General features: G+C 42.1%; 2 protein-coding genes across 3 annotated transcripts; both read left to right on the top strand.

Moving 5' to 3' along the window:
• Nucleotides 1-5,890: 5,890 nt before the first annotated feature.
• On the top strand, nt 5,891-8,763 carry LOC133457489 (GTPase IMAP family member 9-like). The gene is made up of 3 exons (XM_061736824.1): nt 5,891-6,139; nt 6,381-6,468; nt 6,853-8,763. The coding sequence occupies exons 2-3, from the start codon at nt 6,462-6,464 to the stop codon at nt 8,211-8,213; spliced, it is 1,368 nt and encodes a 455-aa protein (XP_061592808.1). The 5' UTR covers nt 5,891-6,139; nt 6,381-6,461; the 3' UTR covers nt 8,214-8,763.
• Nucleotides 8,764-11,408: 2,645 nt separating this feature from the next.
• On the top strand, nt 11,409-24,231 carry LOC133457509 (GTPase IMAP family member 7-like). Of its 2 annotated transcripts, none has more exons than XM_061736865.1 (3): nt 11,409-17,594; nt 19,461-19,551; nt 22,659-24,231. In XM_061736865.1, exons 2-3 carry the CDS (start codon nt 19,545-19,547, stop codon nt 23,684-23,686), a joined length of 1,035 nt encoding a protein of 344 aa, XP_061592849.1. In that variant the 5' UTR covers nt 11,409-17,594; nt 19,461-19,544; the 3' UTR covers nt 23,687-24,231. The 2 variants fall into 2 exon arrangements, with proteins under 2 accessions (XP_061592849.1, XP_061592841.1); XM_061736857.1 differs by lacking the exon at nt 11,409-17,594 and adding an exon at nt 19,098-19,219.
• The last annotated feature ends 36,717 nt before the right edge of the window (nt 24,232-60,948 follow it).

The following is a 60,948-nucleotide window of genomic DNA, read 5'->3' as shown; positions in this document are numbered from 1 at the left end:
TCTGGCGACGCCGATGCTTCTGACACCATGTTACGTTACTATAGGCTTGCCACCCGTCCCTTGAAATACGGAATTGTTACGTAATTGGGAATTAAAAGTTGCGTTCCGTATTGGTTCAATACGGAACGCAGTTTATTCCGTATTTCACAATTATCCCATGCACGTCTGTCACTCACACACTCGCACACACAGGAACAAAGAACTAACAATAATGAACAAAATAAAGGACAGGATATATTAAAGACAGCAACATGTGTTGGTGCGCTCTCTACCTGCCCTGCAGACGGCCCGCCCCTTTGCGCTCCGTTGCCTAGTTAAGCCTAAATTATGGTTCTGCGTTAAATCGACGCAGAGCCTACGCCGTAGGGCAGTCTTTCTTAACCATAGGGCCGCAGCCCAAATGTGGGCTGCGAGTGCCCCCTAGAGGGCCGCAAGAAAATTCAGTTTTTTACGTGTGGGCCGCAAGGGCCGCGGGACTGCATATCAACTCCCGACCATGTGGTGGCGCTAATGCATTAGTCAGTTGTTACTGACTGCCAGCCGGTGGAGGAGGGGGCCAAGAGGAAGGAGCTCCATAAAAGAGGAGAATAAGACACTCAGCTAGCTGCACGTGTAATAGTAAGGTGTGTATTTATGGAGAAGATCCTTTATTTTGCACAAAGTAGGTTTAAATCCTCCAGGATAAGGGATCGATTACTTGGTCTGCGCTCAGAGTCGGCTTGGATCCGCCAGTATCAAGGATTGATTACTTGGTGTGCGCCCACCAACGGGGGAGAGCGAGCGCGGCGTGATCATTTATCATTTATTTTCCAGGTATGTGTTAAGTTTAACCCTACAACGGTACTCAATAATTTCTTAATATGTTTTAGCTTTGAGGAGAATATTTTTGTGATGTTTTATTAAGTTAAAAAGTATGTTTTTCTTTGTGTTCAAGAGTAAGCATGTGCGTGTGCCACCATCTTGTGGAATTACTCAATACTGACATGCGTTGTGCATGAGTGAACGTATTTTATTATATTTCGTTAAGGCAAAGACCATATTTGTTCATGTTAATTATTTAGTTAGTATGTATGTAGCAGTTTTTGTATTAAAAAGGTAAATTTCCCTGGACCCTTGTTCTTTCTTTTACAGGAATGTGATATTCTCCTCTCATTGCTTTAACAATGACATCATATGTCTCATCATCCATCACTCGATTTCCATGGCCTTGAACGTTACTAACCCAAAGGGCCAGTATGAACAGGACCAAAATTGTTATGCCCAGTCTCATTGTTCCTTTTCTGTGAATGAAACAAAATTCATTGATTCCTTTTTTTAAATTTTCAGGATCACTAAATTAATGTAAATGTTGATTTATTTTCAACAAATAGGATATCTGCTTATATTTTAGCATGTTATGCACCTATACAGTATGATACAGGTCCTTGATGAACCTCTACCTGTTGCTGGTTGATAGAGCCATATGACCTATTAAAAACGTGGAGCAGAGGAAACTTGCTTGATGATAAGGTGTTTGCTCAGTAGAAAACACTATAAAGAATTAAATCAACATTAATTTTTTGTGTGGTTTACTGGGGACTGTGGTAGATTAGCTACTTTTCTTTTTTTCTCCACAGGGCTTGTACATGAGAATTCAGCTGCCAGCTAAAACATAAGGTGGATGGCTTGGTTTAACGAAGATATTAATTGAACTTTGGAATTCACAAATAGCACTGTTTACCTGCAAACAATCAGACAGTGGAAGTTAGCATGGCATTCGCAAAGGGCCACAAATAACTAACATGGGTCCCACCTAATGACTCAACTTTATAAATCTTAGATAATAAAATGTGAGAATGCAATTACTATTAAATAATACTTGGTTTCACTAATTTATTTTACTAATGCACTGAAACCCATGCTGTTTGCATTATTACATTATGAGCTGTTATTACATTATGAGCGGTGCCAGTAAAGCTCATAATGTAATAAGTTATTACGTTATTACATTATGCGCAAAGCCGTTATTACGTTATGCGCTCATGATTTTATTACATTATGAGCCGATTATTACATCATGAACTTTTATTACATTTAAGTTATTACATTATGAGCTGTTATTACATTATGAGCCGTTATTACATTATGAGTTGCTACAACCCCTGCCGTAGGGTACGCAACGTACGGCGTAGGCTCTGCGTTGGTCTAACGCGAAACCATAAATCAGCCTTTACCTCTCACTGCTGCTCACTGCACCGACACGTGCGGCTTTAAATTTAAAAAAAAGTCAAGTCAAGATGTCTACAGAGGCTCCAGACACCCCACCTCGTCCTAAAAGAGGAAACAGACACCCCACCTCGTCCTAAAAGAGGAAACAGACACCAAACCTCGTCCTAAAAGAGGAAACAGACACCAAACCTCGTCCTAAAAGAGGAGACAGGGGTCTCCCGGAGGTGTCAGACAGCATGCTGCAGGGAACCTACACAATAACCTCCCAGAGGAGCCAGGCATATGTTGCACAGTTCCTCATACCTGAAACATCCCATGAGCTTGATATGGTATGATATGGGACATATATTATGCTCTTATTTATTGGTCATAATATACAGGTGAAGGTCGGAAAATTAGAATATATTGCTAAACTTAATTCGTTTCAGTAAATTCAACTAAAGGTGAAACAAATGTATTATTTCCAACTACATGCAAAGTGAGATATTTCAAGCCTTTATATGTTATAATTTTGATGATTATGGCCCACAGCTGATGAAAACCCCAAATAAAAAATCTCAAAAAATTTGAATATTTAATGAAATCAATAAAGAATTAAATAATCAAAATTATAACAAATAGTTCAGTGGAGCCCACGAAGTGAGCTCCTCATCACTGAACTTTGAGCAGACCAGGGGCCTTATGTACTAAGAGTGCGGCGCACAAAAAACGTGCGTACGCCACTTTCAACGCTCACGGTCGGATGTACAAAGAATGACGTAAACGTAGAAAGCTGCGGTCCTTCACTCACACATTAGGGCTGGTTCACGCACTTTTCTGAGGTTTTGGACGTTGGCGACACTCACTGGTGATGCAGTGAAGTGCAGAATATGAAGAAACTTAACGTCAACAATAAGTTCACGACCACATGACCACAAGGACACGACAGCCCCACATCACCAGATAAGTTACACAAGAGTGGAGCTGCAACAATCTCACAACCAACCACATGATCTGAACACACAACTAGAGGCAGGAGCTCAACGATGGAACCTGTAAATCCTGATGGAGCTTTGGCTCCGTTAGAGGAACCTGCTGATGGCAGGATCAGGAGCGAGTCTTCAGGGACCACACTGATCTGCTGGTCCAGGACTAAGACTGGACCATCAGCCGGTTCAGATACCAAGAGGATCCTCCTGGAGCTGTCCTGAACTGGACCAGCTGCTCCGGTTCAGACCAATGTTGTTGGCCTGTTCTTCACCAATTTAAGAGAGGTGGTGGTGAGATACGGGTTTCAGCCCCAGTCCATCTGGAATATGGATGAGACTGGAGTGACGACAGTACACCGGCCCAACAAGGTGGTAGCAAGGCGAGGCTTCAAACAGGTTGGATCATTGACCTCGGCAGAGAGAGGGACCCTGGTCACTCTCTCCTGTGCAGTGTCAGCTACTGGCAACACCATCCCTCCCTTTTTCATCTTTCCACGGGTGAATTTCAAGAGCCACTGGCTGGGTCATGCCCCCACCGAGAGTGCAGGTGGGGCGAATCCGAGTGGATGGATGAAGGAACACCACTTCGTTGACTTCCTCAAACACTTTGTGATGCACACGAAGTGCACCAAGGAGAGGCCATGCCTGCTCCTCCTGGACAATCACAGCTCCCACCTCTCTGTAGAGGGACTGACATACGCCAAGGAGAATGGGATCGTCATGCTGTCCTTCCCACCACATTGCTCCCATCGCCTCCAACCCCTGGATGTGTCCGTCTACGGCCCGCTGAAGGCATACGTCAACACTGCCTCCACTGCCTGGATGCAGTTCAACCCTGGGAAAACGATGGTGATCTATGACATCCCCCAAATTGTGTCCACAGCCTTCCCGCTCGCGATGACCCAGAGCAACATACAGGCAGGGTTCAGGAAGAGCGGGATTTTTCCGTTCAACCCAGACGTATTCCCAGAGAGCGCATTTAGGCCAGCCTCAACAACAGACCGCCCATGTCCATTGGATTCCGGCCCAGCTACCGATCAGAATTCACCCCGGCCCAGCAGTCCATGTGCACCTCCTGCCAGCCCAGCTGACCAGCCCAGTGCACCCCAGCCCAGCTGTTCAGGTCATAAGTCTTAATATTATTGCTTACGCTGCACCCCTCCAAAATAAAACCACCACATACACTAAACGATCTGGCGACCTGTCAAGCCAGAGATAATTCATTACCAAAAAAAAGGTTTACATTGTCCAGTGTCCAATATATTCTAAGGAACGTATGGATAATTATTTATAGGTTGCATTTACGCAGCATAAAATTAATTAATTTAGTGATTGCCTTGTCAAATAAAAGGTATAATAAAAAAACAACATGCTTTTTGCGAGCAATAATTTCCGGGTTGTCTCACAAAAACACGGGGTGCTGAAATTCAAAGAAGAAATGTGTGACCCTGGGGACACTAAAAGCCGTTTTATGTTGTTCTATGTTGAAATAATATCATCTAAAGTTATACAGAATATAATATCTTAACAGTTCACACAACTACCTAATATTAAAAGTAATTAAAATAGCATATAAGCCACTTGGTTTCTGTATGGATTACTGTGTAGGAACTCCATTACCCAGCATGCCCTAGGTGCTTAGCACATGCGCAGTAGCTTCAGCAGAGCGCCAGCTGGAAGTGTCAGTTGTTGTTGTTGCCATGGCAGCCACAGGCGTTGATTATAGCGGTCTGGGAATAAACGTCTTGATGAGACCAGCTACACGCCTCATCTGCTATATACAGTACATATATATTAAGACAGACAACACATGGTGTCAGAATGGGCCGCGCGTAATTATAAGAAGAAGTTTTTACCGCGAGAGAGCCACGGAAGTAAGTAAGTTTAAAAAAAAAAAAAAAAAAAAGGTGCAGGTCTTGACGTGAGGTAAACAGACACACAAATATTGTGAAATTTCAATATTTCTTGCTATGAATATGATAAAATCTACTTTTAATGGCGAAACTATCTTAAAATATTGCAATTTAGACCGAGAATCAAAGAAATGGCAGCAATTTTATTTTTCCTCCACAGCTGAAAACTTGAAAGTCACGTGACAGAAACGAAACCTAAGAAACCATTAAAATGAATGGGCCACGGAAAACGTTCTCATCTCACGTTTTAGGAGGGCAAATCGTAAACATTGCTACGTTTTGCAATGTGGACCAACGTAGCCTGTACCACGTTTTTCTGTGAGACTGGGTTGTTATTTCACAGTAAGACAATTATCATTCTAGTTTTCAAAATGAAAATATAGATCTCACAACATCTAAGATGATATTAGTTTAAAGTTAGAGACTGGGGGGTTTCCTCCCGCCCTCTTCTGGTCCTCCATGTGGCTGCAGGTGGCCTGGGTCCCGGGTTCTTCCTTGTCGGCTTCTGGTCTCTCGAGTGGCGGGATTGCGCCCTCCTTCCTTCACTGTAGTTACAGTTCAGGCAGAGCATCGCTTTGACTTCACACTAAACACAGGCACACAGAAAAGGACTGAAGTGTGTCCTGACTTCATGTTTTCATTCAATTGACTCAAAATCAGTGTTGGATCATAGTACCACTCTGGCTGCATGAGATACGCCTCTTGATTTTATATTTAAAATCGTTTCATAATTTTTTATACATTTTGATATTTAATATATATATATAGCTTGTTAGCTCCTAATCAACTTTAAACACAGTATCTATGCTTATATCTCACATTTCATTTTGAAAACATGAAGTCAGGACAGCTTCAGCCCTTTTCTGTGTGCCTGTGTTTACTGTAAAGTCTGTAATACGTGTGCATTTGAAATGTTGGAGCAGCTCACTCAGAGCCGCGGAGACGCTCGCTCAGAGCCGCCCTGGACCCTGAGGGAATGAGAGGTTTACCCAGACCGTCTGTCGAATATCCCACTGAAAACTAACTTCACTGCGGTCCCCAACAGTTTCTGTAAGTAAAATCTAATGACTGAAAGAAACACTATCTTTTTTGCAACATGATGTGTTTTTATACTAAAGTGGGTGTTGAGAATGTTTCCACCTGTCAAGACCTGATTTAACAAATGCATATCTGCGAGAAACAGGAACTGGATATCTGACATCTTTGAAGCAGGGTGCAGACCTCATGGAACCAGAAGTCAGAGCTGAAGTTAATGACCTTTTTTTGTCCTTGTTATTGTATCTTGATGCAGTGATTTGATCAGACGAGTTACAACCGGAGAAGAGCAGGAGAAGACTCAGTTTCAGGGCGTTTTTACTCTGGTTCTAAAATCATGGACGGTAGGTTAAAATGACTCAACATCTCTGTCATCAATGAAATCAAAAAGTACTTATATATCGAGATAAAAGAGATAAAAGCTATTGAATGAAATGGCTAAACAAGCACAAAATAACTTGTTTGTAATACAGAGAAACGTATTTAACACAAAGATGTTGATGATTCATGTTTAATGTTTATCTTTCATTTATTTTTATAAAATGTTCATATTGAATGTCATCTTTATTTATTTCTCTGTAAATTATGTGAAACATGTAGGGAACCGTGCTCTGATATGTTTGAGTAATTATTCCACTGAGTGATATTAGGGGATGATATTTTCATACTGTAATGGGGGAAAATAGATGCAAATACATGACTGATTTACAAACATGATTCTCTTCTAGGATCTGCTACTAAGAAGATTGTCCTGCTTGGAAAAACTGGATCTGGGAAAAGCAGCTTGGCCAACACAATATTTGGAGAGACGCTCTTTAAAGTAAATCATAGTCTTAACTCAGAAACCAAAACATGTGAAACCAAAACCAAACTTGTTCATGGTTATAACTTCTCTTTGATTGACACTCCTGGTTTCTTTGACACAGACATGTCTGAGAATGATCTGAAGTCTCAGATAATTAAGTGTATCGTAGAGTGCGCTCCTGGGGTTCATGCTTTCCTCATTGTGCTTAAATGGGAAAGATACACAGAGCAGGAGCAGGATGTTATTAATAAAATACACAGTTGCTTCTCTGCTGAAGCACTGAAATATGCTGTAGTGGTCTTCACTCATGGTGACCAGCTCCCTGAAGGGAAGAAAATAGAGGAGTTTATCAGTCAGAATAAGAGTGTCAGTGATCTGGTGAAGAAATGTGGCGGCCGCTGCCACATCATCGATAATAAATACTGGAACAAAGAATCAGGAGATGAATACAGGACAAACCAGTTCCAGGTGGAAGCGATTCTTCGCACCATAAACAGGATGGTGACTGGAAATGGTGGCGAAGGTTACACCAATGAGATGCTGAAGGAAGTGGAGAGAAGAATACAACAAGCCAATCGGGAGTCATCAGAATCTTTGTCAAGGGAAGAGATCAGAAATGAGGAAAAAGAAAAAGTTTTTGAAATTCTCAAGTATAATGCAGCTATCACCACAGGAGTTTTGCTGGGAGCTCTGCTCGGTGTGCAGGAAATGATTGTTGAAGTTCTCAAAGTACTGAGAGAAGGAAAACCCATAGAAATATTATCTGGAGTTGCTGCAGCAGGTGCCACTGGTATAAGAGTTGCAGCAGGTGCCACTGGTGTAGGAGTTGCAGGAGGTGCCACTGGTGTAGGAGTTGCAGGAGGTGCCACTGGTGTAGGAGTTGCAGGAGGTGCCACTGGTGTAGGAGTTGCAGGAGGTGCCACTGGTGTAGGAGTTGCAGGAGGTGCCACTGGTGTAGGAGTTGCAGGAGGTGCCACTGGTGTAGGAGTTGCAGGAGGTGCCACTGGTATAACAGGTGCAGGAGGTGCCGCTGGTATAACAGTTGCAGCGGTTACAGGATTGTTTGCTCTCAAAGGAGCAATAGATGGAGCTAAACTTGGATATAATGAAGCTGAGAATGCAAAGACAGTGGCAGAGGCAGTAAAGAACACAGTTGACGGATGTGTTAAAAAGTTCTGTGAAAAAACGAATGAATTAACTCAAGCAAAAGGAAAGAAAACAGGACCAGATGCCTCTGGTAAAAAAAAGACTGAAGATCTGCTTTCACTTTTGCCAGATGTGTGATGTAAGTAAGTTGTATGAGATATTGAATCATTTAAATCCTATAATTACTTCATTTCTTTAGTGCATATATTCAGGTGTAGCCTACTCTCTTTTCTTTAATCTATAGGGGTCACTAAACCAACACATAAACTGTCTGAAAAATGCTGTAATTGAACGGGTGAAACCCAGAGATGTCACAGTTTGTATTTAGATTCCTGTCTCATTTTTAAAACCCATGTCATTGTGTTTTCGTTTTGTCTTGACTTCCCTTGTTCCCATCTGCACATCTGTAAATCTTTGTTTACAGGTTTGTTATCTTATAGTAGATTGTAATTGTCAGCAGTAAATGAAAAATCATGTGTTTACAACTGTGGGGTGTTCGGTGTACTTACCTGAGTAGTGGTATGTTCCAGTTGGGTGAGGAAGAGCAGGTAAAATGCCATTCAGTGGTCAATAAGTGAGAGACTAGGTGGCTGCTCGCGGTGAGGCTGCAGGTTTTATTTGTTTGATGTTATGATTCGTTTTTTGCCTTTGTTTCATTAATATTTTTGTTAATAAACATCACTTTTTGAGCACATACTCCAGCCTGCTGACCTGCTTTTTGGCAACAACCCTGTAAAGGTTTCCAGTGTCGACTTTCAGCTTAGCCCTGTGTATGGTACACAGGTATACAAAGCAGAATAGAGATATGAGTAAATGTGGCATCCATAGGTTTATAGTATATTAATCAAACCATATGTATGCGCAAATCAGTGTTTCACAATCTTCATTAAAATAAAATAATAATGGAGAAGAAAAAACAATTCCTTTAGAACTCACCAGGTCGTGGGGTCTGACATAGGGTGAACTCAAGTAGTACAGTGACTTTCAAGTTTCTTCTAAACACAAGATTTTTTCTACAAATGAAGGGTCAGAACAAGACTCATCACATACACTGATTTTAACCAGTTTTATACTTCTATGTGTGTGTCAACTATTTCAAACTAACCTTTTTCAATCAAAATTTGTACATTACCGAGGCCAAATGAAAAACACTTCTGAATAACACAAAAAAAGTTGGTTTCACTTCTGAATATATGGAGCCCCAGAGAAGATATTGGAAATAAATAAATAAATCAAGGCCATAAATACCTATGAAGTGGGCTCAAAATAATTTTTTTGTGACTTCAAATGATGTCATGGCCAGTTGGTCTTGCACCACAATGTAATGGAGACATGCCGGCTGTAGGGGAAGGTCAGCCGTGTTAGAGGTTCCTGTCTGGCAGATTTTCCCTTAACTCCTGTTAGTGGGAATGCGCTGTGAGGTAAATCAACCTTTGAACTTGTTTTGTCATTGTGAAACTGTCACATGAGTGGCTAACAGAAGCCACATCAGCCACTTCCTGATCTACTAGGTTTTGAACTGTCCTGTGACAGGTCACCACTGTAATGTCAGGACTCAATCAAACGTTATCACTTCCACCCATTGTCCACTACCCAATGTCTACTGTCTACTGTTTACTATGCATTGTCCTCATATGATCAATTCCTGTCAAAGTTTCTTAATAAAAGCATCTTCTAGAGGGAGGATCTTTGGGGAAGCTCAGGAGTTCTCAGTGAGGGCAGTTGCCCTGCACTCCTGTTGCTCTCCCCCCTCCTGCAGGAGTTCGCTAAAACCCATTCCAAGGTAGTCTTTGTGTCTTTCCTCATTATGAATTTATGTAATGTTGTTTTAAACCTAACATTTTTGGTGTCCGAAACCCGAGACCCCAACATCTGAGGCGTCAGGACGATGCCCGGTGACGGGGTTCCTCGAGCCAGGGAGGGCATCTGGGACTGGGTAAGAAATGCTCCTCTCGATAAATACTTAGGGTATTTAAATGTGTTACTTTAATAGATGGGGTTATGGGGCTAATGGGGTTAGCCTGTGGTCTGGGACCACTGTGGAGAAGTCATGGACTTCACCAACACCCACGGGTCTGGGGACCCAACGAGAGGAGGTTTCTATTTGGAATGGGGTTTTAGGTTTTTTGTGTATGTTTGTTTTGGCCAATGTGTGTTTTGTCTAATGTTCTTGTTTAATGTTCATGACTGAAACTGTTTATGGACAATGTTGTGGTTTCTAAAATTGTGAAGTCAAGTTTCAATTGTTTACTGAAAAGATCAGTGCAAAACTGTGAAAAAGGGAAACTTATGAGCTAAAAGAAACTTAAAGTTAAGAAAAATAGCTGGCTAAAATAGCAGATGCGTGGTTAAACTGAAACTTATGCCTAAAATAATTTCTAAAAGATGCTTAATATGGGAGACGTCCCTAACAACTAGGAAATAAAAGCTTGTGAAAAAATATTGTGCAAAATAATATACAGGAACTTTAAAAGATTGAAAATCAATTAATTTAAGGCTAAAAGAAAAAACTGATCAAAATGTTCAAAATGGGACAAGGTTCCAGCAAGAGTAAAAAGAAAGAAATGGGAAAGTTGTGAAATAGAATGGTATAAGAGATGTGATTTGATGGGAAATTGGGAAGTGGATGAGAGAGCCTGCTGCAAACCTGCAGCAGTCCAAAGGTCGTGACAAGCTGCAGCTCTTTGTCTGTGTGTATAAACGGCTACAGCAGAGTGTGTAATCAGCTGCAGATCAGATTGTTTGTGTAAGAAGTGCTACGAGAAGCTGCATGGGATGAGGCTTGGTGGATCCAGAGGGAGTGTCTTCTCATTTGGAGACTGGTGAGTGTTAAATTTTCTATGGGGAAATGTTTGTTAAAATGATACAAATAACTGTATTTGGATTTGTGTCTACAAAGGAGACTTTTTGTCTGCTGGAAAACACAAGAGCTTCAGAGGGTGTTTTGTTTAGTGTTTCAAGTGAGAAACTCCCCTCTTGAGGAGGCAGAGAAATTGAGTAATATAGTTTTCTATCATTCTAAGCCCTGAATGAAGGTGTAGTGATGTAGAATTGTCAAATGGGGTTAATTCACTGTTGAATGATTGCAGATTACTTTTGTAATACTGTTTTTGGTCTATGTATGTTTTAATCGTATGGAAAGGTGACTGTGACATGAGTGTGAAACAAATCAATAATTTGTCTTTACTGTGTATGTCTTGAAGTCTGATACTGATCTAGGGCTGCAGCTATGGAATATTTTTGTAATCAAGTATTCTACTGAAAATTCCATTGATTAATCGAGTAATCGGATAAAACATATTTTTGTTTAGTTAAAGAAAAATTATAAATATACATAAGCTGTTAGATGTTAGTTGACATCACTAAGACTAAGTTATGTGGTACAGTGGGTTCATGGCTGTGCATTTGAAGACCTTGTTGATGTTGAAGATCCTTGTTTCTAACCTAGAAATGCCATTGCACCTGGTGTCACACATAACTTAAAAGGTTGGGTGTTTTTTCCACGTGTTTCAATTGAACTTTCATTTGTGTCAAGCTAATTTTAAGTTCTAGTTAAGTTTTAAGTGAGAGTATTGGCAGCAGGGGCGCCGCTAGGGATTTTGGGCCCCATGAAAATAATCTTTACCGGGCCCCCCAACACAGCGGCGAAATTTGTTGATGCTATTTTACATACAATGCATTTTAATGGTATTTTTGACTATCATTACCATATTTGTTAAAGAAGAGCAACATGACAGTAGGGGAAGAACTGAGCACTCTGAATACAATGGAATTCATTTTGATTCATTTATTTGCTGCAACACCGATTTTTAAATTGGAAATAAACTCTTGAAAAAATAGAAATTATAATCAGTGGAGAGAAAATCTGGAAATGTAAAAATCTCAGCAAAAACACCATCAAAATACAAAATGGTCATATATGATTTCTCATCGTTTATGTAGAACTTAATATATGGAAGAATGGCAAATATATAACATTGACTGAGTCAAGCTTCCTTTTGCAACGTTTCAACTTGACTCTGTTCAGAATGAGGCATCATTTTGACAGAGGGGAGATCAACTATTATTGAATGAGAACAGCTTGGGGGGGCTGCAGGCGTTGATGTTTCCAAACAAATAAATTTATTGTTACCAGGGCATTGAAAATAAAACATTTGTGATTATTTGTGATTTAATAACTTAGTGTCATTATTTTTCTTTATTATAATTTTGATCATCATTAGGGGCCTCTCTGGGCCCCCCTCAATCATGGGCCCCTATAATCCGTATCCTTTACCCCCCTTTTCGGCGCCCCTGATTGGCAGTGTTCAAAATAAAATTATGAGACCTGCTGTATTGGAGCACATTAGGCACCAGCGCTAATTGTTTTATCCATGAATGATTACAGAGCTAAAATTGAAAACTACCCAGTTTAGCTTTATTACGTTTTTATTTGTCTGACATTTTCTGCCTTTTCTTTTAGTTAAAACTGTAGCGGGAACAGAGGTTTATGTACCGGGTAAGGGCTGATTTATGGTTCCACGTTACAACAACGTAGAATGGGGCGCGTCGCTGCGTAGCCGTGGCAACAGAGCCTGCATGGCAGCGCAGCACCGCCAGCCGGACCGGCGCTCTCCGCCCTTGCCAGAGAGCGGCGTAGGCTGCGGCGTAGGCTCTGGGTCGATTTAATGCGGAACAATGATTTTGGCTTTAGAGGGGGGACATAGGAGAAGAGACCAGAAGAATATAGCGTGGATTAAAAATAAAAGTTAAGCACTGAGCTACATGTGTCTCCCGTCAGGGCCATTACAGACTGCCTGAGTATGGCATGTTACAAAAATCAAACATGCCCGCCGCCTCTTTCTTCCCTCTTTAACGTGCGCAGCGCATGGATGTAGGCACAGGCATGGATCTATTTTGGGCGCAGCGTCAGCGTGTTGTGTTGCATTAAATGTAGTCGGGGCCTGTGACGGCCTGCCCCTCTCCCTCCTGATTGGCCATTCTGCTTCCTGGATGGAAGTTGGTGCAGGTCGTCATCCCAATTGGCCTCACCTGTGTGTGTGTGTGTGTGTGTGTGTGGGAGCCAGGGTATCTAGGGGCTGGTTCTGGGTTTCCACCTGCCAATGGGGTACTAAGTATTCTTTCCTCCTGCACAATACTTGCACTCAGCATACTTCATTCACCCACATAGCATACATGACTGACACTCTACATTTAAACCTACATATACTTTTGGTTTGTTTTGATTTAATTTTTAATTTAATAAATTACATTTTTGAATTTGGTGACTCATGTGTGGACTCCCTCTTTGTCACTAACTGGCCCGGTGTGTGACAAAATGGGGGCTCGTCCTTTGGTCTGACTATTGGTTTTTGATGCTGGCATATGGTTTGTGTTCCTGTTAGGAATTTTAGTTTGGCCGTAGTTGTATTTGAAGTTATTTGGTTTCAGAGTGGCTTATTGGTAGCACCTGTTGAAGCCAATTAGTTAGGTGCCAGTGTTGGGAGTTCCACATGTGATTCTTCTCTTCCTGATTTTCAGTTTTGAAGGAGGTTTTGGTCGGTGGAGTTTGGGAGTAGTAGAGCATTTGTCCTTAAGTTTTGTTTTTGTGGTTTGTAATGCTTTGGTTGCAATAAATAAGGTGAGGGTTGGAACTTTGAGACTGGTCTTGGGGAAGGTGTGTTTTCCTCTGTCCATATTGACAGAGTTTTCTTATTTTAGTTTGAGTTGGAGATTGCCGGTAGTCCTGTTATCGGTTTTGTTTAAGGTTATAGATTTACCTGGTTTTTCTTTAGTGGGGAAAGTGCATGGTCCGACGGCCCATTGCGTGGCTGGCCCTGTGCTTACCCCTCTTTTGTTCTTTTTGGCCGGGATCTCCATCTCCTTTTGGTTCTTTACTTTTGGGTTTACATTTTTTCCTTGTTTATTTCTTCCCCCAGGCTTTGTTTGTGGTTCCAACACTTAAAGTATTGATTTATTTATTTTTTCTTTGTCACTTTGTGTAGATAGTGTAGCATGGCATCTGTAGTGGATGAATTTGTTGATTCGCTGTCAGCAGCACTATTAGATCAGTGTACTAAGGACCAGTTGCTGCTAATTGCTGAGAAGTATGAGCTTGAGGTACCAGATAGAAAATTAAAGGAGTCTGTTAAAGTCAGTGTGAAGGCAGGTTTGTTGGAGAAAGGAATTCTTAAACCTGGTGTGGGGACTCGTTCTTCAGTTTCTGCAGATACTGTTTTGAGTTTTGAGCAACAAAAGGAACTTTTGTTGTTAAAGCAAAAACATGAATGGCAGCTAGAACTGGCTTTGGAAGAGATGAGGCAAAAGACTGAGAGGGATAAGTTGGAATTGCAGCATAGAAAGCTAAGCTTAATTCAAGAGGGTAAATTGTCAGGTTCGGCTGATGGTGAAGGGCCTCGGTATCAGTCTGGTGCATCAGTGACATCTAATACGAGGCTTTGAGATGGTGAAATTAAACGATTCCTCGAGGCAGAGAAAATTCCTCGATCATCTTTTATAATCGAATTACTCGAATTATTCGATGAATCGTTTCAGCCCTAGTTTCGTCCCGTAAAATGGGCGCCGCTGTGTTTTGGATACAGTGGAGTGAGGCGTGTTCATGAGCCTATTGTCATTTGCCAGTCAGTGACATTTTACACGGAAAGGAGTGTGTGGAGAAGAAACAAACCCGTTGAACAATCTTTTTAGAAAAGAAGAACTCTGAGTGCATACTAGCCTATTCACACTGAAAATGTGTACATTTGTGATCAGTGTTGCTACCATTTAGGTTTGGAGTTCATCTGAAATGCACCAATTAAGTTTGCTTAGTGTAGTTTGAGGAGAAGTAATTTCCACATATGCACTAATACACAATACCCACATGCAGATGATCTGAAGTTTGTGTTTAAAGTTCAGTGGGTTTTTGTCTGCTTAGTTTACACATCGGAATTTATCCCACAAAATTCTTAAGACTTCTATAAGTCTTCATAGAAAAGCATGCATTTGCATTACAGCATGCAAACAGAAGATTAAGTATCTCCTGAAGACTATATGATTAATCTGGAGACAATTTTCTGGTATTCCTTTTGGGCGTGCTACAATAGAGCTCAACAACAGTTGAGAAGGCATTATTTGATAGAATGCTTCCTTTTAGTCCAACGTTTTGTGACAATGACTTATTGTTTATATATATATATATATAAGTTCACTGAAGACTACTTTTTTACGTTGCAGGAGAGTTGCTGCACTGACAGTTTTTGTGTGGTGTTACTTTCATTAAACCATAACCCACTTGGATTGCAATGAGAACATTTTGAAATAGGAGAGTTCTGTGGTCCTTGAGATAGGAGACAGAATTTAACAGGTTTTGCCCCCTTCTAAATCTAAGGTGATGGGAGGGGGGATCTGGGGGATCTCTCTGGGACGTAGAGATAACCGTCCCTAGAACAATCATTAAGTCAGACTTGCCGACTTGCCAGGGTGCATAGGTCAAGAAGTGGGAGAACCACTTACTTATCTGGGAAGAAGTCAGGACTCGGCAGCGATGACAACGAGACCCCCACCTCTGTTGACAATACAACTCAAATTCTAGGTGACACGAAAACCTGTTCCCCCTGGTGGATACATTGAGCCATGGGAAGTTTTTCCCATAGCTCAAACAGGAGGGATGAATAGTATAGTACACAAAGAATTAAATACTAAATACCCTTTAAAAAATTTTTGTAGGGTCTTTCCGACATGTTGCAGATACAATATGCAAGGCAATATGAGGCCTAAGAGAGGTCAGTGTCGTGAAAGGACCTATCCATTTGAAGTTGTTCATATGGATTTCGTTCTTGGAGTGAACTAATGGCCTGGTAAATTAAGGCTCAGGAAAGCCATGGCCTGAATGACGGCCATTAGTCGAACTGTACATAAGAATCGTCTTCTTGTGGGCTGCTGGTTTCTGCTCTCTCTCTCTCTCTCAAGCAGGAACTGCTGAAACCAGATCCAGATCCTGATTGGTGAGAAAATTTTCCACTAATGACTCATGCTGACATGTTAGGAATTGTTCCTTAAACTCTTTACTTGCATTGCTGTGTTGTAATATGATTACACTGATGTAGGTTCGTAAACTGGTGCTGAAGCTAATGTTACCAAAGCTATAGCCGAATTATGTCAGTTAGCCAAAGTTGTGTCAGAAGATAGACGCTCAGCAGGAGACCACTTTTGGGTCCTGGCTGACTTCCGGCCCCTGGACTGACATAATGGCTAGATTATGATTTCGATTATTACTGTCATTGTACTGTTCTGTGTGTATCATTCTGTGTCTAAGTGCAATGATCCAAAGAACCATCCAACCATCCACTGGACTAAGGAAGTTAGTCCAGTATTGCCAACAACTCCATCAAACTCTAACTGAGGACAACCTGTTTATGATAACACTGGAGTATAGATTGTTTCATTTTGTTTACTGTGAAATGTTTTAAGCTTTTATGTGTCTTGGCCAGAGTGATCGCTCACTAGGAGGGTCGGAGAGGAATTTTGCCCCATATAATCGGGTTTTCGCCTCTCCCTTGACATATAATTACGCGATAAGCCCTAGCTATTTTTTAAATGTTTGACCTTAAATGTTTATGAGGCTATTATTCTAAGCCTAATGGACGGATTTTAGTTGAAGTTTCAAATTGACAAGAGTAGGGAAATGTGAGGTAAATCAACCTTTGAACTTGTTTTGTCATTGTGAAACTGTCACATGAGTGGCTAACAGAAGCCACATCAGCCACTTCCTGATCTACTAGGTTTTGAACTGTCCTGTGACAGGTCACCACTGTAATGTCAGGACTCAATCAAACGTTATCACTTCCACCCATTGTCCACTACCCAATGTCTACTGTCTACTGTTTACTATGCATTGTCCTCATATGATCAATTCCTGTCAAAGTTTCTTAATAAAAGCATCTTCTAGAGGGAGGATCTTTGGGGAAGCTCAGGAGTTCTCAGTGAGGGCAGTTGCCCTGCACTCCTGTTGCTCTCCCCCCTCCTGCAGGAGTTCGCTAAAACCCATTCCAAGGTAGTCTTTGTGTCTTTCCTCATTATGAATTTATGTAATGTTGTTTTAAACCTAACATGCGCCTCAGTAAAACCACACAGCAGGGACCAATAAGATAGAAGAGACAAACCTTGTGCCACAACATTTGAGAACTGTTTGAATGATTTCAGTATGGTGATTATTAATTATTAATCAATGAATACACAGCTTCCGTAGTGTAGATTACATTTTTTTCAAACAAACAGAAGTTAATGGTGAGATTTACAATACATTTGCTTGTTTTTCCTCTTCTTTTCTTCAACGTGCTGCTATTTCAAAATACATTTTCGTATCTAATGGCTGCAAATAACACACTTCATTGTCTCTCTGTTTCTCTTGTCTCTTTTACTCACCACCGTGTCAGTTCTGTGTTGTCCCAATAAAATAAAGGAGCCTGAATCTGAGTATCTGTGTGATCCGACATGAAGTCAACAATTGGAGAACTTATTCTACCTAAAAGGCCATTAAAGGTGCACCTTCTGCCGTCCCACATCTACACATTTTCTTCAATTTGAAAGATATTCTTCTGGATAATGTCTTTGTTGGTATGTGTTTTGTAAAGAAGCCAAATGCAGCAGCTGTGTTATTCTTTGAATATCTGAATATTAAACTCTAAATGGCCCCGATTCTCACACAAAACTACTTCGATTCACATAACTGACGTCCCTTTTGAAAGCCTCATATTAGACCTAAGGTTGTTAATCGTTGATAACTTACTTGTCTTAAGCTTACTGTACAGCTTGAAGATGAACAGTGGGAATGTATCCTCATTTTCTTCTGTAATTTTCAGTTCTCTCACCACAATAACAGAACAGGAAAGAGAGAATCAACCGCATTGTTACAGGAAATGTTTGCCTTCATATGTATTTAAAAATAAAAAAGCTGTCAAGTTACTTTCAGAATCAAGTTTTATCCTCCAGTTTCTCTTTCTCTGAATTATGAGTTTGCTTGACAACATATCACCAATGTGTACCAGTCTGTAGGTCAACAGAGAATACTATTTATCTTGGGTTTATTTTGTCAGAAATAGTTTCATGTTTGTGTTCTTCATACATTTCACATACTGCAGTAATGTATTTTACCTTCATGCCTGTATGTTGCAGAACGTGTTATGCTCTTTCTTGCCAAAACACTCCAAGTCGGTTTAAGCAAAATGAAAATGAAACTTAAGAGCTGAAGTAAAACCTCATGTTGAGACAAAGAACACAGCAAGGACCGAACTTGTGCGAACGACATCTGACAGTTGTGTAGGGAACTTCAAGATCAAGTCAGGAAAGCTCACCTTTATTGATTCAGAACAACATGATAACACTTTCTCTGCTTACTTAATTTTAAACATAATATAATACTAACAAAGATCTCTGATAGCTTCCATATTTATTTCACAGTAAGACAATTATCATTCTAGTTTTCAAAATGAAAATATAGATTTCACAACATCTAAGATGATATTCATTTAAAGTTAGACTGGGACTGGGGGGTTTCCTCCCGCCCTCTTCTGGTCCTCCATGTGGCTGCAGGTGGCCTGGGTCCCGGGTTCTTCCTTGTCGGCTTCTGGTCTCTCGGGTGGTGGGATTGCGCCCTCCTTGCTTCACTGCAGTTACAGTTCAGGCAGAGCATCGCTTTGACTTCACACTAAACACAGGCACACAGAAAAGGACTGAAGTGTGTCCTGACTTCATGTTTTCATTCAATTGACTCAAAATCAGTGTTGGATCATAGTACCACTCTGGCTGCGTGAGATACGCCTCTTGATTTTATATTTAAAATTGTTTAATAATTTTTTATACATTTTGATATTTAATATATATAGCTTGTTAGCTCCTAATCAACTTTAAACACAGTATCTATGCTTATATCTCACATTTCATTTTGAAAACATGAAGTCAGGACAGCTTCAGCCCTTTTCTGTGTGCCTGTGTTTACTGTAAAGTCTGTAATATGTGTGCATTTGAAATGTTGGAGCAGCTCACTCAGAGCCGCCGAGACGCTCGCTCAGAGCCGCACTGGACCCTGAGGGAATGAGAGGTTTACCCAGAGCGTCTGTCGAATATCCCACTGAAAACTAACTTCACTGCGGTCCCCAAAAGTTTCTGTAAGTAAAATCTAATGACTGAAAGAAACACTATCTTTTATGCAACATGATGTGTTTTTATACTAAAGTGGGTGTTGAGAATGTTTCCACCCCTCAAGACCGGATTTAACAAATGCATATCTGTGAGAAACAGGAACTGGATATCTGACATCTTTGAAGCAGGGTGCAGACCTCATGGAACCAGAAGTCCGAGCTGAAGTTAATCACCTTTTTTTGTCCTTGTTATTGTATCTTGATGCAGTGATTTGATCAGACGAGTTACAACCGGAGAAGAGCAGGAGAAGACTCTCAGTTTCAGGGCGATTTTACTCTGACTTCTAAAATCATGGACGGTGAGTTTTTGATTCTTTTGATTCTGAATCCTTTATTTGAACATGGTTAAAAAAAAAATATATATATATATATATATATATATATATATATATATATATATATATATATATATATATATATATATATATATATATAGACAAGTAAAAACAAATATTTATAAATAAAAAGCAAATCAATAAGCCTCACAGGCAACCAAACATGTTCAAAAGGATTAGGAGGAAGTCGTAGACTTATGTAATCCTAACCCTTATTAGGGCCCGAGCACCTTCAGGAATTTGTAGGAATTTTTTTTTTTCTTTTTCTTTTTCTTTTTCTTTTTCTTCTGGCAAAAGGAAGGCCTTTTTGCCCCCCTAAACGTGCCCAAAAAGTCACCAAATTTTGCACCCAAGCCAGGCCTGGCGAAAAATTTGATATTTAATGGTTTGCATTAATGGGCGTGGCAAAATGGCTCAACAGCGCCCCCTTGAAAACTTTGTGCCTCAAGCCCCACGATACGGTTTGACGTACATGCACGAAAATCGGTACACACCTGTATCATGGGACGACTTAAAGAAAAGTCTCTTGGCGTCATGCCCGAAACCGAACAGGCAGTCGGCCATTTTGAATTAATTGTGTAATTTTGGCGCAATTTATGCCATTCCTTCGGCAGTTAATTCAGCCCGAACCGTAACGTGCACCCAGGTGTGTTATACATCAAAATGTGCGTCTCCCTCCTGCGACCACACGCATTACTTTTCTCTTTCAAAAGCGTTACCGTGGCGACGCTAGACGCCAAAAAGCGCGCCCACCCTTCATCTGGTTGGTTCAGACAGAAAAAACTTTGCGCCTCAAGCCCCATAATACGGTTTGACGTACATGAACGAAAATTGGTACACACCTGTATCATGTCGCAACTAAAAGAAAAGTCTCTTGGCGCCATGCCCGAAACCGAACAGGAAGTCGGCCATTTTGAACATTCTGAATTAATTGCGTAATTTTGGAGCAATATATGCCATTCCTTCGAGAGTTAATTCAGCCCGAACGGTATCGTGAACCCAGATGTGTTATACATCAAAATGTGCGTCTCCATCCTGCGACTACACGCATTACTTTTCTCTTTCAAAAGTGTTACCGTGGCGACGCTAGACGCCAACAAGCGCACCCCCCCTTCATCTGATTGGTCCATATTTGATAGTTCCCCAAAAGGCACCAAATTTGGCATGCAAGCCAGGCCTGGCGATAAATTTGATATTTCATGGTTTGCATTAATGGGCGTGGCAAAATGGCTCAACAGCGCCCCCCGGAAAACTTTGTGCCTCAAGCCCCACAATACGGTTTGATGTACATGCACGAAAATCGCTACACACCTGTATCATGTCGCAACTTAAAGAAAAGTCTCTTGGCGCCATGGCCGAAACCGAACAGGAAGTCAGCCATTTTGAAATAATTGTGTAAATTTGGCGCAATTTATGCCATTCCTTCGGCAATTAATACGGCCCGAACCGTAACGTGCACCCAGGTGTGTTATACATCAAAATGTGCGTCTCCATCTTGCGACTATGCGCATTACTTTTCTCATTCAAAAGTGTTACCGTGGCGACGCTAGATGCCAAAAAGCGCGCCTCCCCTTCATCTGATTGGTCCATATTTGATAGTTCTCCAAAAGTCACCAAATTTTGCATGCAAGCCAGGCCTGGCGATAAATTTGATATTTCATGGTTTGTATTAATGGGCGTGGCCTAACGGCTCAACAGCGCCCCCTAGAATACTTTTCTCTGCCATAACTTTGGAAAGGTTTGACATAAAGAGTCGTGGGTGGCGTCATGGGACTCGGTATTGAGTCCTTGACCATAATTGGTAAAAATTAGCCCCGCCCCTTCTTCTGATTGGTTGTCCCTATTTTCTGCTATAACTTTTGAATGGTTTGACATAGAGAGTCGTGGGTGGTGTCATCGGACTATGTATTGAGTCCTTGACGTTTATTGGACTGAATTAGCCCCGCCCCTTCTTCTGATTGGTTGTCCCTATTTTCTGCTATAACTTTTGAATAGTTTGACATAGAGATTTGTGGGTGGTGTCATTGGACTCTGTATTGAGTCCTTGAGCTTCTTTAGCCTTAATTAGCCCCGCCCCTTCTTCTGATTGGTTGTCCCGATTTTCTGCTATAACTTTTGAATGGTTTGACATAGACAGTCGTGGGTGGTGTCATCAGATTCTGTATGGAGTCCTTGACCTTCATTGGCCTGAATTAGCCCCGCCCCTTCTTATGATTGGTTGTCCCTTTTTTCTGCTATAACTTTTGAATGCTTTGACATAGGAAGTCGTGGGTGGTGTCATTTCGGATATGCTTATGGCGGTGGCCGTGAGTGCGAGGGCCCGTTCATCGCTGCTTGCAGCTTTAATTTTTATTGTTATCTAATAGTTTACTATAATAATCTTTCTTGCATTTCCTCATTATATTTGTTAGCTTGTTTTTATATTTTTTATATTTGCTTTCTGCTTCTTTAGTTTTCCATTTAATGAATTCTCTATACAAGGTATTTTTATTGTTGCTTGCGTTATGTAGACCTTTAGTGATCCACGGTTTATCTCTGTAATTATGTCTTATGGTATATCGTTTTAGTGGACAGTTCTTGTCGTATAATATTTTAAATATTCTTAAAAATGTATCATAAGCAGAATCCATATCGTTTTCTATAAATAAAGACCCCCAGTCCTGTGTTAGTAGATCTAACTTAAGCGCATAAAGGGTTAAAATGACTCAACATCTCTGTCATCAATGAAATCAAAAAGTACTATATCGAGATAAAAGAGATAAAAGCTATTGAATGAAATGGCTAAACAAGCACAAAATAACTTGTTTGTAATACAGAGAAACATATTTAACACAAAGATGTTGATGATTTATGTTTAATGTTTGTCTTTCATTTATTTTTATAAAATGTTCATATTGAATGTCATCTTTATTTATTTCTCTGTAAACTATGTGAAACATGTAGGGAACCGTGCTCTGATATGTTTGAGTAATTATTCCACTGATTGATATTAGGGGATAATATTTTCATACTGTAATGGGGGAAAACAGATGCAAACATGTGACTGATTTACAAACATGATTCTCTTCTAGGATCTGCTACTAGGAACATTGCCCTGCTTGGAAAAACTGGATCTGGGAAAAGCAGCTTCGCCAACACAATATGTGGAGAGACGCTCTTTAAAGTAGATGATAGTCTTAACTCAGAAACCAAAACATGTGAAACCAAAACCAAACTTGTTCATGGTTATGACTTCTCTTTGATTGACACTCCTGGTTTCTTTGACACAAACATGTCTGAGGATGATCTGAAGTCTGAGATAGTTAAGTGTATTATAGAGTGCGCTCCTGGGGTTCATGCTTTTCCCATTGTGCTTAAATGGGAAAGATTCACAGAGCAGGAGAAGGATGTTATTAATAAAATACGCAGTTACTTCTCTGATGAAGCACTGAAATATGCTGTAGTGGTCTTCACTCATGGTGACCAGCTCCCTGAAGGGAAGAAAATAGAGGAGTTTATCAGTCAGAATGAGACTGCACATGAGCTGGTGGAGAAATGCGGCGGCCGCTGCCACGTCATCGATAATAAATACTGGAACAAAGAATCAGGAGATGAATACAGGACAAACCAGTTCCAGGTGAAAGCGATTCTTGACACCATAAACAGGATGGTGACTGAAAATGATGGCAAAGTTTACACCAATGAGATGCTGAAGGAAGTGGAGAGAAGAAAACAAGGAGAAGAAAGAGTTTTTGAAATTCTCAAGTATGCTGCAGCTATCACCACAGGAGTTTTGCTGGGAGCTCTGTTCGGTGTGCCTGAAATGATTGTTGAAGTTCTCAAAGTACTGAGAGAAAAAGACCCAATAGAAATATTACCTGTAGTTGCTGCAGGAACCACTGGTATAGGAGTTGCAGTGGTAGCAGGGTTTGCTGTCAAAGGAGCAATAGATGGAGGTAAACTTGGATATAATGAAGCTGAGAACGCAAAGTCAGGGGCAGAGGCAGCAAAGAACACGGCTGTCAGATGTTTTACAAACTTATGTGAAAAAACACAGAAGGAACTAAAGCAAAAGGAAAGCAAAGAGGACCAGATGCCTTTGTTAAAAAAAATAGACTGAAGATCTGCTTTCACTTTTGCCAGATGTATGATGTAAATAAGTCTTAATTTCTTTAGTGCATATATTCAGGTGTAGGCCTTCTCTCTTTTCTTTAATCTATAGGGGTCACTAGACCAACACATAAACTGTCTGAAAAATGTTGTAATTGAACAGGTGAAACCCAGAGATGTCACAGTTTCTATTTAGATTCCTGTTTTATTTTTAAAACCCATGTCATTGTGTTTTCGTTTTGTCTTGACTTCCCTTGTTCCCATCTGCCCATCTGTAAATCTTTGTTTACAGGTTTGTTATCTTATAGTAAATTGTAATTGTCAGCAGTAAATGTAAATCATGTGTTTACAACTGTGGGGTGTTCGGTGTACTTACCTGAGTAGGTGGTATGTTCCAGTGTGAGGAGGAGCAGGTAAAATGCCATTCAGTGGTCAATAAGTGAGAGACTAGGTGGCTGGTGGCGGTGAGGCTGCAGGTTTTATTTGTTTGATGTTATGATTCGTTTTTTGCCTTTGTTTCATTAATATTTTTGTTAATAAACATCACTTTTTGAGCACATACTCCAGCCTGCTGACCTGCTTTTTGGCAACAACCCTGTAAAGGTTTCCAGTGCCGACTATCAGCTTTAGCCCTGTGTATGGTACACAGGTATACAAAGGAGGATAGAGATATGAGTAAATGTGGCATCCATAGGTTTATAGTATATCAGAATCAGAATCAGAATCAGCTTTATTGGCCAGGTTCGAACATTGTCCAACAAGGAATTTGATTCGGTTATTTCGCTCTTGGTATTAAAAATAAACAATAAACAAATAAACAATAAACAAATGTGGTATTACTATCTACAGTATAAACATTTTAACATTTTAAGGTGCAGCAGTTTGAGGTAGTGATAAAAGAAAGATAGTTCTGAATAAAAATAAGAATAAGTATAAGTATAACCTATATACAATTTTAACAGACAAATTATACAAAAAATACAAAAAATTATACAAAAGGAAGTACAAAAGTGAGAGGTGCAGCAGAGTGAGGCAGACATGATTATTAAAGAGGGTGCTGGATGATTTTTATTGCACGTGTTTGGTTACTCTGAGACTTATTATTTGTGGGAGTTCATCAGAGTTATTAATCAAACCATGTGTATGCGCAAATCAGTGTTTCACAATCTTCATTAAAATAAAATAATAATGGAGAAGAAAAAACAATTCCTTTAGAACTCACCAGGTCGTGGGGTCTGACATTGGGTGAACTCAAGTAGCACAGTTACTTTCAAGTTTCTTCTAAACAAGATTTTCTACAAATGAAGGGTCAGAACAAGGCTCATCAAATACACTGATTTTACCCAGTTTTATACTTCTATGTGTGTGTCAACTATTTTAAACTCACCTTTTTCAGTCAAAATGTGTACATAACCGAGGCCAAATGAAAAACACTTCTGAATAACACAAAAAAAAGGGGTAGGGTCTCCCATGGCAAACAGGTCTTGGGTGACGGGCCAGACTAAGAGCGGTTCACAAGCTCATCATGGTGAAGAAAAATCAAAGGACCGCTACGTCGCCCGGATCGGCGTCACCGGGGCCCCTCCCTGGAGCCAGGCCTGGGGTTGGGGCTCGTAGGCGAGCGCCTGGTGGCCGGGTCTTTGCCCGTGGGACCCGGCCGGGCTCAGCCCGAAACGACGACGTGGGCCCGCCTTCCTATAGGCCCACCACCCGCAGGAAGGACCATGGCAGGCCGGTGCCATGTGGGCTGGGTAGCAGTCGTGGCGGGGCCTCGACGACCCAATCCCTGGACCAAAACCCTCACAGTGGGGACATGGAATGTCACCTCGCTGGGGGGGAAGGAGCCGGAGCTTGTGCGTGAGGTTGAGAGATACCGGCTAGAGATAGTCGCGCATAGCTTGGGCTCTGGAACCCAGCTCCTTGAAAGGGGCTGGACCCTCCACTACTCTGGAGTTGCCCAGGGTGAGAGGCTTGTGTGGGCTTGTTTATAGCTCCCCACCTCAGCCGCCATGTGTTGGAGTTGGAGAATGTAGCCCAGTCAAAACACGGAGAGTTGCACTCAGTAAACATACCTTGTGTGCCACAGACTGCTCCCAAATACGAGGGGGCAAATAATACCTCTAAAACACTTAAGTTGGCTTTATTAAATGTTAGGTCTTTAGCTGAGAAAACATTTGTAATTAATGCTTTTACATGTATCTCTGAGCGCACCCTGGATTTTTTTTTTAACTGGTTAGACCAAAATAACAGAGCTTCTGTTCACATCGAGTCGAACCTTCCTGATTATAGTTTTATTAGTCAGGTCAGAGTGAGCAGGAGAGGACGAGGGGTCACAGTCTGAATGAATCCTTTCAATGTCCTGTTGCTTATATTCACTGGAATCTCTGCAGGTTTTATGGAACGGATCAGCTGAAGCTCCAAGTGGAAAGATGGCAACATATGAAAGTGGGACATTTTCTAGACACAACAATGTGTCTCGAAGAAAAGTTTAAATTAAAAAAGGGACAATGGTGATGGCATTTTTTAAATTTCAAAATACCACATGATGTCATGGTTTTGCGTTAAGGTCAAAGGTTTTTACTGTTTTGGTGTTTAGATTCCTGTTTTATTTTAAAATCTTATGTCCTCCCATGTTTAAGTTATGTCTTGACTTCCCTTGTTGCCGTCTGCCCTGATGGTCTGTGTTACGGGTCCCAAGGGTGAAGACCGTGGTAACAAATATGTGTACCTGTAAAAAGCAGGTGGAGTGCGGAGTGATTAAAGCACGATGCGTCTCTGTTCTCCTCCAGGTCATTTCTGAAGTGGCCGAGGCAGGTGCACCACTTTTACCGAACCCCGGAACCCCTGGAGCGACCACAACGTTCCGCCCCACTGCTTCCCAGTATAAAACGTTCCCCTTCACAACGGTTATTAGACATCAAATAAAATACATGAAAATAAAATAAACTTCTTAATGAAGGTGTCCCATTTGTACACATACAAATAAAATCCCGTTATTGTGACCACTCCCTAACAGAGGTGTCACATCTGCACCTGTGTCTCGTCAAGCCTTCTGTGTCTTGTCTTTCCCTTGCTCCCTGCTGGTCCGTACTGTTTCCACCCTCTACGTGTCATGTCAGGTTTCCTCTAGGGATAAGCTCTTGTGTTTTTGTTAACCCTGCTCTGCAGTATTTTTGGTTTGTTTTTACTTAATAAATCACTGGTTTTTGGAAGTTCTGCCTCTGCGTCCCTCCTGGATTTGAATCCGAATCAACCACTCTGTGACACATGACGAGATGGAAAGACCTTGTTCAGGACCTGGATCATAAAAGGGGGGATCCTCCTGCTGAAGACCAGCTGGGCAGAGCATGAAAAGAGAAAACAGACAGAGAGGATGAAGAACACGGAGAGGAGAGACACAGACACAATGGCTAACTGGTGCACTACAAGGATGACTATATAAGCAGATGTAGGCCACATTTACACACGGGTATTTACAAAAATTTATATTTCCCCCTCTACGTTTTGAAAAATACCATCATTTATGTCAGATCGTTTTCAAAATCTTTTCATTTACACAAACTCGCATAAATATGCTGTTAAGGGTGGTATAAGCCAAACCTACAGGTGGCAATGTAACGAGTAGCATAAAGTCATGCTTGCCAATCGGAATCCTGGAAAAAAACATCAACAAATGACACAAGTAACTACAGTGGCCAAACAAAAAGGTTAAAACTCCAAAATGTTGTCGTAAACCAATTTTTATGTCCAGTGTTAAAAAACAAAAACCAAAACAATGTTGATGTAATGCATCACCACATTAGACTTGAAAGACGTGAGTTATTTATTATTTTTGTCGCTTTATGACGTTTTAATTTCTCTGCAGGTTCCTGTAGAGCAGGAGTTTCCAAAGTTTGTCCTCAAGAGCCGGTGTCCTGCATGTTTTAGATGTTTTCCTGCTTCATCACAACCCTGACCGACGTGGCTGAGTCAATAACAGAGCTGTTGAGACCTGGATGATGAGCTGCTGATAACCATTAGTCAGGTGTGTGGGAGAGGGAGGCATCGGAAACATGCAGGGCAGCGTTTCCTGCAGACGGACTTTGGACGTCCCCCAGAGTCTAGATTCAGGCAGTTCAACAACGACAGCAGTGTTACTGAACCAACCAAGACTGATGTCCAGTTGCTGTTTTCACATAGCAAAACAAGCATCAAAATTTGAAAATATGAGCTTTATAAAGTGTTCCAGTCAACCTTCGTTTTTTCAGCTGTTCATCTTCAGAAAATCTGAGTGTATTCAACTACAGACACTGAGATTGTCCACATTGCTGATTATACAGTGGTGTCATGACAAATGTTTTAGAAAGTCTCCGTAAGATCAGAGGAAGGAGTTATTGGATATAAGAGTATTTGTTGGAGTTAATGGGCCTTACCCACGTGCAAAAAGCTGTAGGAAGTGAGTGGTCGCTGTGAGCACGTTGAAAAATGTGTGGTTAGATTGGGCGACAGCTCCCTCTGCTGGTTGAAAAAGCTTACAGCACCTGGTATTCCCAGGGGGTCTCCCATCCAAGTACTAACCAGGCCCGACCCTGCTTGGGTTCCGAGATCAGACGAGATCGGGTGTATTTTTTTTTTAAATCTTTTATTATGAAAATTTACATTTAAAAAATATATTCTTGATTACATTTCCAAAACACAGTCAGTTCATTAATCTGTTACGTATTCACAGTCAGTTTTCTCCTCTCCCCAACAAATCATAATCTGCAACATTTGCCCAAAAAAAGGATTCCAATTTACACACAATCATATTCAGAATTAAACATAATTAATTTAGCCATGTTAAAAAACACAAAACCAAAGAAAAAAAAAACCCATTCCGGCTGTGAACACTCATCAGCCTATTAACCCTCAATCACTGTATCCCTTTACAAAAAGGTTGATTCAATCTCCAACAAAACAACACAACCACCCCCAAAAAAGCAAAAAAAAACCTTTGCCATTTCCACACAATCCTCCCCATCCAGTGACATAAGATTGCCATCCTTCACAAAAAGTCTACCAAAGGGGGGGGCGCTGTTCTGGTGAAAGGATGTAGACGTGTTTTGAGCAAGCTCCGTGGGTGATTTCTCAATTTCGAGTTAAACAGACCACTTCAGACTCAAACACACACTGGGTGCTACCTGTGTGTTCTTAAACGACCAAATTTCTATCTGGCAGATTTTGAGAACAAACCATGAAGCCTCCGACCAGCAAATCTACTATCTCAAAGTCGTCCTGCAGTGCTGCTCCTAATGCTACCGCTGCGGCCGCTGCCCCCACTTCAGGTGATGAGACGGAGCCGGGGGAAGACATACTGACGTCCAGCGCATTCACCAGTGCCCTGGCTTCCCTGAAGAGCGATATTTGCTCCAAAATAGAAGTGGCTGTTAGTGGTATACAGGCAGATATTGCTGCTGTCAGAAAGGACTTAACTTCTTCGGTGGCGGCCCTGCAGAGATCCGTGGACGCACAAGATGACCGCTTAAAGGAGGTGGAAAGATCCGCGACGACAACGAGCGACTCGTTAACAACTCTGGAAACAGCTGTGACTTACCTCCAGTCGGATGTCAGAGACCTCCAATCTAAATGTGAGGATCTTGAGAGGAGATCTCGGAGGAAAAACATCAGGCTCGTGGGCATCCCAGAGGAGTTTGAGGGCGCATTGCCGACTGAATTTATCTCCAGCCTCCTGCAAAAAGTGCTCCGCTTGGAGGAGAAGCCTCTACTTGACAGAGCCCACAGGACACTGCAAGCTAAACCGAGGTCCGATCAACCGCCCAGGCCGTTTGTCATCAGGGTTCACTACTTCCACATCCGTGAGCTCATCCTCCGCCAAGCCCGACAGGTGAAAGCTCTCTCCCACAATGGGTGGCCGATTCACATCTTCCCCGATCTCACCGCCAGTGAGGCCAAACGACGGGGGGCTTTCGCAAACGTGAGGAGGCGGCTCCGTGACATCCAGGGTGCCCGCTTTGGCTTCCGTTACCCCGCGTGGTTCTGCATCATTCTCCCGGGGTTGTCTGAGCGGTCATTCACCGACCCTCAACTGGCCATGAACTTCGTTATTTCTGCTGGCGGAGCTACGGCTGGTGATGGAGGGACCAAAAACGGAAAATCTTAATAAACAAAGTTTAAAAAAAAAAAAAAAAAAAAAAGTCGACCGAAATCCTCATCCCCATGTATAAATCTAGACATAATTTGTTTTCTAACTATGCTATGGAAGATTGGCCAAACTTCAACAACTTTATGTTTGTGATGTGCTTTATTTCTTCGCATTCTGATCGCCCATCGGGCGCCCATAGTGCGAATGCTACACACTATGCTACACTTTGTGTAGATCAGAAATCTACACAAAGCTGCGTTCTTCACCCTGCTTCTCTCCCATTCCCCAAACAAAAAGAAAATCTCCCATGAATCCCTCCCATCCCACACCATTCCCAATTTGTTGACCAGACACTCCCAACAGTCTGAAGAACCCCGTCAACTCCGGACAAACATCAAACATGTGCAATAGAGTCTCCGGGAACAGACTACACACATTGCATTCTCTGTCCACCGTTCTATCCAGCTGATGTAGTATCACATTTGTAAATATTGTAATGAAATGTCAGGAGGGTCTCTGTGCCTGCCGGTGTGGATGCTGCAGGGAGGAGTTTCATTACCTGATTATGAATTACTTGCACCTGTGTGGAGTAGGAGAGGATGACGACGCTGGAATAAAAGAGGTCTGTGAATGGCCGGACAGTGAGTGGGGAAGACTTCAGTTTTTGGCTGATGCTGCGGCACCGGGCTGGGAGGGTGCGGACCGCAGCTTTTATTGTTGCCGCCCGCGAAGACAGTTGAGTAGGGGAGCAAGCCTTTTTTACCTGAGTGAGGAGGGGAGGCTGGACGCCTCCTTTAGGTAGCGAGGGACCGGGGAATAGTAAGTGCCGTTGTCTTTTCCTTACTGAGGCTTCCCTGCCACAAACTTAACACCCTTGCCTAACTGACCTCTGTAGCTGAAAAGCATCAGTCACCACTCCATTGCACTTCACACTGCCTGTGGCGTTCGCATACATCAGCTTCATCCATCTCAAAAGACGCTCCCCAAACCCCACCTTCTCCATAACTTTAAACATGAATTTGGGTTCCACCCTGTCAAAAGCTTTATTGAAATCTAGTGACATTAAAATACCCTCCCTGTTTGACATCTTTAAATAGTCTACAATATCTCTTATTGTATTCAAGATGTCCGACACTTCTTTCCTCGGCACACTATAAGCTTGAGTCGGCTCCACGATCGTATGAATCACTTGTTTGGCTCTATTTGCAAAAATTTTCATTAATATTTTATCCCCTTTTTTATATATCATAGTAATAATACCCCATTGATGCCGGCACAGACTTGGTTTTCTCTATCTTTATATAAGTTTAATAATATTGGCTTTAATATATCACTATAGGTTTTATAGAAATTGGCTGTTAGTCCATCGCTACCCAGACTTTTATCTAAGGCTCTATTCTCCCTCCACCGCGTTTTGTGCTTTGCTCCTCAGGACAGCCCCTTCGCATTTTATTTTTTCCAGTTCTTTCAATTCTATGGACAACATCACCAACTTGTCCTCATCCACCCATTCTTGTGTCTCAACCCTTTCAATTTCTGCTTTCAAATCCTTTTCTTTTTTTATGCTGTCAAGCCCGTAGCTTTTTAGCATATTGTATACTTTTCCGCTTTATCCTAATTTTCAGCTCCTCCCACCCTTGTACTATATTTTCTTTAAAAACCCACTGTGAGCTTATGCTCGAAATGATTTGCTTTATACATTTATTATAATTTGTATCCTTCAATAGGTATGCGTGCAGATGCCACACTGCTCCTTTCCTGTTCCCCTACCTCCATCGATAATATAGCATGGTCGCTCAGGTATATATAATTATAACGTACATTGTTAAAAAACCGTAATTGTGCTTGTTTGATTAAACATAAATCAATCCTGCTTTGTTTTAGAACCCCTTCTATTATCTGTGTTCTAGAAAATTTTCTATCACTAGGATTTTGAATCCTCCATATATGGGTCAATATCGCTGAAGGGTGCCTTTTGGTGTCCTGTACATACATATTTCATTTGCCATGTTAACGTAACATAAAAATAAGCAATAAAGGCTGTGTAATATGGGAATAAGTTTTTACATTCCTAAAAAAGCAGTACTTGGCTCTTTAGATACATTTTCTAGCTTTTCTGCAGGTTTGTATAAGAGGATGCATGCTATTTTGCTATGTCCCAAGCACTGCTCATTCAATTTCAATGTGGGTAAAATATAGTCAAATCATAAAATATTAAAACTTTTTTTTCATATTATTATTTTGTTAAATGAAATATTACTCATCTTAAGTGTATTGATCATTTGGTAATAAAAATCATATATATATTTAATAAAAAAGAAGAGTTTATGTGCGTCCCTTAAATGATTGTCCACCCTGTCGTATTGGAGGATCCGCCCCCTTGAGAAAAGGTCATCCCCTCTAGTGACATCACGAGAACAGTTTTTTTTCTCTCTTCAGTGGCGGGAAATTCAAGGCTGGGGTGAGTGAGTAGTTGACTTTCCTACTGACAAAATTTCTTTGTATAAGTTTGCTTACTTGCACAACCCAAGCTTAGGATGTCAGCCCTGTCAGCATGAAATATGCAGGAAGTGATTAGAATACAATATTGTCAAAATATGTAAGTTTAACTATATCAAATTCTCTTCGAAAACCAGGCTAGCTAGTTAGCTAGTGACCCTTTGTTCTAAGCTTTTATGCTAACTGAAGCTCAAAATGTCCACCCTGTCGTTGTACCAAAATGTCCACCCTGTCGGCCACTCAGATCCGACAGGGTGGACATGCACATGACAGGGTGGACATATAATTCATCTTGTTGATAATCGTGTATAATTTTGTGATAATTAGAAACATCTGCAGTAGAAAATATTTTGTAATTTATAAAAATATATTTGCTTGTTGTCATGAAATCACTGCATTTTTCAGGACATGCCTCTGAGTGCTGCAGAATCTGCACGGCGGTATAGAGAACGCCGGAATGCAAACCCTGAAAAAAGAGAAGCATACCTTCAGAAAGAAAGGGAGAAATGGAAGAAAGATAGAGATACAGGGAAGAAGAAGGGAATTAATGAACTCACTGAGAGAGGAAAGCGAAGTCAAAGGAAGAAATGGAGTGAGGAAAAGAAAGCTTCCAGAGCTAAAGCTAAAGCTAAAGCCCAAACAATGATGGTGTTGCAGACTCCTCCCTCAACTCCAGAAAGTCCCCCACAGCCGGGGGCCTCAAGGTTAGCGTAAATGTAGTATGGAAACATATAAATGAAACATAACTCTTGGCCAAATTATTTATTAATTATAGTCACCTACAGTATTTCATATTATTAGTTATACTTACCTCTGTGTACTTACCTAGTTAGATGCTCAAATCATTCTAGAATGGCAAATTTAAATTTGAATTATTTGATTTACTGTACATACAGTTTATATCTAAGTGCATATCTGAATATGATTTTGTTGTTGTTAGGAGTGAATATATCATATAATTGGTTAGGGATGAAATAGGCGTAATCAACACTGATTACTTTAAAAATCTGACAACAATTTCTATATTCTAGGCAACGCCTTCAAGGAGAAAGGATTCGAGAAAGAAGGAGGAGGGAATTGATGAAAGAATTAGAAAAGTTGAAAGAAAAACTGGCAAAGGAAAAGAAAAAGGCAGAAAAATACAAAAAGAGATACCAGAGGAATAAGAAAGAAGCACTATCAGCGTCTCCTCATTCAAAACTCAGGGAACTGGTACGAAGCCAAAATGTTAGGTCCCCCATTAAGAGAGTCCTATTATTTCACACCACCCTGATTGAGAACATCCGAAGAAAATACAGAAACGCAAAAACTGAGAGAGAAAGACAACTGATTGCCAGGGTAACTTCTGGAAGTATATTAAAAAAGTACAAACTCCAGAAGTACACACAAACAGCTTTTGGCTACTCAAAAAAAAGAGGTGCAACTTTCAATGTGGATCTTTGCGCAACTGTGAAGAGAAAAGAAAGCTGTGCAGCTATGGAGATCAAGAGGAAAGTGAGGTCCTTTTTTCTCCGTGACGATGTTAGCCGTTGGACACCAGGCTGCAAACAAACAGTCACCCGACAAAAGAAAAAAATGCAAAAAAGATTACTCACAGACACATTGAAAAATCTACACAGAAAATTTTTTTCTGAGCAAAATGGTCAGCTGTCATACAGCACATTTTGCCGGCTCAGGCCATTTTGGGTTGTTACACCCACAGACGCTGACCGCAACACATGTTTGTGCAAAACACACGATAACACGCAACTCATGGCCAATGCGCTCCACAGTTGTGGTATATTGCCGACCAAAAGCATTGAAGATATGGCCGACTCAATCATGTGTGATCCAAAGGCAAAAGCATGTGCTTACAATGAGTGTAGGGAGTGCATCTTCAATGCAAATGCAACTCTTAAGCAACCTGGGGAAGCAGAGGTTTGTGTGGCACAATGGACCACAGAAAGGATCCATAAAGAAGAAAAATCCTCAATGATTACAGTGAAGAGGGATCTCAGAACAACAGAGTCTGAGCTGGTTAGCCAATTTCAAGAAAGGCTCAGCAGATTTAAGCAACATGTCTTCAATATTAGATGGCAATATACAGCCTACAGACAGATCAGAGAGACCCTAAACATTGATGAGTGCATGCTGCACATTGATTTTAGCGAAAATTACTTGTGCAAATACAGCCAAGAAATTCAATCCGTCCATTTTGGAGGATCGCACCAACAGGCAACTCTCCACACAGGGGTACTTTACACTGCTGGTGACCAGTCACCTCTCGCCTTCTGCTCCATTTCTCCAAGTCGGCGGCATGACCCGACAGCTATTTGGGCCCACCTTGACCCAGTACTTGAGATGGTAAAGCAAAGGTGTCCTGAAGTAAAAAGACTTCACTTCTTCAGTGATGGGCCAGCCACCCAGTATCGGCAGAGAGGAAACTTCTACCTACTCTCCACAGAGCCATATAAACTAGGCTTTGAAAATGTCAACTGGAATTACTTTGAGGCAGGACATGGCAAGGGGGCACCAGATGGTGTTGGTGGAGCGCTGAAGAGATCAGCAGACAGAGCCGTCAAACATGGAGAGGACATCCCTAATGCACAGATCCTTTATGAAAAACTGAAATGTACCAACACTTCAGTGGAGTTATTCTACATCAGTGAAGATGATGTTGAATCAAAGCCAGAGGTAATAAAATAACAGAAATGTAGCCCTTACTTTTTAAAATTCCCAACCTATATAAATTACCAATACATGTACATATTTATATCTCTTTTTTCATCACACAACAGATACCTGTCATCACTCCAATAAAAGGAACAATGAGGGTGCATCAAGTGATGAGTGTGTCACCAGGCAAGGTTAAATACCGGGACATCACATGTCTCTGCAAGAGAGAGGCAGGTATGTTGGACTGTCCCTGTTATGAATTAAGGGAAGCAACTCTAAAGCCGGAAATATACTCTACGCACGTAACCTGCGTAGCCTGCGTAGCCTGCTTTGTGTCTGTTCATGCTCCACTGCGTACGTCGCGTACCACCCGAGTAGAGCCTGTCATACCGATGGTGACCGATAGGGGGCAGTAAGCAGAGCAACAGTTGGAAAAGCTACTTATATTAAGTAGCAGAAGTAGTAGCAGCAGCAGCGGTAGCAGATTAGAAAAACGAACACTTTTACAGGACAATATTGGATGATGTAGGAGATTATAACATCGTGTGAATGTGTATGAGTGTGTATGAATGTTTGTGGTGGTCGGAGGGGCCGTTTGGCGCGATATGGCAGCCACGCTTCCGTCAGTCTGCAGGGCAGCTGCGGCTACAGACGGAGCTACCACCGGGGAGAATGTGTGTGAATGAATAATGATCTCTGTAAAGCTCTGGGTGCCTAGAAGGAAGCTAAAGAAAACCATAACATTATTATTATTATTATTACTCTTTTTTTAATGTGTATTACTTATTTATATTACTGTTTTACCCCCTTCCCTGTGTGTGTGTGTGTGTGTGTGTACTTCTGCTACGTGAGTTTCCCCGTTGAGGGAGTAATAAAGGACTATTTTATCTTATCTTATTATTATTGCTTATTATCAAAAGTGGATAGTCTTTCCAGACTAATTTATCCAGCATTCTCCTCACCCATCTCAACAAGAATGACGAAACAATAAATCCAGTTAATTTTAGGTTCATATGGAGAAGTAGATGTCAATATATAAGAAAGATTAACATGGTCAAAAAATGTATTGTTCCTAATATGATTCCAAGTCATTCAATAGTATTTTTATTGAAAAACAGAGTATTTAAAATAAAATAAGTCCCGTCAATTGACTCCTGGCTCCCGGCTCCGCTTCCTCCCGGCTCCGGGAGGCACCGAGGCTCGGCGCGTACCTCCGCCGGGGGTCGGTCGCCGGGGCTCGGTCGCCGGGGCTCGGTCGCCGGGGCTCGGTCGCCGGGGCTCGGCGGCCGGGGCTCGGCGGCCGGGGCTCGCCATCCGCGGTACTCCCGGGGACTCTAGTCCCGCAGCACCAGTGAGTATTTTGACCGGAGAGATTATAAAATACCGGACTTCGGCATATTTTACCGGACAACGGAAACCCTGGGGGGAAGTTAAATATTGCATAAATATATGCACGGGGAACTTTCTCCAGGGGAGAGCAGCATAATCGTGCCAGCCGGGATCAGACCGGGAACAGCGATACTAGCGGCCAGAGCGAGAACTGCAGGTCGCGTACGCGTTCAGTGTCTTTTTGAGAACGTGCACGTCGACGCGTCAAATGTACGCAGGATACGCAGGATACGCGAGACGTGACGTCACGCGTATCCTGCGTCTCGCGTACGCGTTCTGAACTGCAAGTATAAACGCGGCTTAAGTGAAGAGGACAACCATGCCCCTGCATCTGACAGCACAACAGACACCAAATGGCGTCCACAATTAATTGAGGCAAAACACATCGGAGAATGGTGTGTGGTCAATTATGATAACGAAGCCTATCCTGGCATTGTCATTGAAGTGGAAGAGCACAACCTAATGGTTAAGTGCATGCACCGGAACGGGATTAACAAATTCTTCTGGCCTAGTCCCAGAGAAGATGTTACCTGGTATGCAGATCAACAGATTCTCTGTCTCATTCCAGAGCCACAAGTCCTCAATAAACGCTCTGTACAGATAGACAAGGCTTCATGGCTGTATGTACAAGAGCAGTTGAGATGAGCCAGAGGGCAGGAATCCATTTGTTGCTCAGCAAGGTTCAAACTTTTCTTTCTTTTTTTTGAACCTACAGCAATTATTCATTGTTCATGAATGTAAGTTTACATTTCTTCTCAGGAGTGTTGTTTCTCTCTGTTTTTCTCTTGAATTCACATGATCGTTAAATGTTTTTAAGATGTGGTTCCTCAAGAATGTGTTCAAGAATACGTTATGTGAATCATCACATGTTTTAATTACTTCAAATACCTACACATGAAATCAATAAAAAAAATATTTGTTTCAAATAGACTTATGTTTCATTTTCATATTTTGCCATGCTTTGTGTGTTCTGCTTTATGTGTCCACCCTGTCATGTGCTGGTCCACCCTGTCATCTTGATATTTTTGAATAATAATTCAATTATACTGTTAAATATCTGTTTATATAATCTAGTGTGTTCAATAGCTAAGTGGGGGGCAATAATATGCAAATAAAAAATTGCATCCAAATATCACAGTTTTCTCCAAATTAAATAAAATATATGTGCAAATTGTGTGTGTTTCTTTAAAAATCGATGGTTTGCATAAAATATTGTATTTATTTATAACTTGAAAGCAAACAAATAACCCTGTCTAAGAAAGGGACATCATATGTTCCAGAAAAGGTTATTTTTATATTTAATATTGCAATGAAAACATATTTAACAGTTATGTATATGTCCATGACAGGGTGGACATGTCTTATGGTTTATTCTCCCAATATTGGCCCATAATTATCTGAAAATATGTGTGGGAGCTCCGCTAATATATATTTCTACAACTTGGGTGTCTACTATTCATGATAGGACATAAAGAGAATCAGAAATTAAGACCAAAATTTGTGAGTATTGTGAGGGCTGAAAGGCACTCTACGGTGATATTGACCCATATAGTACCAATTATTTTCTGTCATAAAATCCTTAAGTATTTTCCTTGAGGCATCCTGTCTCCACACACACCTCTCACTCACATCCATTTTGCATAACTTTACATTAAAGTCGCCTATAATAATATTACTCAGATATTTTATATAGCTTCTTAAAAAAGGTAGACCGATCACTCTCAATATTTGGTGCATGGATATTTAACATATTATATTGCTCATTCTGAAAAATCAAAACTAATGTTCACCCATCTTCCCTCCTCATCCTCATCCAACAACGTGGCCTTAATTCCACTGGTTCTTCTGCAGAAGATACTAACCCCCCTTGCAATATTTGTCCCGTGGCTTGAAAAAAAATCACCATTCCACAGCCACCTCAGGTCCAGTTCTTTTGCGCTGTCCCAGTGCGTCTCTTATAGACATATTATGTCCGCTTTACACAGGCTCATGACTTTTTCTAATTTCCCCCTGTCTCTCAGTCCATTGGCGTTAATAGACTCAATTGAAAAAGTCATACAGACAAAAAAGCAAAGGGAAAAAAAACCCCATAGCCATATAAAATAAACTTTCCTATTTGGAAGACCGTCTTTTTTGTCCTCATCCTTTCCTCGACCCCGATCTCCTCCCCGATGTCAATACCCCCCCTCCCTCATTCTTATCCTCCGTTCCCCCCTCTCCGCATGTCTCACACCTCTCATTTTTGATGTACTCGGCTGTGCGCACGGCAGCGACTCCCCGCTGCTCTGGATTCTGCTCAACTCCCCATACCACCCGCTTCCTTCCTCCTCCTCTCTGCTGTTCTCCATCTCCATGTTCCCTCTGATCTCTCCTCCCTCAGAAACCCCCGCCGCCTCTGTTGTCTTCTCCTCTGCACCCTCGATCCTCCTCCTCCCCTCCTCTTCCATGTCCTCTGCCATGCTCTCCCCCTCCTTCCCTTCATCTTCTTCCTCTCCTCCTCCTCCTCTTGCCTCTCATCCTCCTCCTCCTCCTCCACCTCTTCCACCTCCTCCTCCTTCCTCCCCGTCTCCTCCTTCTCCTCCACAGTCTTTTCCGCCACCTCCGTTAAGTTTGTGCATTCCCTCGCGTAATGTCCCTGTTTCTTACATCTGAAGCAGCAGAACTCCGGACATTCTCTGAGAATGTGTCCCGGCTGCAGACACAACCTGCACACTCTGACCTGGTTGTCATGCAGTATTCTAAAATACTCTGGTCCCTCCAAAGTGTCAAATTTAACGCTATAAGGCAGGGCCAAGACTTAATCCGGAAACTTTACCTTAAGGTACCTGGTGCCGTCAAAGATATTTTTGTTAGGTTTGCAACTCGATCAGAGTCACTCGCTTCATCTACTCCTTTATTTCAAAAACTCCAGATTCTTACTATTTATGATATCAATATTTTTCAGATATGCGTTTTTATTTATAAGCTAAATTCAAGTGAAGGTAATATTCCTGGACAGTTCAAGATTTACTTTAAATTAAACTCAGAGATTCATTCTTATTCAACTCGACAATCCTCAGATCTTCATCCTCCTAAATTTCTCACTTGCAGAGGTCAATTTTCGGTGAGATTTAGGGGCACTAAATTGTGGAATGATTTTTCCCACTTGGCAAAGAGCTCGTCCTCTCTGAAATATTACAAAAGACGTTTGAAGGACCACTTGACTGCTGTTTTGTAACTGTTTTCCCAATGTATTGTTGTTTATGTATCCATGTTCTTTTTTTTATTTATTTTATTTTTTTTTGTGTTTCACTCATAGTGACATGTACAGTCTTATTTGCTCAGGAGTCAATATAATATAAGTTGTAAAAACAATATCCCATGCACACTCACACACATTTATTTTTTGTCTTTATTCTTTATTATTTATATATTGCATTATTAGTTTGCCATCACTTTTGTATAGTTTTACTTTCTGTTTTTTTGTATGTTAATCTTGACATGAAATTTTAATATCTTCGGTGGAGGCTTCAAATAAGCCCATTGGGTTTTTTGCCTCTTCCTGCACCTATAGTGTTTATCATTGATATGTCCTGTATATTTTTTAAAAACTGTGCAAAACAATAAACTAAACTAAACTATATTCATGCACACCCACGTCTTTCTTCTGATCACGGAGACCGGCTCCACTCCCCATTGAGCCAGTTTTGCCAGGATTTGCTCATCCGTGATATATAGTGGCAGGTTCAGGAAAGACACCACCCTCGTGTCTCTAACGACCTCTGTGGCAATCACCCGAGAGTTCCGGATCTTCAAACCGTCCAGCAGCCCAGAACACGCCCGCGCGCCACACTCACTGCTTTTAGCAGCCCCATCAGGGGGATGTCATCGTCTCCCTCAATCTCCACGTTCACCACCAGTTTTTTCTGGTCCTCCGCTCCGTCCAGCTTCTCTCCTGCTGCTGCCGACTCGCCCGATCTCCCCGCTGTCTCTTCTTCCGTCCTCCGCCTCACCGCTCCGCCCTGGTGTCCTCCCGTCCTCCACTTTCTCCACCGCGGACATCTCTCCCGATCTCCTCTCACTCTCTCCTCCTCCGAAGGCTGAACATATCCTCTTCCTTGATTCTCTCATCGCCATGCCGTCCGTGTTTTGCGTCAAACTTTTCATGGGTGTTTCCACGTTCGTCATCATGTTATCCGTCCTTAATTTTTTTAACTCGTTTAGAGTTGCCCCCTGGCAGCATCTGCTGCTGGGGGAGTTGTTATCTGTCTCCACTCTTCTGTTTCTTTTTCTTGTAAATTCTTTCTCCGTTCTCTCCTCTCCCTTCTCCACCATGTACTCACTGCCACATCACACTCTCTGTGCACAACAGGAAGTCCAAAGGCGTATTCAGGCTGGTGTGGCCGTAAGCGGAAGCTGCAGCTTGAAATCCCCGTTATATAGTGTTGAATATCTGGCGACCTGCGATCCCCTGTTTGCGAGGCAAAGATTAAGTGCGGTGTGTTCATGAGTCACGTGGAGCTCGTTCACGAGCGGGGCCTGTGTTCTGCCAAATTATCCTACCCGTTGAGATCATAGACATATACAGTATACGTAGACGCCTCATGACGTGCTGGAACGTAATCCAGCGACGCCGCCATATTGAATGGGTCTCCTCACGCCAGTCTAGCAGAGACAGCCAAAGTGTCAACAACCGACAACCGAAGGAGAGCGAGCAACTATGCCCTTATTTTGTACAGCTTACGGTCGCAATAACCGGCGCACTATTGAAACGAGATCGCGTGGGATTACCTTTCACAAGTAAGATTGAACAATAATTTAGGCAGAGCTGTCCGGGAGATTTGTGAGGCCCTGTGCGAAATGGCTGGGGGGGGGGGCGCGAAATTTTGGGGTTTTTCGGGTCGGATCGGGTGTCTCTATGCGCAATTTTAACTCTCCAATTAGCAAAATACTGGATACCTTCCCCTGCCTCATCATCATCTGGGCTTGCCTCGACGCGGGGCCCCACAGCTGCTTGAGACCCGGTCGGATCGGTGATTTTTGTAACAAATTTATCAAACGAGCTTTTCAGAGAGGCATTAAACTCTTCCATTTTCTTTAGTTTTTTTCTTTTTTCATCCCCTGATGGAAATTTCCTGAATCTGTCTCGTTCTCTCGATATTGTGTGACAGTTTGTTCCACACTTGTGTCAATGCGCTTGGTCTGACGCAGTTGTATGGAACAACAGACACGCGCAGCGACAATCAGCAAGCACATCATTGCACATATATTTATTGATTTGCACAGACTAGTACACATTCAGGTCTGTAATGGAACGTGACTGTTGATATTTATAAGGGAAAAAACGGAAAAAAAAAAGAAAAAAAAAAGAAATTGAAAAAAAAAAAAAAAAAAAAAAAAAAAACGGCCCATAGCGCGAGGCCCCTTGGGGCGCGAGGCCCCGTGCGGTTGCACGGTTCGCACACCCCTTGCGGCGGCCCCGAATTTAGGCTATTTTACCATTTATAATATTATGTCATGGTATTACAGCAGGGACTGGTACTCTCTCTCATTGTCTCTTGCTGTTTTTTTTTCTTCTTCACATTTTAAAGGTTTCCCAGTGATACAGGCTTGAGGAGGCAATGGGAAGTTGCTATTAGACGGGAGGGTTTTGTTGCAACTGAATCCTCAAAGCTCTGTAGTGAGCACTTCAACCCTGGTGATTTTGGCAGGACGGGTCAGACTGTCAGTCAGATGGTGCGACCCCATCTGTCTTCAACTTCCCATCTCATCACCAAAGAGTAGGTGTATTTTCACTTTACATGCTAACAGAGATATGATTCATATCATAGACAATCTTTGTCAGAAGGGAACTTACTAACTAGTTTGTATTAACTGAATGTCAGATCTTCAGATAGATCTGTTAAAATACTTAAAACACTTCAGCCCCACATAATTGTACAAAAAACAGGGAACTGATGTAGAAGTTTTGAGCATGTATGCGCTATTTTCCTTATTTTTTGAAAGTCTTGGAAAAAAGAACAATCTTAGAAAAAAGGAAAAAGTGCCCAAGATGGGGATCCAAGGGTTAAAGCACTTAAATAGATATTTATTTTCTTTTTGTAAAGGTGCGTGCAATCAGTGGATGGCAAGCCTGGGCTCAACACAATGATGTTGGACATGTTGCAGAGAAAACGTGAAGAAGACCCTGCTAAATATGGCTCTGTGGCCCTCATGTTGGATGCCATGGAGATCAAAAAACATATCCAGTACAATCTCTACACCCAGAAAATGTCTGGATATGTGGATATGGGGAATGGCATGGATGAGACTGATGTAGCCACGGAGGTGCTTGTTTTTATGGTGGTAGGCATACAGGGTCATTGGAAAGCTCCAATTGCCTACTACCTCACAAAGTCTCTGTCACCAGACACGCAGAAGGTCCTGGTTGTCCATGCTCTGGAGGAATTGCATGCGCGTGGCATAAGAGTGGTCTGCATGAGAATGTATGGGCATGCCTCCAATGTCAGTATGTGCAACCAGCTCGGATGTCAACTAAAGGGAAACCCTCATGAGCCGTTAAAAACCTTCTTTGAATATCCAGTGACTTCTGACAGGGTGTTTGTGTTGATGGACACCTTTCACATGTTAAAACTGGCACGCAACATGTTGCAGGCTTACAGCCCGATAACCAGCGCCACTGGAGAAATCAGCTGGTCATACATTGTTGAGTTCAATAATGTCCAAACAAAAGATGGACTACATGCGGCCAACAAGATAACAAACAAGCATGTCCACTTTGATGGCCAGAAGATGAAGGTGTCCCTGGCTGCACAAACACTCATCATTCTGTAGCGGTAGCACTGCTCACACTGAGTGACCTTGGTTATTCACAGTTTAAAAACTGTGAAGCAACAGTTGAATTGAAATTCAACTCTCTTTATACTTACCTGTAGAGGGAAATCCAAGTTAACAGAGCCTACTGCTTTTTTGAGATGATTGACAGGTTGTTTGACGTCCTGAACAGCCGCAATCCGCGGGCCAAAGGATCCAAAGCTCCCCTGGGTGCTTCGAAATTGGACAGAGAGAGATTTGAGCTATTGTTGAGAGGCAGGGAATACTTGCTCAGTTTGGTGATGAAAGATGGCACACCCCTCCACCAAACAAAGAGGTTTTTTAAAATAGTGAATGGTTTCCATGAAAGGTTCACGTCATCATAAGTTAATATGATGCTCTGTTCTCTTGTTTGGATCTTTTTGCTGTCTGCAGTTTTGTTTCTGTTGACTCTTCTGTTCAGTATTTTTCAAGTCATACAGGACAGGTGTTAAAAATGGTATGTGTAACTGCACACATGTCAGTTTAATGTTCTGATTTATTTATGTATTTTTTGGTTCCTACCTGCCATTATTGTGCGGACGTATTGTTTGTATTTTTGTTTCTGGACGGTGCCACCTTTGGCGACACCAACTGGACAAGCATGGTAAGGGAGAAAACGAATGGTTGTTTCCACAAGTGACAAATTTAATGTTAGTAACAAATTAAATATTCACACAGAAGACAAAGAAAGAAGAAAGGACAAGATTCAGCCCCTTTTGGTAGTGTGCAGCCTACGAGGTGTGTTAATTTTGTGTCTGTGTAATTATGTTAAGCTACAAGCTGTGCACGTGTATTTACATGATTGCATTTTTATTTTCTTTAGTTCTCACGGGTCGGTCGGTGACCGGGAATAAACCCTGTTTTCTAAAACGAGCTCGGGTCTCATACTTTCTACCGGGAGGAGCTACAGTGAGAACTCGACTGCTTCGCGTGAGTAGCCGAGGAAGACGCTGCTGGAGCAGGTGATCCGCGGACGGGATGAAGCTTCTCTACGTCGCGGGTGCGCCGGTAATTACAGTCCTCGCAGCATCCAAGGAGGCAGCCAGGAAGCTGAAGCTGCTATCGTGTGGATTTGTCTGAATAAACTTTGAGTGCCTTGCACAAGAGACTGAAATATTTAAATTTTCAAGTTGTTCTTACCTTTATTGCTGAAGTGTGTTGACGTTCTTTGAAGCAAATCCTGCTAATGGCGAAGCTGTGTTTACCGCGAATTACACTGTAAAAATTGCGTACTTGGTTAAACCAAGTAGTGTTCATCGATAATTACACTGTCAAATTTTTTCTGTTAAAACAAGTAATGTAAATATTAAATAACAGCATCCCAGTAATTTAAAGGTGCATTACAAGTGTTTATTACATTTCTAACTTATCTGTGCTAGATTTAACACTCAATGGTAGTAATAAGAGCATAATTGAATAAGCCAAACTATTGAACAGAAAGGCATAATCATTTGCTACATGTTAAACAGAGTTTTAATTCAGCTACATTAAGGTTATTGGGCCATTCTGAAAATAACTACAAGGCTAAGAGTAATATAAAAAAAATACAAAAAATACAAAAAAAAAAGAATATATATATAAAAAAATAAATAACTAAAGTAATCAAAGTAAAATGTCACACATACATGAGAGTGACAGAAATGGTGGTAGTGAAGACATACAGCAACATGAAACAGACATGCAACCACAAGCATCTGAAAGCATCGAAGCTGCTATCCAGGCTTCTTCGCCAGAGCCACAAAGAAGTCAAAGAGCTCGCAAGTTGACGGTAAGGGGCCAAGAATTGCACAAGGAGCAATTAAAAAGGGTTCAACACCGTTTCATCAAGAGCTACGACAAGTGGAAAGCAGTCATTAAGGATGCTAAAGGACAGCTGAGTGAAGAGTGTCCAAACAGCCTGCTGCATGAACACATTACTAAGGTGAATGATGCTGCATATGACCTGAACAATGTCTATGAAGAGTTGAGACGTATTGATATTCCAGACTCTGACACACGTCGCAGAATAGACACCTGTGAAGCAGTAACAAAGACAATAATTAAAACTGCTACAAGTTATCTACTCAGAGAAACTGATGAAGATCATGGGATTGAAAACCAAGACAGCAAGGAGAGGGATAGAGAATCTGTGTTTAAGTCTGCAGCATCAGATAGAACAAGCATCTCTCACCATAGCAAATTGAAGTCCACCAGGTCTTCTGTTCATTCTCGAAGTGACTCAAAGGTCTCATCCAGAGGCTCCAGCCAGTATTCATCATCCTGTTCCGCTGAAAGAGAAGGGAGAAATTAAAGTTGAAAGTTACCTGTCTCCGCATAAACGTCCAACACAAACACTGACACAACTAGAGAGAGAGGACAGCACAATGGCTCTTGTGAGAGTGTTTGCAGAGTCCATCAGTGCAAGTCGCCTTCCTATACCAGAACCGACGACATTCAGCGGTGATCCACTCAGATTCAATGACTGGAAGACTTCATTTCAGACACTCATTGACAGAAAAAACATACCAGGTGAAGAAAAGATATATTACCTGCGACGGTATGTGAATGGCACAGCCAAGAAAGCCATAGAGAGCTACTTCCTGCTAGGCACAGAGTCAGCCTATCGTGCAGCATGGACCATCCTAGAAGAGAGATATGGCAATCCATTCCTCATCGCCAAAGCCTTCAGGGACAAGCTTGATTCATGGCCCAAGATAAACTCCAAGAGCAGTGTAGAACTTCAAGATCTTGCTGATTTCCTCCGCAGCTGTGAGGCGGCCATGTCTCAAATCAAGAGCCTTGAAATACTGAATGACTGTAATGAAAATCAGAAGATACTCGCTAAACTTCCAGACTGGCTGACCTCTAGATGGAATAGGAGGGTCATGGAAGTGCAAGAGCAAAGTCACGAGTTCCCAAGCTTCAGCAACTTTGTTCAGTTCATCGCACGTGAAGCCAGAATCGCTTGCAACCCAATAACATCTCTCTATGCTCTCAAGCCAAGTGAAGGTGAAAGGAACAAGATTTTGAGGAACTCCGGAGCTCCTGGAGCAAAGGTGCTGGCAACAAACTCAAATGAAAACACTGTTGTTCCAGTTGCGCTTTCTGTGAAAGGGCAGGTCACAGTTTACTCAAGTGTTTCAAGTTCATGGATGAAACAGTCTCTGCACGAGTTAAGTTTGTTCAGGAAAACAAGTTGTGCTTTGGCTGTCTGCAATCTGGCCATCGCTCAAAGGAATGTGAAAGGCGACAGACCTGCAACATATGTGAAAGGGGACATCCAACTTGCCTCCATGATAACCGCACTAGAGACAGAAAGATGCTAACAAGGGCTAATGGAGCAGGTAACCATGACAAGCCTAAGGACAGAAGTACTGAACAAGACACGACAACCACAAGACAAAGACAAGACAAAGCAGTGAGATCCTCCTTTGAGGCAATGTCAAACAGAGTCATACAGAACTTCAAAGACACTCATACATCCACTATCATTCCAGTGTGGGTGTCAGCCTCAATTGAGCCTGATTGTGAAATTCTTGTGTACGCACTTCTAGACACACAGAGTGACACAACCTTCCTTCTTGAAGAAACTGCGAAGGCTCTGCATACAAATAATGAACCAGTTCAGTTAAAGCTGTCTACCATGGCTTCAAGAAACACGATCGTGCCATCTCAAAGAATTACTGGCCTGCAAGTAAGGGGATTTTACTCAAACAAGGTAATTCCTCTGCCAGTTACCTACACAAGAGACTTCATACCTGCAAATAGAGAACATATTCCCACACCAGAGACGGCTAAACTTTGGCCTCACCTTGAACACATTGCAGCCGAGATAGCTCCTCTTCAAAGTTGTGACGTTGGTTTGTTAATTGGCTACAACTGTCCTCAAGCTCTCGTTCCAAGACAGGTAGAGTCTGGTGAAGGAAATCAACCATTCGGACTGAGAACGGACTTGGGCTGGAGCATAGTAGGCTATGGCAACCTCCATCTCGATTATGGAGATGCAATAGGAGTAAGTCATCAAGTTGTTGTGAAGCAAGTCATTCCAGAGTGTCAGTTGGCTTCAAATGTCACAAGTGAAGTGCACTATGTCTGCAGAACACAGATAAAACATGTAGTCTCACCTGTAGATGTCATCAAGGTCCTGGAGTCTGACTTCGTCGAAAGAGCTTCAGATGACACAAGCATCTCTCAAGAAGACCTCAGATTCCTGTCACAGATGCAAGGGAACATCCGGCTCAACGATGATGGTCACTATGAGATGCCTCTACCATTCAAGAAGGAGAGACCTAACTTACCAAACAACAAGATCTGCGCCGTCCACCGTCTCAGATGCCTAGAAAGGAAACTAAAAAGAAATGAACAATACTACAAGGACTATAAAACATTCATGGATGACATCATAGCTCGTGGAGATGCAGAAAAGATTCTTGAAGAAGACATCAACAAGACTCCCGCATGGTACATACCCCATCACGGGGTGTATCACCCGCAAAAGCCCGGAAAGATCCGCGTCGTCTTTGACTGTTCTGCAAGATTTCAGGAGACTTCCTTAAACGACAATCTACTAACTGGCCCGGAGTTGACAAACAACTTAGTCGGAGTCCTTTGTCGTTTTCGTAGAGGTCCTGTGGCGATAATGTGCGACATCGAGCGCATGTTTCACCAGTTCTTTGTGAAGGCAGAAGACCAAGATTATCTACGCTTCCTTTGGTGGGAGGAAGGAAATCTGGAAGCTCAACCATCTATCTATCGAATGAAAGTCCACCTGTTTGGTGCAGCTTCTTCCCCAGGCTGCGCCAACTTTGGACTCAGACATCTCGCTGATGAAGGACGGGGAAGATTCAGTGAAGACACAGTTCAGTTCATCAAGAGAAATTTTTATGTTGACGATGGGCTGGCAAGTGTCGCATCACAAGAGCAAGCCATCCAACTAGTGAAGGAAGCAAGAGAACTCTGCAGCACGGGCAAACTCCGGCTGCATAAGTTCATCTCAACGAGTGAGAAAGTCATGGCCACAATTCCTCAGGAGGAATGTGTTGCAGCAGCCAAGGATCTGAACATGGCGCTGGGTGAACATCATGTGGAAAGAGCGCTCGGCATTCAATGGTGTGTGACCTCGGATGAATTCCAGTTCCGAGTAGTAGTCAAACCGAATCCACTCACCCGAAGAGGAGTCTTGTCCACGGTCGCCTCAATATTTGACCCGCTCGGATTCGTTGCACCATTCATCCTGGTAGGAAAAAGGATTGTCCAGCAGATGTGTCGTGACAAGCTCAGTTGGGAGGACACCTTACCTGATGACCTGCGACCTCTCTGGGAATCTTGGCTCCTAGACCTGAAAACCCTGGCTGGTGTGAAGATCCAGAGGTGCTACGTACCACCAAACTTTGAAGCCCTGCACTATGAGTTGCATCATTTCTCCGATGCTAGTGCGTCAGGATATGGAGAGTGTTCATACCTCAGAGTGATCAGTACATCAGGAGAAGTGCACTGTACACTAGTCATGGGAAGATCAAGAGTTGCTCCCACTAAGGTGACCACCATACCGAGACTAGAGCTATCAGCGGCAGTGGTGGCAGTCAAGGTCAGTGACATGCTCAAAAGAGAGCTTGAAGTGGATTGTGTACAAGAAGTCTTCTGGACAGATTCAAGGATTGTTCTGGGCTACATCAGTAACGAAGCCAGAAGATTTCATGTCTTCGTAGCCAATCGTGTAGAACGCATCAAACAGAGTACAGAATCTGCACAATGGAGGTATGTAACTTCAGAAGAAAACCCAGCAGATCATGCCTCAAGAGGTCTCTCAGCTGACCAGCTGTTAACGTCTAACTGGTTCACAGGCCCAGACCTGCTTTGGCAGATGAAATTACCAACAGGAGATGTCAAGGTGGGAGAGATCCCAAGTAGTGATCCAGAGCTCAAGAAGGCCCAAGTTTACGACACACAGGCAAAGGAGGTGAGGTCACTATTGGATCGCTTACACAAGTTCTCAGATTGGTCAAGGTTGGTGAAGGCCATTGCTAGGCTAAAACGCCTTGCTAAAGCAATCAAAGGTCTGCAGCCAAGATCCTGTGAAGCTACAAGTCTAGAAGAAAGGAGGCAAGCACAGCTAACAATAATAATGCTGGTTCAAGAAACAAACCTTTCTCAAGAGATCCAGTATCTCCAGCACCACAAGGAGATACCACCGAAGTCCAAGCTGCATAGACTGAATCCATTCCTGGATGATCAAGGCATCATTAGAGTTGGAGGCCGCTTGACTCATGCTTCTTTACATCCACATGTAAGGCATCCCGCGGTTCTTCCAAGAGATAGCCACATCTCATCATTGCTGGTCAAGCACTATCACGAAAGAGTGCACCATCAATGCCGGGGAATGACCACAAATGAGCTCCGTTCCAACGGAATATGGATCCTCGGATGCAGCACTCTGGTCTCGTCACACATTTACAAGTGCACCAAGTGCAGGAAATGTAGAAGAGATTTGGAGGAACAAAGGATGTCAGATCTTCCTGTAAACCGAACAGAAGCCACACCACCATTCACTTTCTGTGGCATGGATTGTTTCGGTCCGTTTTACATCAAAGAAGGGAGAAAGGAGTTAAAGAGGTACGGACTGTTGCTCACCTGTATGTGCTCCAGAGCAATTCACATTGAAATGCTCGATGACTTGACCTCGGATGCCTTCATTAACGCCCTGCGTTCTTTCATCGCTATTCGTGGAGCAGTGCGGCAGATAAGGTGTGATCAGGGGACAAACTTTGTTGGCGCGAGGCGAGAATTTGTTGATGCTTTAAAGGAGATGGATCAAGAGGAACTCAAAGAGAGAGGATGCGAGTTCATCTTTAATACCCCAGCCTCAAGTCACATGGGCGGAGTCTGGGAAAGACAGATCCGCACCATCAGAAGTGTTTTGATGTCTATCCTTGAACAGTCTGCCAAGCTACTGGACTCCTCCTCTCTACGAACCTTTCTTTATGAGGTCATGGCAGTAGTGAATAGTAGACCGCTGACTACGGATAACCTGAATGATTCATCCAGTCCAGAGCCATTGACACCAAACCACATTCTGAACATGAAGTCCACAATCATATCACCTCCGCCTGGGAAGTTCGTCAGGGAAGACCTCTACCTCCGTAAGCGATGGCGTCGAGTTCAACTCCTGGCCAACAACTTCTGGTCACGCTGGAAAAAGGAGTATCTTTTAAATCTCCAAAATAGACAAAAGTGGACTAAAGACCGCAGAAATGCGCAGGTCAACGACATTGTTCTGCTAAAGGATGAAGGGATACCGCGAAACAAATGGAAGTTGGCCAAGGTTACCCAAGTTCATCCTGGAAAGGATGGGAAAGTGAGGACGCTCACGTTGTTGCTCAGTGATCCCACGCTGGACAGAACGGGAAGACGCACTTCCAAACCAGTCTACCTGGAGAGACCTATTCAGAAGACGGTCACGCTGTTGGAAGCTGAATAAAGAGCACAATCTACCATTCACTCACTCAGTTTATTAGCTGGCTTTATTGATTGTTACTGATTCGTTACATGATAGTAGTTAAATAAGTTTAAGTATTCAAGTAATGTTCATACACAGTATATGTGTCTTTCATAAGTAATTCTAAGAAAATCACTCGTGATTTGGTGGGAGTGTAACTGCACACATGTCAGTTTAATGTTCTGATTTATTTATATATTTTTTGGTTCCTACCTGCCATTATTGTGCGGACGTATTGTTTGTATTTTTGTTTCTGGACGGTGCCACCTTTGGCGACACCAACTGGACAAGCATGGTAAGGGAGAAAACGAATGGTTGTTTCCACAAGTGACAAATTTAATGTTAGTAACAAATTAAATATTCACACAGAAGACAAAGAAAGAAGAAAGGACAAGATTCAGCCCCTTTTGGTAGTGTGCAGCCTACGAGGTGTGTTAATTTTGTGTCTGTGTAATTATGTTAAGCTACAAGCTGTGCACGTGTATTTACATGATTGCATTTTTATTTTCTTTAGTTCTCACGGGTCGGTCGGTGACCGGGAATAAACCCTGTTTTCTAAAACGAGCTCGGGTCTCATACTTTCTACCGGGAGGAGCTACAGTATGTATGTTCATATGATGTTGCTGTGTGCACAACCAGAGGCAAGAGGCAATGTGAGTCCCTCCTGCTTTAAGGAGCATATCTTGTATTGCACCTTTTCTTCTTGTTTATGTTTGTTTCTGCATTTCGGAATCTTCTTGTGTTCAGTGTTTTTCAGGTCATAGAGGTGTGAAATGGTATGTCTGACATGTTCTTGTTTTTAAGTTCTCCTTGTTCAGTTTTAATATACTTCCTCGTTGCTGCCGCTATCTCTGTCACCATGTGTTGTGTTATATGTTATGAATATTTGTAGAAAAGTCAATTAACGTCTTTCAATAACTACAATTACTAGGTGCTCTCGAGGTGTTGTGTTTTCTTTTGAAGGTATCTGTCAATCATCGGCTTTGTCATCAACATGGACACATTGTTGATGATGATTCCTGACCTTCTCCAAGTTCAGCGTTATATCTGCACATACCGCTTCAGTCAGGATCACTTGGAGCTTTTGTTCAATTCGGTCAGGGCATCTGGTAGAATTTTCACATTTATAATTAGTCTTTTTATTCCTTTGTAATCTGTGTAATCTAAGTGTGTAAATGTTTTTGATTTTTTTTTTAGGAGGCTGGAATAACAATCCGACTTCAGGGCAGTTCCAGAGTATTTTCCAGCGTCTTATGGTCCGTTGTGGTGTCTCACCAAGTGGATCAGGCAACATGGCAGCACAAGATGAAACTGTGTCCCTATCAGCTGCAGACATGCACTCTGCTTTAAATGCAGAGGAAGAGCTCCTGTCCCCATTTGCTAACATTGCTGCAGTCATATGTCACCACAGTTACCTGTCCACCCGCTTTGGTGGTCTTGTGGACAATGCTCTGGTCTACATTTCAGGGTTTGTTGTTAGAAACATTTTGAAAAAAACTGTCCTGTGAGGTGTGCGGTGCAAGCCTTGTCACAGCTGCTCTACCCTCATCCTTTGACCAGAGCTACCACCTGCTTGAACTCAAAAACAATGGTGGGCTGATGATCCCCTCAGAGGGAACAGTGAAGGTGGTCAGAGCAGCAGAGTGCGTGATTTGCCAAAAGTCAAAAGAACAAGGTGTCAGTGTGTCCTTCATCAACCATTTCATTCGGGCGGAGATTGGTTCAGAGGATGTGTTCTTACTCGGGGAGCACATTGCAGAAACCCAATTTGGAATTGAGAACCATCATTTCATGCTTGTGTCATTTGTGGTGTCTGTATTTCACAAAGTAAGGCTGCACCACATCGCAAAACTAACTACACTGGACTTACAGAGTGCCAGCACACGCAAGAAGCTGTGCAAAACTGTTCTGTTTCAAGGGTTTTAACTCCAAATGACATGTATAAAAATAAATAAATTCAAATGAACAGTCAAACTTGTTTCTTTATTAAAATATAAAAAATATTTTATACATTTATCAATATGCCATACCATATGTCTTTGTTAAAGAGTATAATACAAAGTCTTTCAGCATAAAAGTACATATTTTTAATGTGTGACAGCATCCTGTATCATAACTAAATCTCTGCTGTTTGTAACAAACCAAACCGTGTGAAAATCTGGTAAAAATTCGGGGAGTTATGGATGATTGTAGTCGGGGATACACCTTCCTCAGTAGAAGTAAATGCACTGGGGCCGCATTGGAGACCCATCCAAGATGGTGGCCACGCTGAATGTCAGCGCCAATAGGTCCACGTCTACGTATATATGTCTATGGTCGAGATGTCCTACTTTGCGTCACTGCGCATGCGCACGAGTCAACAGCATCGCCTTGACAAAAACAACACAGAATCGTCCAACCATCAGCTGTATATGAAGAAATGCCCCAATCACAATTCCAGCTTCCTTTACCAAGGTTGCTGATCTTCTACTGCATCTTCATTTTACCCCACCCCTCATATCCTATGATATCCTCCTTTTTATGGGCAGCACGGTGGCTTAGTGGTTAGCACTGTTGCCTCACAGCAAGAAGGTTCCCTTTCTGTGTGGAATTTGCATGTTCTCCCCGTGCTTGCGTGGGTTCCTCCCATAGTCCAAAAACATGCATGCTAGGTAAATTGATCATTCTAAATTGCCCGTAGGTGTGAGTATGAGTGTGCCTGGTTGTTTGTGGGGATTGCGGGTGGAAACTAGCAATTCTGCTAAAACCTGGTGTATTTACACTGCTTAATGTAGTGTTCATGAATATGCATTGTCCCGTCTAAATAAACTTTGAAACTTTATGCACAAGTTGATTTCTCACATCGAGACTACTGCTGCATTCAGATGAATATGAAACTTTGTATAAACCTTTTCTTTATGATACTTCCTGGGAATGTGCATTTTACTTCTTTTCAAAAAGAAATTACTGATAAAAAATAGATATATGTAGTTTGAAAATGTATTGAAACACAACAAGGTGAGATACAGGCAGTTCTATCCGCATGCGTGTATGTGACAGCATGATTTGACGGGGTATTTTCATCTGCCAAATCGTGCTACCTGATATTTATGTGCTTCCACATAGCTATCATCAGGTAGGATGATTGGACACCTCGGCAGAGAAGTATGTCTCTTCATTCTACGGGTAGAACGATTCACGGAGTTAGGAAAACTCAACACCGGCCGCGGCTCCGAGCGGAGCTGGAGCTCCGCAGCTGTGCTGTTGTCACATTGCACAGGTGTCTAAAATAAGAGGCTGGGAATGGGTGAATAGGAAAAAGACTAAATCGCTTTGCAGAACCTAGAAGTGACTGAACTAAAGAAATAAATGATATGAGCGCAATCCATCTACTTTAAGGAGAGACTCGCTCGTCAAACGACAGCATGCAGGTGTTTGTGTTGTTTGGTTGAGATGAAGAAAACACAAACGTAACAGCACACTTGATAAGTGTCATCATCGTTTTCAGCAAGTCAGTTCCAGCATCAGACGCACAGACACGTTCCAATCCTCTTTCGTAGCCTCGGAATGTCATCAAAGATACGTGCGTCATTGATGACGTCACATAGAATACTGCATGATGAAGTGATACATAGATTTTTACAAGAATGAGATGTGTACCTGCTGTACTCTACTGCCCTTACTTTTGAACAACTTGTGCTTTTTATTATTTTACCTCTTTTCTTATCATTAGGGCCCGAGCACTTACAGTGCAAAGGCCCTATTGTATCTACCGGTAATTCAATTCAATTCAATTTTATTTGTATAGCGTCTAATACAACAGATGTTGTCTCTAGACGCTTTCCAGAGACCCAGAACATGAACATAAACCCCCGGGCAATTATCACATAAACAATGGCAGGTAAAAACTCCCCTAGTGGGAGAAAAACCTTAAGCCAAACAGTGGCAAGGAACCAGGACCAGGCTCATAAGGGGGGACCCTCCTGCCGAAGGCCAGACTGGGGGGGGGGGGTCGGGGACGTCAGCAGCACACAGCAGACATCCACGCAGGCAGGTGGAAGCAGCAACGGGGTGACCGGGGGGGACCGCAGGCCAGCACGCAGCTCCCGAAGCTCCGGCCTGCAAACATGCACAAAAGAAAAAAACAAAGAAGAAAAAAAAAGGAGGCCAGCACAAAAAACTACAGGAACGATGGACAAAAATGATGGCTATGAGATACTTATAATAAATAAAAATGGAAATGGAGAAGAGAGGAAGGGAAGAGTAGAGGAGAAGAAGGGTGAGAGGCACCGCCCAGTGGATCATGTCGGTGCCCCCCCTGCAGCATAATCTTCTCGTTTTTCTGTTTTTTTTTTTATTTTTCTTCTGACGAACTGAGGGCCTTTTTGCCCCCCTAAACGTGCCCCAAAAGTCACCAAATTTTGCACGCAAGCCAGGCCTGGCAAAAAATTTGATATTTAATGGTTTGCATTAATGGGCGTGGCCAAATGGCTCAACAGAGCCCCCTAGAAAACCTTGTGCCTCAAGCCCGACAATACGGTTTGACGTACATGCACAAACATCGGTACACACCTGTATCATGTCGCAACTTAAAGAAAAGTCTCTTGGCGCCATTGACGAAACCGAACAGGAAGTCGGCCATTTTGATTTAATCGTGTAATTTTGGCGCAATTTATGCCACTTATTCGGCCATTAATCTGGCCCGAACCGTAACGTGCACCCAGGTGGGTTATACATCAAAATGTGCGTCTCCATCCTGCAACGACGTGCATTACTTTTCTTAGTCAAAAGCGTTACCGTGGCGACGCTAGAAGCCAAAAAGTCTAGCGTTCCTACTTTCTGCCATAACTTTTGAATGGTTTGACATAAAGAGTCATGGGTGGTGTCATCGACTCGGTTTTGATTACTTGAACATAATTGGTGCAAATTAGCCCCGCCCCTTCTTCTGATTGGTCAATATTTGATAGTCCCTATTTTCTGCTATAACCTTTGAATGGTTTGACATACAGAGTCGTGGGTGGTGTCACCAGACTCCGTTTTGACTCCTTCACCTTAATTGGTGCAAATTAGCCCCGCCCCTTCTTCTGATTGGTCGATATTTGATAGTTCCTATTTTCTGCCATATTTTTTGAATGGTTTGAAATAATGAGTCATGGGTGGTGTCATCGGACTTAGTTTTGAGTCCTTGATCTTTATGGGTGAAAACTATACATGCATGCTATGATTCTTTCTCATTTATCATACTGCATCACATCATGGTCACAGGCTTCCACAACCACTATGAAACCTTTAGTCTCTATATACAAGCAAGCAATAAAAATCATGGACCAAAAACCAATGAAATGGCATCACTGCTGCATCTTAAGGAAACACAACCTCCTCACTTTTGAAAATTTTATTAACCTCAGTATTTAAACATTTTTCTTTAAATGTTTAAATAATCATGTGTCAACACTGTTCTCTGATGTGGCCATTAGGCGTCACAGCACTCACAGATCGACCACACGAGCATCAACTAGTGGCATTGTGGTCTCATCCCACAATGCAACACTTCTTTCTGCCAGTCTGCTCTCTCTGTAAAGGGGGCAAAACTTTGGAACTCTCTACCCACTGAGTTAAAATTAGAGACCAATAAAAAAGCTTTTAACAAAGGACTCAAACAGTGGTTAAAATCTAATCAGCAGTGTACTCATGAATAGTTCTTAACTTGTTGACTGCTTGCTTTGTTCTCTTTTTATGTTTCCAATTGAAAATTGTTTGTATTTCTTTGATTTCCTTTCCAATTGTGTTTTGTTTTTGTTAGTTTTTTTCATTTTCATTTACTTATTTTATTATTTTCATTTTTTCCCATTCTTGTTATCTTAATATTTTATTGCCCTCTATTCTTTTGAAAAGCTGCCTATGGACAAGTGTTGCGAATTAGCACTTGTGCTAAAACACTTAAACAACGCATCTGGTTTGTCCAATGTAACGGCTATGTCCATATCAAATAAACATAAAATGAAAATAAATTAATTGCACGTGCAAGGGCCCGTTCATCGCTGCTTGCAGATTTGATATGTATTACAATTTGATATAGGTCGTTTGTTCATTGTTTTGGTTTAAATGTTGAGACAGGAGGAAGCCTTAAAAAAATCTGTCAAGTTGTTGATGAGAAACAGGGGTGGGATTAAATGCATTTTCTTCTTCCCGCTCCCTTTCGAGTGTTAATTAATTTGTATACTGAACCTGCACATCTACTGTTAAAGGTATTTGTTTTATTTTCTGTTGCACGCAGGTCCCCTATGTTATGTTGTATTGCTCCAAATAAATATGAATTGAACTGAACTGAAGATTGCGAAGAATATTGGAGTAATCAGACGTATACGGCATCTATTATCAAGAAAAATCTGTATTAATTTATATTATACTGTTAGGATTTCATGAAATTATTGAAGCTCAAAACCGTCTAGGCTCTCTCTTCAAAGTAATCTCATTCTGATTAAGAGCCAAGGGTAGACAGAGATTAGATTAGAAATTAAATACAATACACATTGTTGTAGAGGAAACGGGGGTAAGGCGACACCTTAAGGTGACTTTCCCTTGAAGCTGGCTCTTCCAATTAAATTAATTAGCAATACACATACAATTTGTTGAGATAAGGCAATGGGGAGAAACAGATGTTTAGCATTGGGGGGTCTGATCTGCGGTCTGGTTTGACACCTCAGATGGGAGACAGACAGTAAAGGAAATGTAGAGCTGGAAGTGACAAAGTTCGGGGGTTCTTTCCCGTAACTGATTCCCTCCACCAATGAAATTCACTTGCAAAGAACACCCCCCTTTAGAGTATAAAAAAGACTGTACTCATGAAAACGTCGTGCATTTCTCTCCGACCCACCGTGGTCTAGAGAAGTGTTACCATCCGGCCGGAAAAACCTTGTGCTTGACATGATTAAAAGTTGTATTAACCTGTGATTCTTTCCACTAGTCTTTCTTGATTCACCAGACAAAAGAACACAAATCTTTCAATACTACGATAATGGCCGGGTTTCCCAGATCCGACCTCTCTTAAGGATTTAAGAGAGGTTCAAAGAACGTTTGAACTAAGAGAGAACCCTAAGATATGGGTGTTTCCCAGATGACTTCTTAACACCGTTCTTTAGTTTCGCTCTTTCAGAAGCTCTTTGGAGCAGCTGTCCGGTTCTGAAACCAAATCAATCGATGCCAGGCAAATCGATCACCGATCACTATCAGCGCATTTTCACACGCAGCACTGCTACCTAACGCACTAATTCCCTGCTGCCTGTGCGTTATAATGAAAAATTAAGATGATAAATATAATTCAATGACCCTTTTTCATCCAAACGGTGCGTTACTCCGTTATTTCTGGCTACAGTGAGGCTTTTTTTCCCCACACGCAGAAACCGGGAGGAAACGTGGTGGGCGTGTGTGTGCGTTCAAAAACATGAGCCAAGAGAAGGCGAGTTTCGCAAATCGCAACGTGGAATTACAGCAATCCCTGGTTTTTCGCAGGGGTTATGTTCCAAAAAGAACCCGTGATAAGTGAAATTCTTTTTACAATTATAGAGGGCTCCAGATTGCAGAGATCATCCCCGCCACGCACGTATTCCTGCTCTTCAGATGCTGCTGCATCCCGCAGGTGGGTTTTTTCAAGAGAAGAAAATAGTTATGGGTCGTTGTCTTCGCTCTTTTTTCTTCTGGGCAAAAAGATTCTTTAATATAAACCGACACCATTGATTATATTTGAGACTGTAATGAACGATTCATCAAAGGATCCCGTTGATCAGCTGCTGCTTCCCTGTCATCACATAGATGCGCTCGGGCGCGGCGCAGGAGGATCGGTGTCCCGGCTGCCTGGACAGCGCGGTCCGACAGCACGTCCAGGGGACTGAAGTACTGACGCACGAATGCGTTCATATAAACAGCTCTGCTTCGCGCACGGTGACGCGGTTGATTTGCAGCGAGGGCATGCTGTATAGCAGCCAAATCATCAAATAAATGATATTCATGATGATCGTTTTATTTGTGCGTAATGCATAAAGCATATACAGGAACACACTTGTTATTCCTTATTTTTCTTTTTTTTCCCCCCTTTGCTGTCACCAATAAATGCTAAACAATATAAATCTAAAGTATAAAATAGATCAAAACTTGTGCGGGGTGCATTGTTTTAATATCTCATTGCTTGGTGTGATATTGATTTGCCTGACGCGGCTGGATCTGTGAGTCTTTGTTCACTAAGATGGTTGTAAAGACTGGGTCAGCAGCATCTTTCATTTCCTTCTTAATGAAAGAGATACTTAAGCTAAGAGCGACTCTGGGAAACGCGATTTTCTTTCACAGGCTCCTTAAGAAGGTTTGAAAGAAGTCTTTCGCTGTTAAGAACTACTTAACTGATCTGGGAAACCCGGCCAATGTCATTTGGGCAAGTACCTTCAAGAGCAACCTCAACTGTATCTTTATCCTGCAAAAACGATCAAAATTAAAGCTGCAAGCAGCGATGAACGGGCCCTCGCACTCACGTCCACCGACCCCATAAGCATATCAGAAATGACACCACCCACGACTCTCTATGTCAAACCATTCAAAAGTTATAGCAGAAAAAAGGAACAACCAATCAGAAGAAGGGGCGGGGCTAATTCAGGCCAATGAAGGTCAAGGACTCCATACAGAGTCTGATGACACCACCCACGACTCTCTATGTCAAACCATTCAAAAGTTATGGCAGAAAATCGGGACAACCAATCAGAAGAAGGGGCGGGGCTAATTCAGGCCAATTATGGTCAAGGACTCAATACCGAGTCCCATGACACCACCCACGACTCTTTATGTCAAACCATTCAAAAGTTATGGCAGAGAAAAGTATTCTGGGGGGCGCTGTTGAGCCGTTAGGCCACGCCCATTAATGCAAACCATGAAATATCAAATTTATCACCAGGTCTGGCTTGCATGCAAAATTTGGTGACTTTTGGAGAACTATCAAATATGGACCAATCAGATTAAGGGGACGCGTGCTTTTTCGCGTCTAGCATCGCCACGGTAACAGTTTTGAAAGAGAAAAGTAATGTACGTCGTCGCAGGACAGAGACGCACATTTTGATGTAAAAACACAAAAATTGCTGACAAAAAATTTTATCATAGGTACAGCCAGGCTCAAACTCTCAACTTCTGGCACCAAAGACCGCAATGCTGTGGCTGAGCTATGTCTCTGCTATCCCTTTCACTTCGACTTACTGGCTTAAGAGAGACCAACATAGCGATAAAATGTCTGGAACTTTTTTTTCCTAATTTTTTAAATATTTGTAAGGTATAAATATGAGTAAAACACTACTATTTTTATTACTTTTTCTGTAACCATTCTACCGAGGTTCTAACCGGGCTGAGCACGGGTCTATTTCTGATGTCACCATATTACAGGGAGCTGATTGGTCGGGGAGCGGGGCCGTCATCACCCTACTCGCCACTGATTGGTCGGGGGCGGGGCCGTCATCACCCTACTCGCCACTGATTGGTCGGGGGGCGGGGCCGTCATCACCCTACTCGCCACTGATTGGTCGGGGGGCGGGGCCACCAGACGTTTGAATCAGGAAGAGGGACTCTCTATGTCAAACCATTCCAAAGTTATAGCAGAAAATCGGGACAACCAATCAGAAGAAGGGGCGGGGCTAATTCAGGCCAATGAAGGTCAAGGAGTCCATAAATAATCTGATGACACCACCCACGACTCTCTATGTCAAACCATTCCAAAGTTATAGCAGAAAATCGGGACAACCAATCAGAAGAAGGGGCGGGGCTAATTAAGGCCAACGAAGCTTAAGGACTCATTACAGAGTCCCATGACACCACCCACGACTTCCTATGTCAAACCATTCAAAAGTCATGGCAGAGAAAAGTATTCTAGGGTGCGCTGTTGAGCCGTTAGGCCACGCCCATTAATGCAAACCATGAAATATAAAATTTATCGCCAAGTCTGTCTTGCATGCAAAATGTGGTGACTTTTGGGGAACTATCAAATATGGACCAATCAGATGAAGGGGGGTGCGCTTGTTGGCGTCTAGCGTCGCCACGGTAACACTTTCGAAAGAGAAAAGTAATGCGTGTAGTCGCAGGATGGAGACACATATTTTGATGTATAAACCATCTGTGTTCACGTTACGGTTCGGGCTGAATTAATTCTCGAAGGAATGGCATAAATTTCGCCAAAATGACACAATTTATTCAAAATGGCCGACATCCTGTTCGGTTTCGGCCATGGCTCCAAGAGACTTTTCTTTAAGTTGTGCCATGATACAGGTGTGTACCGATTTTCGTGCATGTACGT

This window comes from Cololabis saira, chromosome 2 (genome assembly GCF_033807715.1).
Source record: "Cololabis saira isolate AMF1-May2022 chromosome 2, fColSai1.1, whole genome shotgun sequence".
NCBI lineage: Eukaryota > Metazoa > Chordata > Actinopteri > Beloniformes > Belonidae > Cololabis > Cololabis saira.
The sequence above is the reverse complement of the archived record's forward strand: the minus strand, read 5'-3'. Positions and strand labels throughout refer to the sequence as shown.